At 39.6% G+C, this 66,503-nt stretch overlaps 6 protein-coding genes across 6 annotated transcripts in view; 4 read left to right on the top strand and 2 right to left on the bottom strand.

The window, feature by feature from the left end:
• Positions 1-8,468: 8,468 nt before the first annotated feature.
• On the bottom strand, positions 8,469-22,682 carry ddhd1b (DDHD domain containing 1b). The gene is made up of 13 exons (XM_053337002.1): positions 21,923-22,682; positions 20,365-20,550; positions 19,799-19,927; positions 17,456-17,603; positions 17,254-17,363; positions 15,745-15,851; positions 15,001-15,257; positions 14,750-14,825; positions 13,479-13,628; positions 12,985-13,049; positions 12,620-12,798; positions 11,184-11,441; positions 8,469-8,737 (listed from the first exon to the last, which is right to left on the bottom strand). Exons 1-13 carry the CDS (start codon positions 22,680-22,682, stop codon positions 8,553-8,555), a joined length of 2,610 nt encoding a protein of 869 aa, XP_053192977.1. The 3' UTR covers positions 8,469-8,552.
• Positions 22,683-23,502: 820 nt separating this feature from the next.
• On the top strand, positions 23,503-27,683 carry cgrrf1 (cell growth regulator with ring finger domain 1). The gene is made up of 6 exons (XM_053337050.1): positions 23,503-23,677; positions 25,292-25,428; positions 25,511-25,688; positions 26,145-26,292; positions 26,988-27,095; positions 27,289-27,683. The coding sequence occupies exons 1-6, from the start codon at positions 23,574-23,576 to the stop codon at positions 27,637-27,639; spliced, it is 1,026 nt and encodes a 341-aa protein (XP_053193025.1). The 5' UTR covers positions 23,503-23,573; the 3' UTR covers positions 27,640-27,683.
• Positions 27,684-32,414: 4,731 nt separating this feature from the next.
• psmc6 (proteasome 26S subunit, ATPase 6) lies at positions 32,415-39,690 on the bottom strand. Its single transcript, XM_053337051.1, has 14 exons — positions 39,596-39,690; positions 39,104-39,183; positions 37,562-37,601; positions 37,422-37,474; positions 36,685-36,752; positions 36,213-36,327; positions 35,967-36,054; positions 35,783-35,844; positions 35,553-35,676; positions 35,062-35,123; positions 34,071-34,191; positions 33,903-33,983; positions 32,952-33,023; positions 32,415-32,863 (listed from the first exon to the last, which is right to left on the bottom strand). The coding sequence occupies exons 1-14, from the start codon at positions 39,678-39,680 to the stop codon at positions 32,745-32,747; spliced, it is 1,170 nt and encodes a 389-aa protein (XP_053193026.1). The 5' UTR covers positions 39,681-39,690; the 3' UTR covers positions 32,415-32,744.
• A 1,136-nt stretch (positions 39,691-40,826) lies between these two features.
• LOC128377036 (mRNA decay activator protein ZFP36L1-like) lies at positions 40,827-46,912 on the top strand. The gene is made up of 2 exons (XM_053336917.1): positions 40,827-40,964; positions 44,918-46,912. The coding sequence occupies exons 1-2, from the start codon at positions 40,914-40,916 to the stop codon at positions 45,944-45,946; spliced, it is 1,080 nt and encodes a 359-aa protein (XP_053192892.1). The 5' UTR covers positions 40,827-40,913; the 3' UTR covers positions 45,947-46,912.
• Positions 46,913-50,408: 3,496 nt separating this feature from the next.
• On the top strand, positions 50,409-60,259 carry nus1 (NUS1 dehydrodolichyl diphosphate synthase subunit). Its single transcript, XM_053337221.1, has 5 exons — positions 50,409-50,951; positions 52,146-52,277; positions 53,841-53,993; positions 57,227-57,326; positions 58,588-60,259. The coding sequence occupies exons 1-5, from the start codon at positions 50,552-50,554 to the stop codon at positions 58,676-58,678; spliced, it is 876 nt and encodes a 291-aa protein (XP_053193196.1). The 5' UTR covers positions 50,409-50,551; the 3' UTR covers positions 58,679-60,259.
• A 2,753-nt stretch (positions 60,260-63,012) lies between these two features.
• The window catches only part of slc35f1 (solute carrier family 35 member F1), a 9,908-nt gene continuing 6,417 nt past the window's right edge, over positions 63,013-66,503 (top strand). The window contains exons 1-2 of the mRNA XM_053337024.1: positions 63,013-63,129; positions 65,409-65,584. Coding sequence (XP_053192999.1) covers positions 63,035-63,129; positions 65,409-65,584 — 271 coding nt within the window. The 5' untranslated portion in view covers positions 63,013-63,034. The remainder of the gene's footprint in view (positions 63,130-65,408; positions 65,585-66,503) is intronic.

Genomic DNA, 66,503 nt, shown 5'->3' with positions numbered 1-66,503 from the left:
AGTTTAAGATGATACTAATGTGTAGTTTGATTTATATGGGAAACATACAATTATACAACGCTCAGTATGTTTTTTATTCCTATTGTGTATGACAAGGACAATGCACCAAATACTGCAAAATATTTGATTAATGATTGTGATTTTTTTTTCATGTTAGGAAAACACTTAAGCAAGATAATATGAAAGAAATGAATAAGATAAGAGAAAATCACTTTATCACATCGGTATCAGCCAATTAAGTAACAAGACATGTCAGCACAGAATTGCCAACTATATGTTCAAGGTAATTTAGAAGTGCCCCCATTATATATTTTGTCCATACTTACATTGTTTAAGATTGTCAAAATTAATCAATAATCAAATTTAAGGGATTCCTGTAAAAAAATGTTTTAATGTTTGTATGTATTGGTGGTGACTTTCACACTTAAAACACTAAGTCTTGCATAAAACATATGCGCATAAAACAAATGTGAAAGTTACATTTTACAATAAATTTCCATCTCCAGAGTTTAGTGTCAATAGATTTTGTCTTCTCAATTTTGACTTTTGAAGTTCAGGTGTATTCAATATAAAGATCCTCAAAAGTAGTAAATAAAGTCTTTATATTCACAACAGTATGTTCATAATTCTAAAGCATTCCTTTAAAATGAAGAAACATACTGTAGGTGCAAATGATTTGCGTTACCTGTCCTTGTCCTGTTCTCCACCAACAAATCAAGCTTGAATCTTCTAGTGGCTTCTGGGAGGTTTCTGGTTAGTTCCAAGTGTTATTAGTAGCCTGTTAGATTAACTTCAATTTCCCAAAGATTCTGTCATGAATTTATACCCTGGCGGGCACACCAAGAGGCATGCCCTGCTGTGAAGGCACACACACACTGCAGTCCATCCTATTTGAAGAGGCTGACATGCACGTGGAAATGAGAGAACAGTCACCATCTGTGCCACACATGCACGCGCAAACACTCTCACACACACACACACAGTTTGTACAGCTATCTTTGTTAGGACATTGCATTGATTTTCATTCAATTTGGACAGCCTAACCCCTGATCCCCAATGTACACGTCTACTCTGCTGTGCGTGTGCATGTGTGTGCACTGCTGCGTCTCACACGGTTGGGGTGTTCAAGGCCTGGACATACAGGAAGTAGCAGAAGTTTATGCGCTCTTATTTTTTATTTTGGTGCTTTTTAATTTTTCTCTGTGCTGCATCACCTAGAGATTCGGGGGGATGATATGATGCCCATATGTCTCAGCAAAAATGGACAGTGAAAATGATCTATTGACAGTCATATTGACATAATACCTGCAATATTACACCTTTCACTACAATCTCAATGTCTGTATGTGTAGAATATGTCAGACATGAAGTGAATCATATCTACATCTGCTACACTGCCTCACTGTTATCAGAGTGACTCCTGCTTTCCCCAAATACCAGAGACAGCTGTGCCACATCTCAAGGACAGAAGACAGTGTCTCTCTCTGACAAGATTTAGTGCTGCCCTGTGGATGGTTCAGTGTAACAGTGTTCTGACAATGATAATCCTATAATCAACATTGTTGACATTCTTAGATTAATACCCTTTTTAAACTTATTGGTCCCAGACCTCAGTGTGGTTCTCTGTGATTATTAATTCAGATTAATAATTTAATTGATTTTTTAAAATGATCTTTGTTTTGAAGAAAATGAGACTAATTGGGGAGTGGTTGATAAATAAAACTTCAGAGAGCAAATTGTTTTTAATTAGCTCTGTCATATTTTGCATCTATAACATAATGTAGGCCACTGAAATGTCCATCAGAATAAGCTATAGCTATTAAAGTGACTCAGGTAGGTCTAAAAGTTGGATTACAATAATACAATAATGTTCAGGTATCACTCTAATGTATCTTGTATTTATTATAAACACATTTGTGGGTGTCTGTGAGTGGGTGTTTGTGAGAAGAAGGTTCTTACTGTGAGGTTACACCTATCATTGTATTTCCATTACGAATTTAGATTCCAAGTATACGTAATTACACTATACATTTATACCATAGCAGTAAACTGTCAGGAGAAAACAGTGTTTCAGACTGCAACACTGGTTAAGTCTGAAGAAAAGCTAAACTAAGGACCAGGTTACTACGGACCAGGACCAGGTTACTACGGACCAGGACCGGGACCAGGTTACTACGGACCAGGACCAGGACCAGGTTACTACGGACCAGGACCAGGTGACTACCACGACCAGGACCAGGACCAGGACCAGGACCAGATTACTACGGACCAGGACCAGGTTAGTCTGGAGGGAAAATTACAGCTGGCTAGTTAGCATGAGGAATGATGGCTGACATGTTCAGACAAAGAGTTCTATGACCGCCCATAAAAAAATCTAAAAAGCAAACACTGAACACACAGAGAAGAAACACAGACGTACTTAAATGAATGAGACCAGAGAGGAGTTGTAGGTTCTTTAATTTTAATGAAAAATCAAAGATCTACCAAGGTAAAGCACCACATCATCAAGAATGAACAGGACAGCGAGGGTAGAAAGAGTGAGCATGACAACAGAACTGTGTGCAACGAAGGGTATAATTCATTTCAATCAATGAATTTCAATTCAAATTCAAAAATCACTTGATGTGAGCTGTAGTCCATTGTTGAATAGTTTCATTCTAAAATAGCAAATGGCACTTTGAAAAATAATCTATATTAACTATTATTATGAATTAAGGTTATAATAACTTCACTTTAGACTTTATTCCAATTATTGATCTACAGCTATTTGAAATCTGATTGTTTACTTACTAAAGAGAACGAAAATGAACCTCAGCCACTGTCCAAGGCAATAAAAAGCTGCTGGGTGGAGTACCCCAACATCATAATACCATCTCTGTCCTCAGTACAATAGCATACACTATTCTGACTTCTGGACAAGGACTCTCTAGACTGTATGTTCTTGCTTAGATATGGCACAGGTCAAGGTAAGCCTACGGTGTTTCCACAGGAAGAAAAATGTTGATGTGTAAACAAGGACAGATAGAATTGTTGGAAGGCTGTTCAGCAGTAGCATTACACATGAGCAGAGAGGGAAACACCAGCAGTGATTGTCAATGACCATGCTGTTTATACATCAGCAATATATGTTCATGGAGAATTGTTATGCCACTTATTATGCATATTTTCAATGATACTTTTTAGTACCAGTCCAGCAAAATGAGGATAAATTAGGGCTATTCTCTATCCTTTTTTTGGGGGGGGGGGGGCTTTTTTGCCTTTATTGGAGAGTTAGTGGTAGAGAGGCCAACAGGAAATAAGCAGAGAGGCAGAAATGGGTACGACTTGCAACAAACATCCCTAGCTGGACTCAAACCAGGGGCATTGCAGTTACATGGCATGCGCTGTAACCAGTCGGCTGTGAGGACGCTTCTTTCTATACCCTTTACATACAATAGTGATTAGATGCTTTAAATTCAGCCTCATTGTTGGAGGTTTTTTACAAGCGTTGATAAAAGTGTAAACATTAATGCCAAAACTCTGAAATTATAGTATACAATATTATCATCATGAAGACAGATAAGAAAATAGAAAGTGAAAAAAACAGAGGGATAAAATGCATAGCAGGTGCCCATCATGTGCTAGAATTACTTTTTTTTTTATAGATGATGTGAATTATAGTGAGCATGTTTCAAAAAATATATATGAAAAGGTACCACATCCCAAATTTCCTGGCTGAGGAGGACCAAATACTAACATTTCACTTGTTTAATTTGCTCATATCACAATAGAGAAGTGCTTTGGCACAGTGCCTTCTTCAGTTACATTCTTCAGTTCACTTCTATTGTGATGTGAGCAAAATGAACAAGCAAAATATAGTATTTTGTCCTTCATGACTAGCAAATTTGAGAGATGCTACCTTTTCATATTTTTGATCCCATTGTTGAGGTGCAACCTCCTTCTCCAGTTCAGTTGGAATTGTAGTATTTTTAACAAACAATGATAACGTTGATTTTTTTATATCAACATAAAAAAATAGGTACTTTAACTTAATTACACCTTATCCACCAGTGTAAATCCTAATATTGTGGTAAGAAGTCAAAATAATAAATTCAATGTGAAGCATTACATTTCCTCTCAAAACATAATGTGTTAAAACACAATTCAAAGAAACGGTGTTACTATTTAAAAAATCATGCTTTGGTTAACCACATCTTTCTAATAATCATTGATTTAATGGTTTGAGCAGCAACTTTAAATGACTTCATTACATAACCCTTTCTTAGAGGCAGAGGCAGGAATTATTTCATTGACTGAGCTAAACCTCACTGGGCAGAGCCAAAACCTGACCCTCTACTTTGCCACCTTGAAACATTGAGTGTCCAGCTGTACCCCCAAATTTCCACAGGTTTCACCTCCAGGAGATGTTTTTAGGCATAAAACTCATTTACTAAAGGGAATAAGATACATAAACACCAAGTATTAAAATCAAACATAAAAATGTACTGTAAACATAAACAAAATAATGAATAAAATGTAAAAGTAAAAACAGTTAAAGTTTAATTTATGGCAGGTTTGAATGCTTTTCATTAATGTTTTAAATGTACCTGTTCAAACTTGTAGATTCGGCAGGTTCTAAATGCTTGTTTGCATGCTTGTTTCTCCATTTCTCAGCAAATCAAACCACATAATCTGTGTATATGGCACTTATCCATATCATGCTTTAATTCCTTGAAAAATTCAAAATTCTTAAAGGTTGGCAAATAAATGTGTATAAAATATTCTCAGATATCAATTTTTCATGGATGTCAAACCCGAGTCAGTCAACATTCACAAGCACTATTTTATTTGGAGTGTTTGACCCTGGTCTGATGAATGAATGATAATTTGGTAGGGCTGGGTATTGGAGGTATTGTTTGACGGGAGGTATTGTTTTCAATACTACTTGGTATCGGTTTATTTCGGTTGATACCTTAAAGGTATTGAGTACCGATACCCAGCCCTATAATTTGGTGAGATGCCTCAGAAGAGCAGTCAAACATCAAACCATATGGTGTATGAGAAGTTATTGTAGTGCCTCATATTTGACTGACATTTAAGTCAGACATCCTGCCGTTATCTAAAAGAAAAACCATGGTTTGTTGGCAACGTACAAACATTTGGCCACCATTTTTTGTCACCTAAACAGTCAGTATTATGTCCTTAATTCCTGACAGAAATAGTTCATTCCATGTAAACATGATGATATGACACAAGTTGGTGTGAGGGAGCTTCAGTTGAAGCTTTGAAGTTAAAGCCCCATGAAGTGATATTTTTCACAGTAAAAGGACTGTTTCACATTGTTTCAGATTTCTTCCTAAGGCTGAGTGTCCATATAGCGTTTTTTTCTGAGCTTCAGTGTCTTTTTTTTCACTTGTTCCCAATGACATGTGAGCATATGCAGCAGCCTCAAGAATAAGCACTGCACCAAGTGTCTTTTTTTAGACCACTTTGACTCTTGTGTGAGACTGCTTTGCACTTCTAGTTGAAAAGCTTGGAACTTTTCAAAGAAGTGCTGGTGTCATCACTGTCGCTCCTTTTTTGCCAATTATATTGGCAAAAAACAATGTCACACAAATAGATCGTGGCCTAAGAAAAACAAACAGACAATAAAAGGGGTGATGCTAGTCTATCATACGACGGAGTGGTAATACATTAAGATATTGTTGTCATAGAAACAAAACCTCTCACTGCAGAAGTACTTCATCTTAGTGCTCCCCAGCACTTTTCTGCCAGACAAAAATGCTATACAGACACACATCCTAAAGCAGCTCCTCTTACACTAAAGGTCTTGTAGGTTTTAATGCTATTTCTCTGTTTTTCAGGCGAGTACTTTCAGCTATACTTAAAAGTAAAACCTGACATATTTCCCATGCTAGTTCTCTATGTCATGTTAATTTTGCTCTCTCCAGCTCCATTACAGAGATTCTAGCGATTCACAAAAAGACATTTCTCCCACAAAACAACGATCGTCTGTGTAAGCTGCATGGGTATCTATAGTCCTGTTTCCATTAAGGAAGTTCTGAGTAAAATTTTAGGAGTCAGGAACTTTACAGGAATGTCCTCCCACTTGAGCCCCCATATCCACTCGAGGATGTTCCTATAAAGGTACCACCTCCTATATTTTACCAGGAACTTCCATAGTGGAAACGGGGCTTTGGTCCTCTCAGCCGCTGTGTCTCCATTACAGAGTAGGACCTTGATAGGACCCATCGGACTATGTTGACGTCACTTCCCACTTTGAGTATACCCAATCACCACTGAGTCAACCTCAAGCCCCACCCAGGAATTTTTCGGGGTTGCTAGGAGTAAATACCCCAAGGCAGGGACTCATTTCGCCCCAGTAAAAGTTTCGGGAGATTGTCCTTCAGGGGCAATTCCTGCTATGTAGACGTGCACCAACGATTATGGCCCTGTAAAATTCCCCTGAAGTTCTTGGAAACGCCTAACCCTAACTCCTATACCAGTGCATGCCAGGTGGTTTACTGACTTTCACTATTGTTTAGAATGTAAGGAAACTAAAAATCTGTGCAAAAAAAGTGCAAAGATGGTTTATCTCGTGTTGTGAAGATCATCATGAGTCATTTCTTTTTGACTGGCAGATCGTATTTATTTGAGGACCGTCAGGAAAGTCAACGTACAGTAACGGTTACCTCAAACAACCTGGACCGGATGTAGTTCTCTAGGCAGTCAGTCATGATGCCTACAGCTATTTTTGTTAATCACAAGAATCTCTATAACGGCGCTAGAGAGAGCAAACTTAGTGCGACACATAGAATCACAATAGCCACAATTTATAGGAAATACATCAGGTTCAAATAACCAGAATTTCCCTTTAAGTAATCAAGTTACTTTTAATGTAAAAGTCTATATGCAGCAGATCAGTAACCCTATTTTTTCCTTCTCTGCCTTTATTTTGGAAGCATGGCTCACTGATTTTAACCATAGCAGTGATAGAAGAAGCTGCTTCTAGAAATTCTTTTCTTTTTTGTATGTGTTGGAGATGACAGAGCAGTGAGAGGACAGGCAGACTTTACCCAAGTTTAATATGCTCAGTGGTGGAAACTGACTCATTTCAGCTTCTTTGTTTTAGTTTTACTCTGATACATTTGCTTAAATTTACTTGGAATAGAATTTGATTGAATTATTTTAAACACAAAAATGCATTGCTACATGCTATGCTCTGCTCTGCCATTTTTCAGCATGTTAGACATAAGACAAGTTTATGGTAAAACAAAGCTTTGTTGCATTGAGTATTTTGAAAGCCTTTCTGCCCCCTAGTGGTCAAATTCACTTAATTCTGCTTCAACTGGGATATTTTGACAGACTGTTTCTGATTATATAGAAGCACTCTGGTTTTAAGATTCAGTTTCTGTGTGTATTGAATTGGAAAATAATTCCCTTATGATAGCTGGACTTTTCTATAACATGACAGTTACATGTTCACTTAAAAGATAGAAATCATAAGACTGACATATTCCTCATAAGGAACAAGCATGGGGCTAGAGCAGTCTGGACACTGGATGCCAGATGGACAGAACTTCTTAGTGAGACAAGTAACCATCAGCAGGAGGCAACATAGTACGGTGCTTTGCACAGGAAACAGTCATTGCTGCTGACAGAAAGGACCAGGAAACAGAGGACAGGCTTTGAGCGCAAATACTAAGGGCTGGGCTCGGGCACAGTATATGTCCACCAAGTCAAAGGTCACATCGAGGTTAGAGTGTGTAAACTGGGAGGAATTTAGATGTAGTGTGAAATCAGTGATTGTGTGTGCGTGGGTATGTGTGGGTCAATCCATTTTCAATTCACTCAATTATAACAGTCATTTCAGTTTCTTCTGCTAGCATTGTGTGAAGCCAAGGACCACAAATATTACTAGGGCTGGGTATCGTTTAAAAAATGATGATACCAGTACCAATCCAAGTATCCTTAAAGTGATACTGATACCAACTGAGTACTTCATTCGATACCCACCATGTGAATAGAAGCATTAAATTGCAACTTCACCACCACAGATTGGTTTTAGCTGCTGTGGCGGTGGGCCAATCACATGTCGCATTAAATCAAGGAACGCTTGCGTTGATTGGCTGTGAGCAAGTCCATACAAATAGTCACAATTTCTAGATCTGGGTGCAAAAAGGATCAATTGCAGGTATCATTTGAATATTACAATGAAATCATTCAATAACAATTGAAACTTTAGTTTCCATCTGTCATCCCACCATGTACGAGAACTACAACTTTCTTTTGTTATGTTCTGTATGTATTATTACTGCCAAACATTACAGGCGAAACTCAACTGACAAATTATTTTATAGTTCCAATATTTTGCATTTCAGAAATGTATTTGTAACAGCACTTTTCAAAAACTGTATAAAGCCCTAATTATGAGGAAACTCTAAAAAGAAGAATGCAGATGCCATATAATGTAAGCTTTTGGTTCTTGTTTCAAAAGGCATGAATAAAAAGTGAATAGAAAGTGAATTGACCTCAGTGATGGATGGCTCTGTGTCTGTTGGATTGAACTTGTGTTATGAGGTGTCTGGGTTGTCTTCTGCAGTTTCAAGTGGCTCTTGTGGTCTGTACATGAAGGTGAGGAGGAACAGAGCCACATCATAGGAGCACCAATAGGCCGTGTGTGAGGTCACTGCCGACCAGTAGCGGCTCTCCACCAAGCCCTCTCTCAACTCAAAGTCGATGCGTCTCTCCAGTTCCACTAAAACACAGAAAAAAAGGACACATTAGTATCAAGTACAGTATATAGTTTTGCTAAATACTCATTACCATTATCCTCCAAGAAAAGTCTGGCTTCATTGTTGATTTTCATTGTGCTTCTCTCTCCTATCCTTCCTCTCTCTCCTCTCTACCCCAACCGGTTGAGACAGATGTTCTCCCACTCTGAGTCTGGTTCTGCCTGAGGTTTCTTCCTGTTAAAAGGGAGTTTTTTCTTGCCACTGTTGCCAAGTGCTTGGTCATGTGGGAATGTTGGATCTCTTTAAAATTAAAACCTGAAGAGTTCAGTTTAGAACCTGCTCTATGTGTGAAGTGCCTTGAGATAACTCTGTTGTGATTTGGCGCTATACAAATAAAGATTGATTGATTGATTGAAGTCTGCACCCAAGCAACCTCTCTGGAAATCCATATGAAGTCAGCACGGGCCCCTTGCAGACTGGATCTCTTAAATATTTCGATCTGAGACAGATTCCCGATAATGATTGATCCTATATGTTAAGAGCATTTCTATGAACTGTCTTAAATTTATAGTGGCGTTTCCCAAAGAAGTTTAGATTCTCAGAGCGAGTGCACCCACATGTCATTATGAGCTTCTGTTGTGTTGGCTGTATGTGATGATGAAGATGATGCTGAATACATTTTAAAATTATTTTGCATATTTGACTGTGAACCATGCTATTTATTGAAAGATACATACAGATACATTGTAAAGTAAGAAAAAGCTTATTGAGCACTGGTTTATTAGTCGAATAGAAGAGGCTGACTTTACTCTTATTGAAGCTTATTCATTAGTAAGTTTTAGTAGCAGGACCATACCTTAAATGCTCCGCCTTTGGCATTCCTATAATACCACCTTCTACCAATACTGATAGTAAATGGACTGTACTTATATAGAGCTTTTCCAGTCGTTATGACACACACGTTCACACACTGATGGCAGGAGCTACCACACAGGGTGCCAACCTGCTCATCAGGAGGAAGCTAACCATTCATCCTCATTCACACCGTTAACGCAGCAACGGCAGCAATTTGGGGTTAAGTGTCTCGTCCAATGACAAGTGGACATGTGGACATGTGGACATGTGGACTGGAGGAGCCGGGAATCGAACTGCCAATCTTCCAATTGGAGGACGACCGCTCTACCTCCTGAGCCCTATCATCCTCTCTTCCTCTACCGCTCTTGTATTTTGTGCTTCACATGTGGGCAGTCTCAGTCAAGCTTCTCACTCTAACCCTAACCCAAGACACAACAGTCAGACCACAGTCAAGTGTCCCAGTGGAGTCGCTGTGCTCAGTGGTGCACATACTGGCCTTGTGAGCAACTCCACTCCTGCTCCTCTAATGTGACTCTCTGATTTCCAGTAGATCTGAGGCCTCTTCTCCTCATTCAGCGAGGGCTAAAAACCATGAACGCAATGCAGGAGCAGTGTCTTCAACCCCCACTCCCCCAGCTGCCTCTGTACAGTCTGGGTTACTATCCACTGTGGTGAACAGACATCTTCTGTCTTTATATCCACAAACAAAACCCTATATCAACAATCCCTGTAAGGGAAGGCATTCGCTTCAAACGCAGCGACATAAAAGCCAGACTGTTTCATTATTTATTCAGCAGCAACAACACTCACACAGTGCAGTTGAGTAGTCTTGCTTCGGTTCCAAACTGATTGAAATGACTCAGGAAATATTTAAGTGGCAGCCATAATAAGAGCTGGTCCTTTAGCCCCTTTAGGCTCTGGCATAGGATACACCTGACCAACATTTATGAAAGGAAAGGAGATAATTCTGTCCAACGGCGGCAATATTTAACATGACACACCACAAGTGACACACCAATCACAAACAATAATACCTACATTACACATCCACAGCGGTCAATGTGCCCCCTGTCAAAGCTGTGTTCTGTCAAAGCTATGTTTGATACATTCAACATGAAACGTTTGTTCCTCCCAAACACATCACCATATCTGTGTGTAGTATAATTAGAGGTTTTGAGGGTTTGTTGCTGATCGTTTTTCTTAATATCTTGTTTAAACACATCTTGTTGATGGTGTGGTCTTGCCTAGTGAATCAAAACTTATTCAGTGAAGTTTCAGGAGCAGGACCACATCCTGTGGGGGTCTGTCACTGTCCGTTGCTGCCTGGACACTATGGCAGACTCCCTATAAGCTTCCCCACAATGCAGTCAGCAAGCAGGAGAACCATGCTCATCAATCATTTTTCTTCATTAATCATTTAAACGCATCTTGTTGATGGTGTGGGAAACACAAATTATGCCTAACATGAAGCAGTGGAGGTCATACAAGTTAAATGAATATTTCATCTACTGCGAATGTCATCCTTTCATCATTTCAGTCATAAGATTCTGACATATGACATTCCTTTGAGGTCCATTTCAGTAAGTTACTAAACAAAAGCACAACTATACTTACATGAGGTGTGGTCCATGACTGCCGAGGTGGACAGGGACATGGCAGGCTCTACCTCCTTTGTTTCCTCTTCTATTTCTTTGTCTTTATCCTCACTTTCAGCCACTGGTGCTACTTCCTCTTGCAATGCCAGGTTTTCCACTTCAGAGGCTACACCTTCAGAATCTGATGGTTCCTCCTCCACTCCTCCCACCTGGCCACTGGATCTGGAAAAGCGGGAAAACAGGATTCCCCCGATTCCCTTTCCGAGACTTGCAGCACCTGAGGGGCATAAAGGTTCATGTGTCTTCTGTCTTTACTTTTTAGTTTTGGTATTCTTTGTTGCCCAACTTTGTTGCCATTCTCACAAGGTTCCAGTTGGGGTTGCCAAAAGCTTTCATGGCTTCCTTGCTCAAGCTTATCAACTCTAAAAATAAGTCTGCCAGCCAGCTCTAACTTACATGTTTGTGCCCATTGGGTGAACTTTTACTTGCAAATACTCACCGCTGACTTGGGCTGGGTATCCATACTTGATACCTTTAAGATGACGATCGAAATAAATTGAAACCAAGTAGTATGGAAACGTCTTCCGTCAAACGATACCTCCAATCGATCCTTTTTGCACCCAGAGCTAGAAATAATATAGACTATTTGTATGGATTTGCCCAAAGCCAATCGATGCAAGCATTCTTTGATTTAATGCAACATGTGATTGGCCCACTGCCACAGCAGCTACAATCCATCTGTGGTGGTGAAGTCGCAGCGAATTTGAGTTAGCATGCCTAGCAGGTCAGCAGCCAAGATGCCACTAAATGCTCTGAAGCGTGGCTACACTACACACCTGTTACACCAGATAAAAGCAAGCAAAAGCAAAATGTGGAATATGTATTAAATTAAGTACTCAACTGGTATCAGTATTATTTTAAGGGTACTTGGATTGGTACTGGTATCATAATTTTTTAAACAATACCCAGCCTTAGGTACTGTCATATTTTACTTTTTTAAATCAATGCTGCTGTCACATAAATTATTATTTGATGAGTCCCTTTAAGACATGAGATGCAGCTGAATTCAAACTGAAATAGCAGTTTTATATATAAAGGCCTAAAACGTCAGCAGCTTAAACTGGCCTATAGAATGTGTCTTATCCTCTCTACAGCTGATGCATAGAGGAAGTAACATGATGCTGTCAGTCCAGGAGACAGGTGCTAATTGCTTCTATTGATTTGGTTAGAGAGTGCTTAATATGCTATAATGCCAGAAAAACAAGCACCTGCTGTTGCACTCAGCTCAGATCAGGTGTACAGCATGCCTGTTACGGACAAATAGGATGACCCTTAGTTTCACATTCATCACAGATCTTTTCCTACTTAGTATGTATTACACTGGTTCTTAATCATGATAACTACATCCTACACTTGCCATCCATGCAGTCATAACCTTCCTGTATATGTGCTCACCCATAATGCTGGCCTTGCCGAGGTTAGTAATGGATTCTCCATAGTGCCGTCGGGCCTGAGGCGGGGAGGTACACGGGCTGGGAATGCTCTCTGAGTCTGAGATGGATGTGGTGTCCTTCTGAGGGTTCAGCAGTGTGGGCCGGATCTGATCATACGGTGTGGGGCTGGTGGTATTATACCTACACATTAAAGCCACATCAACCTCAAGTCATTGAAAAATACAGTCATCTCGTCTTCAGTTCCAATTTCATTCAACTGAACATACTGTAGCTCCAGTTAAGGTTATAAGCATCACTGACAGAATACCACTAACCATCATATCAATAATCATATTTTCTCATATACCACCACATGACTGGTCTTACCAGTGGATTTGAACAGGTGAAATGTTGCTATAATGCTTTAAGAGAAGAGGCTCCAGTCTGTAGGCCTGGAAATAAAAAAAACAACAACAAGGTTATGTAAAAGAGTTCTCGAAAATGTACCTCTCAGCCATGTTATTTTTGCACATTTCATTTCAATGTAATGGCCAGTTTGTCATTTAGTTTTAATTACTGGCCTAAATAGTTTTATGAATGAATTGTCTCATACAGTAAAATAAACCCATTGTCCCCATATGAGGACATTCATTTTTCAAAAACGACCTCCTGTTCAAAGACGATGCTTAGGTTTTGGACAAATATCTAGGAGAAATTAAATGCATACCAAGCAAAAGCTCAGGTTTCAGGAGGCAATAGTATCCATTAAAAGTTTGTAACCAGCCAGAACTATTCCTAAAATATGACAATCATAGGCGGACAGATTGTAAAAGTGTGTGACATTTGTAGTCTCAGCAGGACAATAAGACAAGAGGACTCACCACGGGGTCAGTGGGATGGAATATGTTGAAGAGGCGTTTGCAGATCGAAGTGGGGAGGATGTGGTCCTGCACACCGTTACTTCCAGGACGAATCCCTCGTAATGCCAAGAAAACCGCCAGAGGAGAGCCCATGCAGAAGAAGTTCTCTACCTATAAAATATGAGGCAATAAGAGACACTGCCCCTTGAGATGCTGTCAGACACCACCTGTGTGTACTGGGCTACTACAACGTGTGCATATGTACAACTGTGTATGTATACAAGAAGCACATTTCTGAAAATGAACTACTGACTCAACGCTCTTTTACTAACCATTAATATAAAAAAATCAAGTACATTTTCAATGGTGGTTACTCTTTGAAACTGGTCACTGTTTTATGAATGGCTGCATGTAATTGTTGGAATGCCTGTTAATATTTGATTTGGACGGTGGACTTTAAACCCTTTAAAGAATCATGCATTTTCCTGTGGTGAATTGGTTTCTGCTTCCTTTTTTGGTTCCAATATTGGATACTCACTGCTTGTCATGTATTTGATTACCTTACCAGGTGCAATGCTAGCTACCTTGAGGGGAATCATCCGTGTGTTTGCTACTTAAAGGTGTAGTGTGTAAGATTTAGTGGCATCTAGTGGTGAAGTTGCAGATTGAAACCAACTGAATACCCTCCCCTCCCCCTCTCCTTCTAAGCGTGTAAGAGAACCTATGGTGTTTGCAAAACTCACAAAAAAGCAAAAGGCCCTCTCTAGCGCCACTGTTTGGTTTATCCATTCTGGGCTACTCTAGAAACATGGCGTTGCAACATGGCAGTCTCCGTGGAGCAGGACCCGCTCCCCATGTAGATATAAAGGCTCATTGTGAGGTAACAAAAACACAATGATTCTTATTTTCATGTGATTATACACAAAATATAATTGTGAATTTTATACTCTGTTTCTTCCAAGTCAAATCCACTAGATGCCACTAAATTCTACACACTGCATCTTTAAAAGGCTGCCACACTGCATGATTGTGACACTGATGAAGGTGGAAAACACTTTGCTTGTTAGCTTTTGTAGTAGAGAAGAAGTGATCTTATGCCATTGAGTGCAATCCAAGGTAATGGAAGACCTTCTGTTACATCCTATGAACTTCCAGGCAGAGCGTTTGCACTTTCAGTCATAGGGTTTGTATTTTGAAACATGTCTAGGGAACATGCTTAACAGCAAATGCCTGTCATTGGCTGGTGAAAACTGATTAACAATACTGTACAGTACTGCACTTGTCAACATTACCTTGAATTTCAAGGCTGGCACTGCAAGACAAGATGAGGTCCGCAGACTCTGGAACTGATCTTCCAAGTCCCTTAACCTAGGCAGGATGGATGGATATGATACAATATGAAAATGATTCACAGGATTCAAATGTTTTGTTAAAATTGAAATGGGCATATTTCCTCTAAAATTGTGGGCAAGGGTGAACACAGATTTAAACTCACTATGATCAACTAACCGAAAATCAAAGTAAAAAATTTAAATCACAGTACCTGAGGCGTGTCAGTCTCAGCTGCTCCTGAAGGTGGCGCTCTTCATCACTCGGCCACCTGGCCTTGGTTTCTTCTGGGTCTAGCACTTCTTGATGATGAAAGCGAATGGGGTCCCAGCCGGTCATGATGTCGAAGGTAATGACACAGCCCAGTGAGTGTGACACGATGGAAACCTTCCCGTTTTTCTCAAAGTCTGGATTCCGCGAGCAGAAGAGTGAGTAGAGACGGTTCAGCTCCAGAGTTAGACCCCTGTTAATCTACACACATACACACACATACACACACATATACACACATATACACACATATACACACACACACACACACACACACACACACACACACACACACACACACACACACGGTTGAAAGTGAGTGGGAGATACTGGGAGCGAGCTGTGCTGTTGTACAGTCTGATGGCTGATGGTATGAAAAAGCCCCCCCAAGCACTTTGAGGCATGTGGCTGTTATTTATTCTTTTATAATACACATTTTATTTTGTTGATAAGATTTAAATACATTTGGTGGTTTCAGAGTCTAAATAAATATTCTGTTATTTAACAGACTGGCAGTAGACCATAATTAAATTGTGTCTGATGGGAGTTAATACACAGTCGTGACTAATGCTACCACATTACTAACAGAGTGACTGAGACAGAATGAAGAGACACAGCTGTGAAGAGACAGAATGAGGCTGAACTTAAAGGTTGGATGGGTTTGTAGAAAACTAAATCATAGTCTGACCTCGTCTCTGTACAGAGGACTGGTGTAGTACATGATATCCATGGCACTGCTGTTCAGCATGTCTCTGAGACCTCGCACTTTATCCGGAGTGATAGAGTCCACTGTGTCTGCAAGAACACATCAACACACATATCAAATTGCTGTTGAACATTGGATTGAGACTCTGATCAGCTGTTAAACACACACACAGTATGGTCATGTTTTACACTGATTGTAAGTAGATGTTGATGGGATGATGCAGTTTGGTCCAGGGTGAGTCATGACAACTGCCAATTTAACGATCCTGGGATATTACATCAAGCACCTCCGTTCAGTCAAAATGGCTCTTTGACCAAACCTTTTGTTCATGAGAATCTATCATAAATAAACTCAATTGCCAGAGTTCAGTGAAATTAGCTGAGAATCAGTGATTTGAATAACCTCTGACTCTTTCCAGTTTGGAAAATCCACAAGCCAAAATGTCCACTTTGTGCCCACACATCTCATAATCTTACCAGCAAGCCACCCTTCTCATTTTTATGAACTTTTAACTTTTTCCTCTTGTACCAGATGGCTACCAGAAAACCAGATGGTTACCAGAAAAGGCTTTAAAGTGTGTTATACATTCTCTCCAAAACTTCTGAATTGGAAGGTTAACTAGTGAGTTTAATAAAAGGCTAAAATATTTATCAGTTATCTTTTTTTTATGTTTCCTCTAATCAGAAAACAATGTCTACCTACATCATTTATAGAACTTCATATCATTGTCTATTCATATTAGTCTGTTTTACTTCTTGTTACCCTTTTATTTTATCTTTTATTCCTGGTTTTACTCTACACCTTGTCTCTTTTACTATTTTATTAGCTTGTGTTCTTAACCTTTCATTACTTTTTAATCTACTGTTGAGAGTTTTATATATTTATTTATTCTTGTTATTTTGAGTTTTTATATATTTCTAACCCTGCTTCTGTTTTTTCCTAATAGCAAACTGATGAAATGTATGACAGCATTTTACTCAGTTCCTATTTTTATTGAGTGGTGTAATTATCGAGTGGCTTATTAATAACCAAGTTATTAGATGGGGGAGGGGGGGTATAGTTTAATTGTGAGGGCAGGGGCGCATTAATGAACAGGCTAACCTGGGCTACAGCCCCAGGGCCTCCACCATGGGGGGGCCTCTAAAAATTAAGAATAATTATATAGGCTAATGAACACTCAACCGTAACGCACATGACTGCACTACAGTGACATCTGGTGGTAAAAGTGATGGGGATGGTGTGACACCGAGAGGCTCATAAAGTTCTGTAGCCCAGGGGCCTCCAGTGATGTTAATATGCCCCTGTGTGAGGGTCCTCCTTCTTCTATTTGACCCATACTCAGTCACAACTGTGACAAATGTTGGATTAGTCCCCATCACAATCTTACTACCTTTAAAATGTAGACAGCTGGATTTCTATAGAATCATTCTTAAGGTAGAACACATAATGCCAGTATAGTTTTGGATGACTGTAAGCAGAGGTGCCTCATACCTCCATCCAGAGCCAGTTTTGACCTCCATTCCACAGGAAGGAACTCTACATGCTCTGTGGTACGATCAGAGAAGTGCTTCTCCTCCATCTTTCTGGCAGCGTCTCTCATCCTGCACACCAGTCCACACAAAACAATTATTCTGGAGAATGATTCTGATTGTGTGCTAATGCTGCTCCCACTGAACAGCTGCAGTTAACTCACATGCTGGTGTTCCTGATGATGCGGCCCTGGTCCATCTTCTGGCCGATGCCGTGCACCACGAACACAATGTGAGTAGTTTCAGGCGGAGTGTCCTCAGGAGCCGCCTCCTCTACGTAACCCCGATGGAGACGGGTTCCGCTGCTGGAGGCTGGGAACATAGAGGGGACACATCAGTCGCTGAGGTGACTGCTGTATTCCACAGCAGTGTGTCTGATCACTGATGAGTGTGACATCAGAGTGGTTTTAAGAGTGCTCCATGGATTTAAAGTTCCCTGAGATTTTGGTCTGATCTTCATCTTTAATCTATGATCTACTGTTTCATCAGTGAGCGAAACATCAGCATACTATATTCATATTTCCTAATAATCTTGAGCTAATTTGAGAGAAAATAAAGACTAAGTTAAGCAACTAGTTTAGTTTAATATATATTGAGTTCAATGGCAGTTGAATTCAAGATGAATACTTAAAACCTAAAAGTTACGAGTAACTACTTTAATTACTGGAAGCTTTATTCTTCATATATACTGATTTTCATACTTGCAGACAACCTGCACATTTTTGCATGATGACCTGACTTGCTGTACACTGACTAATATTTAATGGAAGTGATTATTTAGTTGTTTACCAATTGAACATTAAAATGATTAGGAAATGATTTGGACTTTGCCCACTGGTAATATAAAGTCTTGCCAGTAGTTCTCATCTGAGTCCACAGCACTTTTATGATGCTTCATCCATGTTGATTCACAGATATTAATTCATTATTAATGAATCCAACAAAGATGAAAAAGTCCCAAAGTGTCATGGAAGAAATCATCCATCTCCATGACAACTTGCTTTTTATTTTTATTAGAGCTGGGTATCGGTACCTTTAAGGTACTGACCAAATTAAATCGATACCAAGTAGTATCTCAAATGATAACCTGCAATCGCTCCTCAATCCAGAACTAGAAAATATGACTAGTTGTATGGACTTGCTCACAGCCAATCAATGCAAGCGTTCTTCGATGATGAAGGTGAAGTCGCAACTTAATGCCTCTATTCACATAATGGGTATGGAATGAAGTACTCAACTGGTATCAGTATGATTTTAAGGTTACTTGGATTGGTACTGGTATCATCATTTTTTTAAACGATATCCAGCCCTACTATTGATGAAATAGTAAAACATCTTTCTACCACCCCAGGAACATCGCCAAACTCCGTCCAACACTCACCCTGGCAGATACAGAGAAGCTCATCCACGCCCTTGTGTCCTCCAGACTGGACTACTGTAATGCACTCCTCATCTGGATCTCTGGCAAGAGCATCCAGAGACTGCAGTACATCCAGAACAGTGCTGCCAGGATCCTGATGAGGGTGCGCAAATATGATCATATCACCCCCATCCTAAAATCCCTTCACTGGCTCCCTGTCCCACTCAGAATTGAGCACAAGGGCTCCCTCCTCACCCACCAGTGCATTCACGGACATGCCCCCCTATACCTTAAAGAACTCCTCACCCCCCAGACCTCCTCACGCACCCTTCGCTCTAAAAACTCCCTCAAAGCCCCCAGAGCAAAGTTCCACACCATGGGTGATCGGGCCTTTTCCTCTGCAGCCCCGAGGCTGTGGAATGCCCTCCCTGACCACCTGAGGGCCCCACAGACTGCAGATGTCTTTAAAAGAGACCTAAAAACTTATCTCTTTACTAAAGAATTTTGTGTCTTTTATATGTTCTCCTTTAATCTTTTCTTTTTCTTTTTCTTTTCTGCTCTGTAGCACTTTGAGATTGTTGAAATGTAAAGTGCAATACAAATTAAATTTATTATTATTATTATTATTATTATTATTATTATTATTAACCTATGATACGGTCCACAACATGGGAAAAACGATTAGTCGCTCAAAACTGAGTTGGGTAATCTTTTGTTAAAAGTTGTTTTCATAGGGACTATTTCTTTGGTAGAAAATAGTCCCAATGATGACTGTTCACATAGACTTTTTCAGCTCAAAATCTGTAACTAGTCCAGTTACTCTAACAGTTTGGACATAGAATACATTAAAAATAGCATTAAACTGACATATTTGAATCCAATATTTTATGAATTGCCAGATAATTGATCTAATTCTTGACCTAAACCACTCAGATATTGTTTGTTCTTCTGAGCATACCATACTTCTGTAGATAAATAGATACAGAATCATCTATTTGTCTACAGTGCTCTTAGGGTGTAGTCCTTTGGTGATCTTTGACATTGTGTCTCACCAAGTCACAATCCTTTATCTCAGGAGACTGTTTGGCTGAGCAAGATTGCCTACGATCCAATCTTTTCTCTTGTTTCCACACACTGATCCACGTACCTTTAGAGAAGCCCAGTCTCTGAGTGACGGTGCGTGCAATCTTAGAGGTGGTGGCATCGCTGTAGAGATACACCTCGTCCACACTGTGCCAGTCCACGTGACTCCGACTCAGCTTCAGACTGTGGATGGCTGGGAGAGAGTCACGCAGTAATTAACACCAGCAAAACACTTATATCCAGTTTAATTAAATCACTATTCCCTGTGAGGATGAGTAGAATGTGTGTGTGTGTGTATGTGTGAAACATGTGAAACAAAAGTCTGAATGCGCCTCCTCTTTTCTCAGGTGAGCTTACTATTTGTTCAGATGGAGTCAGCTAAAATAGCATCACCTGACCTGTGCTGTGGCCTTGTTCAGAATGGCAGTTACACACACACACACACACACACACACACACACACACACACACACACATCCCTTTCACAGCACCTGCCTTTCTCTTCACCTCTGTTTTTAGCCATTGATCTAATTCCTACAACACACTCTCTACACACACCTTCCGTCTTCTTTGTCCATCACACACTAATAGATTATCCATGTTTACATCTTTCTAGGTGTAGTTTCTTACATTCTTTAACATCCTTGCTCTCCACTGTGGTGTTCACCGACTCCGACTCATAGGTGTCCCACATCTGTTGCCCCCGGAAACGGGCGAGGTGTTCCAGCTCGATGAGGTCACTCTCGTCCTCCTCCAGGGGAAGCCACGTCCCATCAATGAACCACTGACCTCTCATCACAGGGATACGGTCTTGCTCTGAGGGACAGCACATGAAGTGAACCGCATTATTTGAAGTTGTTGTGCAGTCTGTGCTTGTTTCAAAATCAAAAGCTGAACCTCCCTCTTTCATTTGAGTGTTTTTTGGTAAAATGATGGAGAGGCCAGATTGGATGCGGTCTATATTATATATTAGCATTATAGCATCTCTGTGTGAGAAAAGCTGCAGAGATATTTGTGTATTTGTGTGTGTTGTTTGTGTGCCAGAAACACATTTCCACTGTAAATAAGTGAACTTGGAATAATACATTTATAATGATCAGCTGTAAGCTATGGCAATAATAGTATCTAGGAGGGTTTTTACAGTCTTAATTTGAGCTGAACTGATTAGTCTATGTCATTCCTGTCTCATTTCTTCTTAAGTAAAAATGCTAAAAATGTGATTGTAGATGTGGTCTGAGCCTGTTTTTCTGGCACATGAGCGATATGAGAAAATACGTGACTAATGTGCATAAATCACAAAACATTAAGGAATTTGTTTTTGCATTCTTATAGGCCAAATAATTTGATCTGAAATTAAGACATGAATCAGCAGACTAATCGATGATGAAAATAATCATTAGTCAGAGTCCTAATTTAATTAGTCCAAGTTGTTGCTATCTATGTGAAGTGAGGCGGTCACAACAAGTTGTATATTTTTAATTAAACAATTATCTAATTAGTTAATCTTAAAAGAGGGTTGATATGATTAGTCAATAACTTGATTTGTGAATCAACAGAATCAATAAAAAATGTGACAAAATACTTCATGTATCACTATAAAGTTTAAAGTACAGCTTTGAGGTTTGAACTATTGATCGAACCAAACAAGGTCTCTCTGGACATCATCTTGCTGTGGGAGATCCTGAGGGTGATTTTCCCACAATTTTCTAACACTTTATAAAGCTATTGTTGAAACTAGCTCACAGATTAGTTGAGAAAACAGGAGTCAGTTGCAGATCTATTAATGTCATATAATAATCATATAATCTATCACAAGTAGCAGAGCTGAATGTGATGTTTTCATATTGTTTGTTTGTGTCTGATGGTTAAGTGGCATTGCATTAGGCCTAGCCTATATCTGGAACAGTCATTCATATACAAGAGTAATATGGATAGTGGAATGATAGCCATGCTGGATGTACTATCAGCAGCCTATAATATGGTACTGCTGGGCTGGTACTATAAAGTAAGTACTGGTGGAGTTGGCAACAACATTATTATAATATTATTAATATAATGAATGCAATATTCTACTCATTACATCTTATTGGTTACAGTAGGAGTTATAATTCAGTAGACGTGGGTTGTTTGAAAGTGATTAGTAAAAGTAATGGTAGTAATTTTGGACATAAATCATTGTGATGCTCACGGTTCCAGTAAACAGGGTAGCACTCCTTCTCCCTGATATCCACTTCATACAGCCCTCCTCTAACACACACTGCCTCCACGCTGATGCTGATGTCCGAGTGTTTCATCTCTTCTGACACCGAGCTCCGCTGTCCTCCGCCCCGCTGCACCGCCGGCTCCGCCCGGACACTTCCACACTCCACCGCCGCGCTCTCGGGCACAATCTCCCCGGACTTGGCTGTCTCCTTCCCCTCAGCTACGACCGGATCAACGGGACGTTTGACCTTGTCGGGGTTCTGCTCAAAAAATCTCAAATGGAGAATCTCAATTTTTAAAGAATCGTGTCCGACGAAAGGCTTCCACGTCCGCTTGTCCTCTTTGTAAAACCACCGAACCTCCTCCGGTCCCAGCTCCGTGACGACCTCACCCCGGTGCCTGGAGCTATTGGACCGGATGCGTTTTTTGGTTGTGACATTCCCATCACTTTCGGTGTAGTTTGGGTCGATGTCCAGATAGGATGAGCATGGAAATTCCTCCCCGGCCAGGCCCAACATGATGCCATCCTGGGATAACCGGTGCGAGTCGCCCCGTAGCAGCGGCAGGTGTCTGTCCAGGTCGGGCTGCGTTGGGTCCCTCTCCCCGGGGGTGACACCGTCTCCCATCGGGTTCTCGTCGTAGCCTGACACAAACACGTCATTTGCCATATCCCATTCGCTACTGCTGACAGAGTTATTCTCCGAGCTCTGTTGGCGGATAGTCGGTTTATCCTTCATATTGCTCATGGTTTTTATCGCCAACTATTAAACTAAAAACATGAAAATAGACTAATAAAAATATCACTGTTGTGTCTCTATTCTAACACTATTACAGCTACCGCTATGCCATACTAACCGCTTTTACCCCCCAGCTGGTAACATCTGTATGCCGAACCGCCCTGACTCCAACAACATTTCTTAACATTTTAGCTACAAATTTTAAACTATTACCCCCGCTGGCAGTTTAAACGACATATTTCCTCCTGTTTTCTGCTTGTCCATATTCCCGTTTCCCCTCGCTTACTGCTGGAATCATCACTGAGTGGTCCTAGCTAGGATGGTAATGCCAGTCTCTTTATCGATTTACGAATTCAGCTTCCGGTTTCAGCATTCAAAATAAACTCCAGGCGAAAAACGGATTTATATCGTAATGCAGAAGAAAACACACACATAATAAGAAATTATAATGGCTAAAAACACCACAAATACTAAATTACTTTACTACCTCAGTTTACAGGTACTTGATCTTCAAAAACTGCTCATAAAAGGAGCTATGTGAAGTTTGTGTCTTTTTAATTTGAAGGCAGATTTCACTCTAAAACGTTGTTTTTTCATCATTCGACAGCAAAATATAAGAGCCAGCTTCATTACGAAAAACTGAGATTCCGCTTAAATGTAGTCTGTAACGTATTTAAAATAAACAGATAGTATATAAAGATTATTAATTCCACTTTTAGTGATAAAATGTAGTCTGCTGTGATACTTTTTTTTGTAATATGTCTCAAATTCGTTCAATACTTTAGGGCCTTTCAGGCCACCGTAGTTGTTATTGGGAGTTCCTGTCATGGCGGATATCAAAGTGTTTACCTGAGGATTTTGGAATAAATTCGCTTATTTTATGGCTTAAATGAAAAGGAAATGGCAGCGGTTTTCCTGGTCACCTTGTATGAGTACTCACCACTGTTTTACATTAGTGTGGTGTCTTTGTGCTTCGTTATTACTGCCGCCATGGTGCTCGGCTGGTAAGTGATATTTAGCAAGTTAGCTCAGGATTAAAGTATTCATAACGTTTCAATCTTTACGACTTCACATGTAGACTACGTTATCACAACAGACGTAACCATGACAATATAATTAATCTGATGCACATTTCACTGCTAACCGTAGGAGAGTGAACGGCCCTGCCCCAAAATGCTCTGACAACACTAAACCCACACTAACGGGAGTGTAAGGGCTGAATGTCAGAGGAAAAACTGGATGGCAGCAGCAGTAATGCTTTATATGGGCATCATTTATCCGTGTATCTAAGCCCAAAAATGTCTAAAACACTGCGACTTCATCTCTCTAAATCTAGTTTGTATGGAAGCCCAATTCTGCCAATATTATTAAAAAGAAGTAAGTAATTATAATGAGAAGCTTTCTCAAAATATTGACTTAGTATCTTAAAATAATAAGAAACTATCTAAAATATAATGACTTGGTATCTCAAAATAATGACTTAATATCTCAAAATAATGACTTAATATGTCAAAATAATGACGTAGTTACTCAAAATAATGACTTATCTCAAAATAATGACTTATCGTATGGCTTATTAGTATCTCATTATTTTGAGATACTAAGTCATTTTTTGATACTAAGTCATTATATTGAGATAAGTCATTTTGAGTTACAAAGTCATTATTTTCACATACTACAGTATTTTGATAAAGTTTCTCACTATTTTGACTTACAGAATCTTTTTTTGATTTGGCAACATAGTATTTTGATCAGAGCCTGACCTATATATCATTCAGCCGATAATGACCTATAACAGATATATCGGTATCTGCATATGTTGTCTGATATGTGCTGATATTTTTTAAAAGTTATATAAGCAGTAGTTTATGTATATTTGACCCAGTTTTCTTAATTCAAGTTTAATATATGCATTTGTTTTGTTATTTTGTTGTTCCACATGTTTTTTAAATTCATATTTAATTCTAATTATTACATTTCCAGATAGGTTTACTGTTTCAGAGCACTGAGCATGCAATAAAGTTTTTTGTTAAACTTTGAAATATCATACCTTCATTACATTTGATGGATCATTACAAAAAAATGTTTATATTCTGTACATATAACATTATCAGTCAATATATCGATATCGGAATTTTTTACTCCCTAATATCGTTATCAGCATTGGCTCCAAAAGTACCGTGTCGGTCAGGCCCCAATTTTGATTTAGAAAACCTAATCAGTCAAGCGATCTTATGTATCTATAAAATGTTCTGGTCTGGGGTTGAGCATAGCTCAGCGGGTAGCCCACCCTCCCCATATGTTGAGGCTATAGTCCTCGTTGCAGGTGACCCCGGTTCGAATCCCGAGCCGAGCGGTCTTATCCTGCGTGTCATTCCCCTCTCTCTGCCTCCTGTTTCCTGTCTCTCTACACTGTCCTGAACATTAAAGGCATAAAAAGCCCAAAAAATATACTTTAAAAAAAAAAAAATGTTCTGGTCTGTGTGTGAAAAAGATCAACTTTTCCACAGATTGTCTTTGTGCGTACAGCTCTCAAGATCAATAGAGATGACAGCTGTCTAGAACAGAACAGCTTGGTGTTCTTTGACAGCTGTCACACTGTGCTTCATGTCCTGTAGGTTTGGGTTTGATGTTCCGGTGATCTTACGCAGCTCTGACGAGACAGAGTCCATCCTACCAACTCCTGAGAAGCAAATGGTCCAGGTGACCAATCCCTTCTGCCTGGAGATGTGCTCTGGACCGATGTCAGTCACTGGTGAGAACAGCGTCGACATCTACTAGTACCAGTATCTTTTGAGTCCCAGGTCATGATAACTGTAGCTTACTCTCCCTCGCAGATGGTGTTTTTCTGAGGGCTTGCTGCTTGGAGCCTTGTATCTTGAGCTGTTTTTGGGGCTGTGAGATTGGTGCTCTGCAAGGAGCGCTGCAGGCTCACCAGCATGGCCCGAGACTCAGCACCCCCAGCCATTTCCAAGAGGCTCTGCGCTTCCTCTACTCCTACTGCCAGAGCTTCTCGTATCCTTTATAACACACTTACTTGTTGGTGATACTATGCAGGTTGGCTCCACCTGTCCCAACGTACCTTTCCTAACCTCAAATATTCAATTTGGGTTGTTTAGTGCATTCATGAGGTACAGGTAGCCGTGAACAGTTTAAACTTCTCCAATGAAGATATAGTTTATATTATTACAACTGTGATTTACTGATTTGTCCTTCATGGTTTGTTTCTACAGCAACCACCAAAGAAGGGGTTATAATTGTTTGCTAGAATAATAAAATACACCATCTGGATCTGGAAATTCAAAGTAATTGTGCATTCAGATTGTTCTAGTTTTTGAATCATGGTGGTATAACACACACACACACACACACACACACACAAACACATGCCTGAGATATACTTTCTTTGTCTTGTATACATTGTTCCTACATTAGCTCCTGTTGTTATGCTCTTTAACCCCACCCTCTCAGTATCAGCAGTGAAGACAGAGAGGGGCACCACACACAGATTCCAGCTGACCAGGGGATCAGAGATTTTGGGCTGTTGCCGAGGGGATGCTACCCCCTAGTGGCTGTGCTGACACTGGCAGAGCAAGAAGCCAGGGACATGTACAACATTGTAAGTCCGTCCTTTTAGAAACCTTCCTCACAGCATCAGACACTGCTCCCCTAACTGTACTGATAATTAGGGGCCGAGCACCAGGCGCATTGTTTAGGGCCTAAACATTCATGAAAACTCATGAAAATCTGCACACGCGTCAGACCTGGTGAGAAATGTGATGTTTTATGAGAAAATTAAGAAAATTCAGCCCCTCGCTACAGATTGACATAGACGAACGAAATTTGGGATGCATAAGTATCATCTAAAGACGCACGAAAAAGTCTCTTGGGGCCATACCCTAAGTCCAATGGGAGGTCGGCCATTTTTATTAGAATTTTCAATTTTGGTGCCATTTCTCCCATTTCCACGCCTTGTACTTTAACCTCCTCCTCCTAGAGAATGAACCCAACCGACTTCAAATTGGCTCAGTGTCATCTTAAGACCTTGGAGATGAAAAGTTATCAAAGTCTTTTGCTTCCATTATACCTAATGGGCGTGACTGGCGATGCAGCGAATTTCAATGCACCAAGGGGGGGGGGGGGGGGGGGGACCAGGGCCCTCTCTCTCTCTGGGTACATTTAACTCAATTTAGTGTAAAGACTAGACACATGTTAAGTTTATTTGTATAGTCCCCTCTACACAAGGATATACAGTTATAAACTCTCAGCATATGAAAAAAATACAAATCCATGATCCTCTCTCTCCTCTTTTAGGTGGCCAGTGTGACAGTTATTCATGTTCCTGATGACAAATACAGCCTGTCTGCAAGGATCGTCTTTCAGTACCTTCTCACCTCACAGGGGAACATGTATGAGCTAAAGGTACGTCACATTTGGGTTGTTCCTACTTTTACCTCAAACTCAGATTCACACGTTCCGTACAGGAGTTGGCTATATTTGGATCTATATTCTGTATTCTGGCTCACTGACTTGGCACTTTCTGTGATTTCATAACATTACAGCATTATATGTGTTATTCTTGCTGTCATAAGTCAAAATGACATGTCTCCTGCAGCCTCTCTTCATGTCAGCTGGCAGTGAGGGGGCATCTGGACCTCCTGAAGCAGAACATAACATCCAACAACCTGGTGAACCCACAGAGGAGGAGGCCAGCCGAGTGGAGCCGGTGCTAAAGGAAGAGGAGGAGGAGGAGGAGGAGGAGGAGGAGGAGGAGGACTGGTCAGAGGGGAGGGGCAGAGACTGTGTAGTGTGTCAGAATGCAGCAGTGAACAGAGTGCTGCTGCCCTGCAGACACGCCTGTGTGTGTGACAGCTGCGTGTCTCACTTCCAGCACTGCCCCATCTGCAGGGCATTTGTCCTGGAGTCCTTTGCCCTGGCACAGGGTGGAGCTGCTGGAGAGCAATGACTCCGTCTACAGCAAGAGAATGTTCCCCAAGATAATGTGCAATGAGCCAGACATAACCGCTAAACGACACCTGCAAGACCCTAAATAATTTTTATGTCAAGGTTCCATGAGTAAAAAAAAAGGTTGCTAAGATGCAAAGGTACAGGTGCACTGCAGCAACTGCAACAATATAGAAAAACTCCATTAGACTGTATGTAGCATTTCAAACATTTTAAGATATATGAAGAAAAATAAGGAGAGTGAAGTCTTACCTTACAGGCTGCAGCTTAGCACCATCGTTTCTATTACAGCTGCCAGCAGAGATACAGGTATTAAATGTGAGGCTGTCTACACATGATTACTGGCAGAATCTGTGCATGACTTGAGCCATGATGCTGTGTCCAAATTAGAGGTAAGATCGGGCCTAAAAAATCCAGCCCGACCCGACCCAGGCACGCGGGTATTAAAGCCCGACCCGGCCCGAGCCCGATCAATTAACTTGATTTGCAGGCCCGAGCCAGAAAAACCCCGAAATTTTATATTTTATTTGTGAGGACTCAGGAGGAGGAGGAAAGGGAGGGGATGCGTCAGTCAGAGCCGGACAGAGCACTGCTCCGGGAAAAGGGACTGGTTGCGATTTGTGTGATCCCATTTGTGACGATGCCTGTGCATAATGATAACAAATTAAAGCCTGTCTTTTGTAACGAATTCTCCCAGTTAAACAAGATGCACATTCTCTGACAAGGAGAGGAACAGCAGCAGGAGCAGGTCTCTGGGCTTCATTGTAGATCACAAGGAAGGGCATCTGAGATACACGGGGTAAAGCCTCCAGAGCGCAGCAGGTTCACTATAGTCTTCGTTACTAAAGGCGGAAACAAACAGACTTTATAAATCCTCCGCTGGAGACTGCGCGCACGGATGAATCCATTCATACATGTTTCTGGACCAGCTGCTTTTAGTATACATAATACATAAATATATATTTATTAAAAAAAAGTTAGCGAGAGAGAAGCCCGGCCCGACCCGACCCGACCCGAACGTAATAATTGACATTTTGGGGCCGGGTCGGGTCGGGCTCGGACTCTGGCTCGGGCTTAAGATCTTACCTCAAATGTCACTCTACATATTGTATACAGTAGGCACTAATCTGTACCAGGGCCCAACCGATACTGGAATTATGGGGCCAATGCCAATACCGATATTAGGGAGTAAAAATATTCCGATATCAATACATCGGCCAATAATCTTATATATATATATATATACATATATATATATATATATATATATATATATATATATATATGTATATGTATATATATATATATGTGTGTGTGTGTGTGTGTGTATATATATATATTTATATATATATATATTTATATATATATTTATATATATTTATATATATATATATTTATATATATATTTATATATATATATATATATATATATATATATATATATATATGTGTGTGTGTGTGTGTATATATATATCCTATATATATAGGCCTATATCAGTGACGTGCGGTGAGGTTCATGTCTGGTGAGGCACTGACTTCATCACAATCAGATTTACAAACATATGAACCCTACAGAGTAGCTTATTCACCATTTGATTGGCAGCAGTTAACAGGTTATGTTTAAAATCTTATATCAGCTTTCTTTACACATACAAACTGTAGCACACAAAAAAACACATTTAATTTAAAAAACGTTATTATGGTCTTACCTTTACTTATAAATGAAGTCCATGCGGCGCTCCTTCTGAACAAAAGCATCGATAACTTGTTTGTAGAAGTTTTCCTTGTCTTCCTTCAGTTTTAGTTGTCGCTTACTGTCATTTATTCTGCAGCTAATGAGTCGTAATAAGAATCAACTGCGTGCCTCACTTAGTGACTTTTTGCAGCCGTTTTATGCTGCTCAGCACACGAAACACGCTACAAACAGGCATGAGTTACAGTTTAAACATAAACCACATTTTTCTAAAACTGCACTAAAACAGTAAACCTCACTGGGAATTTAATATGTAGGCTATATATTAAAGAATGTGTAAAGTGAATTCAGACATTTTCTTCTAAACACATTAAATAGATCATAAATATATTTCTAAAAAGGGTGTAAAAAGTATTTCAACCATTTAGATTTGAATTGTGGGGCTAGGCTTCACAAGGTTAGGTTTCAAGATTTCAGGATTTAGTGGGCGGGTCTGAAAATCAGCAGATTAGCATAAACCATAGGCATAAACCCGCCCCTGCCGCTGTAGAGGTATAGATACATTCAGCGCACACTTCTACTACTACAGTCTACAATTAGCCAGTTAGCTGCCGAGTTAGGCACCGAGCTAGCAGCTGAGTTAGCAGCAGAAAGCTCTCAAACGTAGCGTCCATGTTTTTGGTAGAGGTGGTGACTTTGATTGACAGGTGACACTTGGTAGGGGGCGGGGTTTCAGCGGACTCAGCGGGTACTCCCACAGCGTTTGGTAGCAAAGAAAAAGGCTGAGTTTTACACAACTTTGAAGACTAATTTCATTTATTTGGCGATTTTTTTTATCATTCAAATTTGGCAGGGTGGTTAACAACACATTTTTCTGTGGTATGTCAAACTCAGAACACATATTTATTCTTACTTTACACGGACTTTAAACTTGATTTAGGAAAACAGATTAAACATACATATTACGCTGCCTTTGTATCTTTAAAAAAATATCGGCACATATTAGACGTGATATAGAATTAAGACACAGCTGCATTTCTCCAGTGGAGAGAGCGATGATATTTCTCTCACATTTGAACATTTGCTGCTGACCCGTCATTGTCAGATTCATTATAAAATAAGCATGTTTTTAAACAATATATAGTATAACTCAACTGCAGAGAAACCTTATACGAACAGAGGTTAGAAACATGCTCAATACTCCTTTCAGCAACAGACATGACATCTCCATGGTTACACTTCTAGAAATACATGGACTGTTTAAGGTATTATGGTCACAGAGCAGCTAAAGTGTTTATATGGGAGCTTCATTCCATTTAGCCTGTAATGATTTCATTTAAATGAACATGAAATACAACCCCAATTCCAATGAAGTTGGGACATTGTGTAAAACATAAATAAAAACAGAATACAATGATTTGCAAATCCTTTTCAACCTATATTCAATTGAATACATTACAAAGACAAGATATTTAATGTTCAAACTGATAAACTTTATTGTTTTTTTGCAAATATTCACTCATTTTGAATTTGATGCCTGCAACACGTTCCAAAAAAGGTGGGACAGGGACATGTTTACCACTGTGTTACATCACCTTTCCTTTTAACAACACTCAATAAGCGTTTGGGAACTGAGGACACTAATTGTTGAAGCTTTGTAGGTGGAATTCTTTCCCATTCTTGCTTGATGTACAACTTCAGTTGCTCAACAGGGTGCCGCCTGAGGGATCGAAGGTCACGGGCATTCAGTGTTGGTTTTCGGCCTTGCCGCTTACATGCAGAGATTTCTCCAGATTCTCTGAATCTTTTGATAATATTATGGACCGTAGATGATGAAATCCCTAAATTCCTTGCAATTGCACGTTGAGAAACGTTGTTCTTAAACTGTTGGGCTATTTGCTCACGCAGTTGTTCACAAAGTGGTGAACCTCGCCCCATCCTTGCTTGTGAATGACTGAGTCTTTCGGGGATGCTCCTTTTATACCCAATCATGACACTCACCTGTTTCCAATTAACCTGTTCACCTGTGGAATGTTCCAAACAGATGTTTTTTTTTGAGCATTTCTCAACTTTCCCAGTCTTTTGTTGCCCCTGTCCCACCTTTTTTGAAACATGTTGCAGGCATCAAATTCAAAATGAGTGAATATTTGAAAAAAACAACACAGTTTATCAGTTTGAACATTAAATATCTTGTCTTTGTAGTGTATTCAATTGAATATAGGTTGAAAAGGATTTGCAAATCATTGTATTCTGTTTTTATTTATGTTTCAAACAACGCGTCCCAACTTCATTGGAAATGGGGTTGTATAAGTGATGACTGGTTTTTGTTATATTAACTAGATATACAGACACTGAACTAAGCACAGCATGAGTTCAGATGAAGAAGTTGTTTTCATGTATGTAAAAAATGTAGATAAAGATTGACTGATATTTACATGTACAGATTGTTTACACTTTCTTTTGGATGTGTGGATGTTTTTAGAAGATTAAGCAAGTTGAGTTTGACCTCTTTTACACGACCTTTCAGCTGCTTATCAAGACCATGAACAGTTGAAAGCTCTGGAAAGTAACTAGTGAGTGGACCTTGAATGAAGAAATGTTCTGATAAAGTGTATTACTGGTCTTGAAAACACTAAATGTAAAGTGTTTAAACCAGTTTAAACATTTAGTGGTAACCAGCAGTGAAGTTGTTTCTATGTTGTTTTAAATTATAACTTGAAACAATGTAGAAAAAGATATTTACTGAAAAATGTCAAAATCTAACAGTATCATAAATGTTCCTAAGTAATGAACTAGTTGAACTTGGATAATTACTTCTGCTTTCTTTGTTTCAGAGCTGAAAAGTTAGCATTAGTCTTTTTTTGATGGTTTGTTTATGAACTGGTCAAATCTCTTTCCCATGCTTTGTGAGTGTCATCACCATTCATACAACCAGTAGTTTAATTACTAAAGCTTAATTTTGCTCTGAGTGCACCAGAATGATGCATTTGACCTAAAAATCTGGCCCTCCACCCCTCCTCAGTTACTTATTCCACTCAACTGAACGGTGATGAGAGAAATGAATGCACAATGTGAACACAGCATTTTAGTTACAATGGTTTATTTCCGCATATATGAAGATATTTTATACAAGTGTTGTGTGTGATGTCAAGTGTGACCAGCCTCTTTGAGCCAGTAGTACTGAGGCAGCTCAGACCAGAAAAGTGGAAACAAGAGCTTGCTGTTACAGAGTAAAAATCACTTTGTTGGCAAATATAAGGACAACATACTTTTTTTTTTTTAAATGTTGCTTCCAAAAAGAAAAAAAACATGAAGAAACTGTTGGCATTTAAGCGTACAACACAGCAAGTCAATCCATGAGTATGCAACGCATAAAATGTCAGGTAGAGAAAAAGAACTATGACACAGAGGGTTTATACAGGCTTGTAGTCCAGCTTGGACTCCAGCTTCTTTGAATCGGCCACCTTACGCACGGCTTTCATGAAGTCTTCCTGAGTTACATACTCACGGTCCGAGCGGATTGCAAACAAACCTGAGAAGGAACCAGTTGACATGATGAGGCTGTTCATAGATAGAGCGATGACAGTGAATTAAATGACAAAGAATGTTTCATATCTAACCTGCTTCTGTGCACACGTTTCTAAGATCAGCTCCGTTGAAGCCATCTGACAGCTTCACAATAGCTTCGAAATCTGAAAAACACAAAACATTTCAGCATCTCTTCCTGTGTTTATAGAAATAATGACCTTTGACCTGCTTGGTGTCAGTTGCTATGTGCTGCTGGAATCACTGAATCATCTTCTTCCACTGTTTGCTATGTATTTGAACCCTTAGCCCCTAAAAAAGGACCACTCACAAACAATAAGCTTTCCAGTACATCATTACTAGTAAAGTTGGGTTTTGTTTAAAACCGTTTCAATACTACTTGGTATCAAATTTATTTAGGATACCTTACACCCAGCTCAAATCACTACTGAATAATAGTCATAGAAATGAGTTGCTTCTTGTCAAATACAACTAATATTTTCTCAAGTAATCAATAAATCATTTACTCTGAAATATCCAAAAACCAATCTTATCACAAGTGCTGAAAGCCACATTTGACATGTTGATGCACAATTAAATGGCTGAAAAGATGGATGTGTTTTTCTCATAGATCGATGGCTCTAGATAAGTCATTCAATTCTCTCCAATTACTTCCTCAACTCAAAAGAAAGAGCAGAGTTGAATATGTTCTGTAAAATACTGTCAAATGTGCATTGTTTATGCATCTCAGTCCAAACAATTACACAACTTTGTGAAGGACTTTAATTTTGAAACGACGAACACAGGAAGTGGAGATGAGTGGGAGTGAGAGCTCCGTGAACCTCTGTATGCCACATGAGTGAGAGTCAGAGGTGAACTTTTCATGGACCACCCTGCTTCTATTTTTTGTCTCTCACATTGAAAGTGCGTCACGGAATAGCAACAGCTGATTCATTTAGTCAAAATGAATCAGCTGTTGATTAATTTAGTCACTCCGAAAATGTAAACGAGTTAGCAGCTGACTGGAGACAGATGAGCTCACTGACCTATTTCTCCGTGCTTGGTGATGGGACTGGAGTGGATCTTGAGGATGTCCAGACGAGCCTGTTCATTGGGCAGTTCGATGTCTGTGGAGTAGAAGGAGATTAGGCGTGCTGCGTGAGATCATACAGAGCTGATGGTGATGATGGACAGGAATAGGAGGAGGATCTTACGGATTTTGCGGTCCAGTCTGCCGGGTCGCAGCAAGGCCGGGTCCAGAGTGTCGGGTCTGTTGGTGGCCATGATCATCTTGACTCTGTGCAGTGTGTCAAAGCCGTCCATCTGGTTCAGCAGCTGACAGGAAACACACATGCACACACACACACATATTAAATTCAACTAACCACTGCTTTTCATCATCTGAATCATTTCATTGTTGCACTTGTGAGTAAAATCATCTATCATTTTAATTCAATAAAGTAACCCTGCTACTGAGTCATGCTGCACAGAGCAGATCACACCAGACAGGAAGTCAGACAGAGTCGGCAAAAAACGTATGGTCAATTTTCAAAATAAAACAAACAATCGGTGCAGGGTTCCAATCATATTTCAGCAGCCAAGTCAACTAAATTTGAGCAAGTAATCATAGTAGCTTTAAGGCACTCGTTAGGATTTGATTGAGCTGCTGTAATTACTGTATTAACAGTACAGCTTTTTTCCCCCCAGAGTACACTACGCTCTGCTTCTGAAACACTTCCTGTGGAATAGTACACTGTGCAGAGGATGGAGCAAAACCCTGGCACAGCCGGATCGCGGTGGTAACCTGGGTAACAAGGAAACAAAAAGGCCCTGATAGCAGAAGGACTGATACATTCAGGATCACATCTAGTGGGTGTCGATGCTGATTGAAGACTTGAAATATTTGTTTTCCGACAGCTTCAATCTGGTTAATAAAACAAATTGTGACCAAAATATACACCGAGTAGGATATTTACAGTTGAATAATAACCATCAAAAAAAACATAACACTAACAGAAAATATAAATGTATCTATATAAATCTGTAAATCTTACACAATTAAGTACTATTGGTAGAAGAGCCACTGTTAGGATGAAAAAATCAAGGTACTTTGTTTAACTCTAATTTAGAAGAAATGTTGTATTGTATTCTTGATTTTTCTTCTCTTCAGTAATAGAATGTGTTTTCCTGATGTCATCCATTTACCTCCATCAGAGTCCTCTGGATCTCTCTGTCAGCAGAGGTTCCCTCAGAGAAACGTCTGCCGCCTACGAGGAACAACACACACACACACGCAGTGTATATTCAGTGCACTTTTAAGTTACAGTACATTACAGATAAAGGACCACAACAACAAACATGCTGTATTAAAAACAGTTTCACCATAACAAACCCTGCAGTAAGGAAAGACCAACAGATACTGTGTACTTGGGAAATGAACTACTTGGTTGTATAGTCTGGAGGTTACATCAAACATCCATCCAGTCTGAACAGAAACTATAAATTAGACTGAATGCTCAACACAACACACAGCGTGACAGATTCATGAGAGGTCAGAGACTGCTGACTGCTTTCAATCTGTACGGGTGAATGCAGCATAAAGCTACAGGAAGCTTTAGCTGCTTCTCAATCAAAGCCTTAAAACTATGACTGGAACTAAAAAAAAAAAACCACACAAGCTGGTGGACGTCACTCACCGATGGCATCGATCTCGTCCATGAAGATGATGCACGGCTGGTGGTCCCTGGCGTAGTTAAACATCTCTCTGATCAGCCTTGCACTCTCTCCAATGTACTTGTCCACAATGGAGCTGGATACCACCTGCAACACACACACACACCATCAGCTAACTGACTGCACTACGGCATGGAAGAAAACACACTGATGATGATGATGATGATGATGATGATGATGGCAGTGACACTACCTTGAGGAAGTTACAGTCCAGCTGACTAGCAACTGCTCTGGCCAGAAGAGTCTTCCCAGTGCCTGTTACACAAACAAACTCATCAATATCAAAAAAGGATTAAACAAAAACTAAAATAGACAGATTCTTACTGAAACTTTTTGATGAGGTCAGTTTGATATATACACATGATCAAATTACTAACCTGGAGGTCCGTAGAGAAGGCAACCTTTAGGGGGGATGATCCCCACTCTCTGGAAGAGCTCAGGGTTGGTCAGAGGCAGCTCGATCACCTGTCGTCAAATTACAACAAGCATTGGTTTGAAATCATTGGCTGGAAAAATCACAATCCAATCTAATCTAATCTGATCTGATCTAAAACAGAACTACATTAACGCACAACAATGCCGCAACCAGACTCCAAAAAAAAAAACGCTGATGCGTGTCCTACCTCTCTCAGCTCTCTGATCTGTTCAGACAAGCCCCCGATCTCAGAGTAGGAGACGCTGCCAGGGTCCTCATGGGACATGTTGTACACCAGAGGGTCCACCTCTCTGGGCAAGTACCTATGAAAGAACAGTAAAACACACGCTGAGCATACAAACATCCCCAGTTGTGTGTATGGTTCACTCACTGCCAGCTTTTATGGCACATTCAGTACTAATGTATACTACATTCATTGTACGTTTTGGGAGTCACTGCTTAATATGTTTTTAATGTGATGAGGAAAACGTACAAATATTAACAACAAAAAGTGTTTTATTAGCTGTAATTATTTGTGTAGGGGGTACACAGATAAAACCTAAGAGTACACATGAACAGTCTCCTGTAGTGTCCAGAGAGCAGTGGCACTATTCACATAGACCCAATCCATCTACTGGTACTGCTAATTCATTTCAATGTGATGATGGAGTCCAGTCTACCTCATTATGGTGAGCGTGGTCATGTCCAAAGCCACTCTGGTGCCAGGCTTCAGCTGTGACTTGTCCAACTGGGATGAAAAATGGTACAGATTAGAGTTGACATTTTCAACACTAGGGCCAACATTTACTGCATTAACCTGGTAAACCGAATTTATCATCCAACAATGTGGTTTAAAAATAATAATAATATTCATTTATTTAATATATGTGTGGACAAAATAATATGTACCTTAATGTATAATGTATTCATTGTTATGGATAAAGACAGATATAAAAAAAAAAACAATGATAGATTAATGCCATTGATGCAGAAATAATTAAAAATCCAATACAGTATGAAGCTGTCCTGTTTAATAATTAAAACATTTCCCACATGAGAGTAATACCCCATAATAAAGAAAAGGATACCTTGGTATACAGCATGACTAAACCTGACAATTGTACAGTATGGGTTAGTCACAATGTGTAGCTGATTCATCTTATTAAAACAATGTTCTATTGGCCAATCACAATCTATATGAAGCTCACCATTAAAATAAATTCAGATTAATTATAATCCTGACCAGTCTATTTCATGTTGTCATAATGTTTTGTGTAGTTTGACGGTTTCTAAACCTTAAGGTGAGATCACACTATCAAGTCAGTTCTTTCATTGACGGTGTCATGAGAAGTTTCTAGCCATATAAACTTCTCATGTATCAGAAACCCTGGAGAAGCTCTGACTGTTCAGCACCTACCTGTCTACGGCATCCAACCACATATCGGGGGCCATTAGTTGCCTTGACGATGACTGGAAATAAAAAACAAGAAGCACATTAACTTCACATGTGTGACATGGTTTTACAGAGAAATGTGACATATCTGCCAGTGAACTTACATTTCTCCTCGGTTAGCTGTTTGAGCACTTCTCCGACAATCTGCAGAAACACAAGGCACACGTGGTTATGAAAGACAGTAACTCAGCCTCTGCTCCTCTCCATCCTGGCTCTACTGCGTCTTTGCAAATCTCTGCAAGCTGCCTCAGTGAATTGCATCTCAGGGACAAACGTTTACATTTAAACTGAATCTTTAATAAGGCTGGATGATACAGAATAAATATGTGATGTGTGATAAAACATGTTGGCAGCATCCACCAGGTCTACTTTTTACATTTCTCTATATGCATGTGCTAAAAGTAGAAAAATCCATCAGAGGATAAAACATAATAAATGATGTACAGAGTCTTGAACGGATCCTTGTCCATTTGACTTTGCCGACAAATGGATACTATTTTCACTGCTGATTAATCTTGAGCTTAACTGATTACAGGGTTTCCATTACATTCATTCAGGAGTGACAGTGCAGGCATGTCAAACCCAATACCAGATTGGAAACTTCACACTGTTAAATAGATTTAAAGATGTATCTAGCAGTGATAAACTTAATCAGTATTATGCACACTTGTTTGGAAAAGGCTTGAATATAACAGATGATCATTTCTATGTCAAAGTTCTGTACTGCAGTTTTAAAATCACATATACCCTTTCTCCTTCATTACAAATGCCAGAATCCATCAGAACATATGCAAATGCAATCACTGACCTCTTCATTAGTTACACCTGTGTAATATAATGCACCAGCTCTGCTTTAAATTATACCTGAAGGAAGCTTATAGATGTTCAGTTTTTGTTGACATTATTAGAAAGGTGATAATTCATCTGGATGTTTATTACTGAGGTCATAGTGGGTGGTGCTGATGTACTGTACATTATATTGAATGGTGTTTCTAATATTTTGTCTACCCCATTCACGCACATAAGGTGCTGTAAAATATTAGGAACACTTGTCAATAGAATGTACTCCAGTACACCAGCATCACCCACTATGACCTCAGTTATAAACATTAAATAGATTTATCACCTTTCTGACAATGGAAACTAAACTGAAAATGTATGAGTTTCTTTAAAGGAGAATTTAAAGCAGAGCCGTTGTATTGGGTTGAATTAGGTTGAACAGGTGTTCCTAATGAAGTGGCCAGTAACTGTATATTGATTCTGGAGAGTTTAACTGTTAGACACAAGAAGTATCGTATGTCACTGTAAAGTCTGTTGTTAGTGTATGCGCACTGGAGGCTTCAAGCTGCCAGTTCACACTGGTAGAAGTTGAATATTTGACTGGGATTGGCTTCCAAACTAATTATGATGTAACAAATCATGCTTGTAGGCCTACATCTACAAATCTGCTTTTCAATGAGCATTGTCCATTGTCAGTGAATAAATGTAAAAAGTAAAAAAAACAGCCTTCTATTGACAACACTCTGCACAGTGTAGTTCAAAACCTCAAGTGTAAAAATAATAAGACAAACCCATTTTAGAGTGAAACGTACTTTAATTAGTTAATACTCAGTCTACTGTTAGAACCACTTCAAAAACAGTCTTACCTGTCCAACACTTTGCAGAGCCTTGAGGTCGTTTTCTGACTTCTCATACTGTTTAGTTTGTTCTCTGAGCTGTTCCCTCACTGGAAATAAACAGAAAGGGATCAGATGTAACGCCGTACTGCAACAATTGTAGTTTAACACAGTCAAACATTTTCGTGAGGCTATTTTAGCTTCACGCTAGCGTTAGCGCTGCCTAACGTTAGCTTAGCATACGATAACAATAACAGAAAACATTACATATATCAAAGTATTATCATTTCGGGTTAAGGTTAACCGACTTTTAGAAGTTATTAAACAATTTAATGGTTGTCTGCTTCTCGTTAGCCAATTTAAGGCTCGCATTTTCTACGATAACGCTCCTGCATGACAAAGCACTAGCTAGCCGGTCAGCTAGCTCATTCTGACTGTCCCCACACACTTTCATGTCATCGAAACAAATACGACGTCTTTCTGCCTCAACACGGAGACCACGTTTAAAAATTCAATCCTCACGTTCTTTTAATCGTCCATCCACTTCTTTGTGTTCGAGTAATTTTTTCCTGTAATCCTGCAGCGCTTTATCCCTGGTTTCCGCCATGATGCTCCACTGACTGCTGGGTAACTGCAGCGTCACTTCTGCGTTACACCGTCAGTACCTCCCACTGCGTCATACCAATTTATTTCTTTCCTAGGATGGTGAAGTCATTACCTGACCTACTCTGCCTCTAACTAATTAGTCTTCATTGTCTTGGTTGGTTGGGTTGGTTAGATTTAGGTATGAAGAGTGGAACAGGTTGTCAATACAACAGCTCTGCTATAAATTCTACACTTATTTAACATAGGCCTATAGCCTACATTTTCAGTTTTTATTGACATTGTCCAAAAGGTGGTTATTCTACTTCATTTTTGTCTGAAAAAGGCCTACACCATCCTCAAAGACCCATCCCACCCGGGTCACACAGTTTTTATTCTTAAGCAATAACTGCTCTAAATGCTCCACAAACCTGATCCTCTAATAACTGCAACACCAATTTTGAGTGTAATATTAAGGGGAACTGTGCAATATTGATGGCAGCGAGTGGAATGACTTGTGTGTGTGTGTATTATGTGTTTTAGTTAGTTTAGTATTTAGATAGTTTTAGTACTAATTACTCATTTATTTTATTCTTTTACAAGCACTCTTTCTTTTTAAAAAAAAAACTTATGATACCATTAGGATTGCTTTCAGTTTCGTAGTACATATACAATGACAATGAATTCTATTCTATTCTATTCTATTATTGAGGTCGTACTAAATGGTGGTGGTGTATTAGGGTGCATTATATTGACTGGTATTCCTAATATTTCGTCCACTCCATTAATATACATGAGGGGGTCAAAATATGGGCAAAGACATCAAGCAACCAGTCATTCCAGTTCATAAATAAAGGATAAATAAATAAATATAAGATCTAATCATAATAATAAATAAATAACTAAATAAAAAGTAAAGGTAAGTGACAGACATCTCCAATTAAAGCATTCTGAATAGATTTGGATAACTTTGTGACTCTTAATGAAATCATTAAACACCCCAGTATATGTGACCATTTTCTACCTAGACAGTTCCATGTTAGTCCAGCAGAGGCGCTGTTTGCTCGGAGTTGGCGGCTGCATGTGTGCGGCGTGTCAATCGGAAGCCCGCCTACCGCGCAGCCGCGCCCGACGCCTGCAGAAAAGGAACTGCGCACCACCGCAGCACTATAGAGGGGGCTCCCTGGGGCAGGAAACACGGAAACCTGGACTGCTGTTAAGAAACCACCGATTCTTGTTCTCAAACTACACCAAAAACATGACAGCGACTATGATTTCTCCTATGTTCGAGTACGGTGAAGTCTCAAAGGTAAATGATGCATATCCTGAAGTTTTTCTTCACTGAAGTAAACATGCTAACATTGACTTAGCCAGTTGTCTGACTGCAAGTTCGAGGCTAAGTTTTTAGGGCACTGTTACATAATCCACGTTTGTCGGCTAGTTTTATGGCATGTGTCACGGACTCAGCTTCTGTGAACCAGACAACGTAAGTCAAAAATAGGAGTTTGTGCTGCTGCTGCTGCTAACTACCCTGGTAATATTAGCGAAGTTAGGTTCACAGTTAACGTTCTTTCGGGATTTAAGCCACATACACTAACGTTAGTCGGTGTTTAATACCAACATTTGTGCTGAAGTAGAATACCTTTTATTCAAATGTACATATAAAGTCATAATAGCTTTAGTACAGTGTTTAATACAAATAATCCAACAGGTTATTTTAATGCCATGTGTAACTGTTAGCTTATGTTCTTTGCATTTGCCGTCTGTATATAATGTCAGTGTGTTAAGCAGTGAAGTGAAAGCTGTATAACGTTAGCTATCGTTTACATTGCTTACTTAACGTTACTTACACTTCCCCTTGACCCTTGAGGAACTGGGTTTTTGAAACTGTAGCGTGGGCTGTGTGTTTGTTTCTATGCAGTGTCTGTGTGTCTGCGTGGGTATGAATAGTAAGTTGGCTTCTTTGTAGTGTTAATATTAGATTTTTACTCTGTTTATTGTTTCCTGTACTGTATGGAGCCAAATCTGGACCATTAGTTTTCTTCGTTTGAAACTGAAAGTCCTATTTTTGATATCAGCGTTGGAAATATGCAAGGTTTTTTTAATTTATTATTAACTATTTTATTTAATTTTTACAGTTTCAAATTTATATTTTTAGTCTCTGAGCTGTATTTTTATATTTTTATAAGTATTTTTACTTTTGGCCGTGATATTGCTGTGGGGGCGTGGTAAGAAGCCCAGGGGTTGCAGATAGAAAAGAGCTAGTAGCTAAATCATGTCCAAAGCATCTTTAGTCTTGTTTGAGATTAATGTATTTTGTACTCCTGATATAAATACATTATAAAGTAATTTTTAGGCTGAGGTCGACAGGCACCTCCTATCGTCTTTTCTTTTCCACTTTTCCAGTCATAGGGTGAAGGAGAAGTCATAAGAACTTAGGAAAAGACAAGCATGGTGCTCAGAGAATCCGACTGCACTTTCACTAACTACGCAGTTATGTGACAGCAGATGTTATTGACGTGGGTCTGCTGATGTGAAACTACAAGATGAAGAAGAAGTGCATCTTAGACACTGCGTCCCATGCTTTCTTACGGGGTTGTACCATGCAGGCCGTGGGAAAACACTGTGAAAACTATTACTTCATTACTAAGATTGGAATTTAATTAAAAAATGAATATTACATTACAAAACCGAAACAAATTATTTGATACATTGAGAATGCTCATGCTCACCCTCTACAAACATCATCTGATATATCAGATCCCTTTTTATTTAAAGATTTCTGTGTTATTGTTTGTGTGCCGATTACAATCTGTTATTAACCTATGGATATAATAGCTTAAGAACCATCATACAACTCTTCAACACCTCCATAGATGGATAGATATATAAATACTTATATAGCCATGGTAATATGATTCCATCTGGGGGTGCTGACTATTATCACCCCCCCCCCCCCCCCAAAAAAAAATGTATTTGACTTTATTAAATACCTGCTCTAAAGTGGCAAGTATGATTATCTAAGTCAAGACAGGTCAACCAGTTGGGATCTAAAGTGATTCCTAGTTGAGCTACAGTGGAAGGAATAACAAAAAAAAAAAAGAAGTTAGCCCTATTAAAAAAATATCTGCTAGAGGTTATTAAATAGCTCCAGCATCACCTTCATTAATTGTAATCGAGGTTAAAAGTTAAATTAATCGTGATTTAGATCTTTGCCATAATCGCCCAGCCCTAGTTTCTACTCAGAAGTTCTTGTTCCCATGGAGTTATGTTCCCATCTGAGTAAAGAAAGAAATGAGACTGTGTTGAAATCAAAGGACACTTCATGTGCATTACCATTAACAGTAACAACACGTATACGAAGTAACGTGTGATAAATGACCTGGGCTTGGAAGGTAAAATAAAAGACATTTTAACCAGGTCCTGTTGAAGTTAGTTTGTGTTGGATGTTATAGCACTTGTTTATTCTTGAGCGTTACGACCTTGCCAAGACATCAAAACACATTCTTAGGCAATGCTGCACAAAATGCTTTCACATTTGATACTAAAATCTGACTCATGTAAACAGAAGCACATTAGGTGTAAGTTCCAGGATCATATTTGATAAATCACCAGTTCTTATTCATCTGGAACCAGTTCTACTTCTCGCATTCTGCTTGTGACTTCTGCAATTACTGTGGTCATGTGATCATTTACAGTAACTCCAACAAAAACAAACACTTCACACAGCAATTACCCAAGACTTAAAGCTGGAAATGCAAGATTTTTGTCTCCCCCTTGTGGCAGTGAGAGCAAAGGAGTAGGAATCTTTGGAATTCTCGTGACTCAATTAAATTCCGTTTAAATTCCAATTTGAATGGATAAATAAAGTATTTATTTATTTATGTTATGGAAAGGATTACTTTCTCTCTCCATCTGTATAAAGTCCATAAATCTTAAACGTATGGATGGCAGAGGCAGAGGAGATGACACTACTTGATTGTTAAATGTTTGTTTTGCAATCTGCAGTCCAAAAATACAATATTAAATAAATAAATAAATTCCTTTTTGATTGAGAATAGTTTCTCCATTGAATGAAAGATAAAGGGGCCCAATTTTCAGTCACTCCAGTATACTGTGTGCTAAACCAAAAAAAGTGAACTACTATAATGAAAGCATGTTGCAGTCTCCTGCCTGTATGAGAATAACAACATGAGAGGGAGTTGGAGTGGCCCGCTGTGTTGTTATTAACCCTTACATACTGTTACATTTGAGAGTTGTAAAAACACTGTTGAATGTTTCTTCTAACTGGACTTTTTCTAATGTAACCGACAATATACAAAAATAGAAATAAAATGCATCTTATTTTATTTTAGTACAGCTGAAACACATTTTGAAATATGCAAATGTACAAGTTTGAGTGATGGTCATCCATTCTCATTTGTTACTACTGGAGTTCGCTGCTCCGCTCGGTTGATGTCAGTCTGTGAGGGGAAGTCTTCTTTTCTTTCTTTCTTTCTTTCTTTTATTTTGAAGCTGAACATCATGATAACTTTAGTGAGTGCTTGCTGTAGATCAGTGGTCACCAGCCCTTCTCCTGGAGAGCTACTGCCCTGCATGTTGTAGGTATCTCCCCACTTAACTCATTATCAAGCAGCTGAAGCTTGTCAAAGGGCTTGATGATGAGTTAATAATTAGAACCAGGTGTGTTAGAGTGGGGCGATATCTAAAACATGCAGGGCTGGAGACCACTGGTGTAGACTTTCCAGGCGCTGCACCGCCCCTGCAGTTGAATTCCACTGTTTTCATTGCATCAACATCAAGTTTTGACATTTATGAATTGATGCAGAATCATCTACGTCTGCAATGATATTTTCCCCCACCCCTAGTTATGCAGCACGCTCTCATACACACCTTTAACGACAAGCACACAGAGAGGGCCTGAAAAAACGGATATGTTTCGACAATGCACTGGGATTAGTGCTAGTATGCCTTGTCCCTAACCTACTGTTAAATAGTTTTGAGCCTCATCCAACCCCCTCCATTTGATCCTTTAACATTTAGAATGTCAAGAAGAGCCACATGATTAATGGCCAGCCCAACATGGGATTTAAAAAGTCCAGTATACTAGAGATTTATCTGGTATTGATAGGCTTATTCAGCATTGTGTGAACTCGTTTGGCAAAGTGCTTGAATGTAATGGATATTCATTTCTAATAAGTGTTCTTTTAAATCACAGAGGATGAAATAGAGTGCTGTCTAACTGAAATGTTCCTTTTACAGAACAAAATGTTGGACTGCAGCAACAACAGCAGACTCGGCGGAATCGAAATCATATCTGCCCCATACAACGACGACCTCTCCCCCTGCCCCTCCACTGAGTCCCTGCTGAACACGAGGGTGGTGGGAGCCCCCTCTGCACGGGGTCTGTTCCAACGCCGTCGCTCAGTCAGTCTCTTCGGTGGAAAACTCAGCCAGAACCAGTTCATCAACAGACTCAACGTGGACCCCTCTGTGTTTTCGAGCGGCAGTAACAACAAGGAGAACCGGGTGTGCGAGCGTTCCTTCTCGGAGCTGGGGGACAGGCCCGGCAGCCTGGGGTCTGTGCTCGGGAGCGGCCAGGTCAACTCCAGCCGATACAAGACAGAGCTGTGCAGACCCTTCAAAGAGCACGGCGTCTGCAAGTACGGCGACAAGTGCCAGTTCGCCCATGGCATGCACGAGCTGCGCAACCTGAGCCGCCACCCCAAATATAAGACGGAGCTGTGCCGCACCTTCCACACCATTGGTTACTGTCCGTATGGCCCTCGCTGCCACTTCATCCACAACGCGGACGAGTGCCGCGGACCCCCGCCCCTTGGCACCTTCAACAAGACGGAGCGCCCCCGGCTGCAGCACAGCTTCAGCTTCGCCGGCTTCCCCAGTGCTGACGATCTCCAAAGCAGCCCCACCTCCGTCACGCCCCCGCCCCCATTCTCCAGCGAGACCCTGACGGAGTGGCAGAGCAACCCCTTCACGTACTCCAGCCAGGAGTTTGCCAGCCTATTCAGCCCCAGCCTGGGGTCCCCGCCTTCGTCTGAACCTCAGGGACCAGCCCAACCTTCAGTGAACACCCCTTGCTTTTTTCAGGCTGCATCAGAGAGCCCCCCCAGCGCCCCTAGCCCCCCCAGCCCCTCCAGCCCCCCTGACTCTGTGTCTGACCAGGAGGGCTACCAGAGCAGCCAGGAGAGCCAGAGCGGCTCTGAGTCTCCCCTCCTGGATGCCTCCCGCCGTCTCCCCATCTTCAGCACGCTCTCTGTCTCCGATGATTAAGGTTTCCTCATCACCTGGGCTTGAGTTGGAGTGATGGGGTAAAAAGAGGGAGGGGGATTAGAGAAGAAGATGGAGGCTATTCTCCTCCCTTAACTCCCTGCTCTTTCTCTTAGCCCTGTTTACAAGAGAAGCAAACCGCTCTGCATTGTAGTAGCCACTGAGTCACATCAGAATATTGAATGCCTTATGACGACAGTCTTTTACTTTAAAAGACAGCCCCCCCACAATTCAGATCAAGTCTCTTCAATATGATGAACAGTTGGTAAACCCACACACTGGTGCCATGGTGGAATGATTGTGAAGTAGCTCAGAGATCAGATTAACATGAGTAGTCCCAGTGTGATCATGTTTGTGTTCCAGTACACACTGTCTGGACTCTACTTTATTTGTTTCAGTATTGTGTGGTGCCACACACATAACATTATTATTATTATTATTATTATTATTATTATTATTATTATTATTATTATTGCCTTTGCTGCAACCTTTACACTTCCCATAGGTTTGTGACACCTGAGTGTTAAAGGCTGGGCACTGTAAAATTGACAAGAGAAAGTCCCAGTGGACAGTTAAATTATAAATGTGCCTTTGAACTTTTTTTTAGGTGAAGGCCTCGTCTATCTTTTCCTCTAATCATCATGGGGGTTGTTTTCTTTGTTTTCTCACAGCTTTCCTTGCCTTCTGTCAGGCTGGAATACTTGCTTCATTGAGCTGGTGGTCAGTTATTCTCTATTTGCTGCAGAGCACGTTGAAAAATCACAGCCAGCCATTGGGTGTTTGAATAGAAACTATCTTTTGAATAGGACAAAAAAATTGGAGGTTGACTTAAAGGGAATTTCACCCAAAATGACAAGAACACGTTCTCAAACCTGTAGTGGTATATACTGTAGAAATGTCTGCCTCCATCCCAGTACAGTAGAGCTGAATGGAGTGCAGTTTTTACTACTCTTCCAGGTCTGTATCAGTGTCCACATGAAATACTGGAGACAGTTTTCATTGACTTTCTTTGGGGGGGGGGGTAGTTTTGAATGGAAATTCATTAGATACACCACACCGTCACTGACAAGTGGGTGCTGATTTAAAAAAAATCATACTTTCAATACTACTAAAGAGAGAAAAATGTTTTAATTAGTAATTTTGGGTGAAATAGCCCTTTTAAGAAACTGCCAGCAGTAGGGATGGGCACTTAAATAAATTTCCTTGATCGACCATCAGGAAAATTAACGATCAATTATCGATTCATTTATTTATCTCTTTATTTTTTTATCTTAAAAATGGCATGAATATACAAAATCCAGTGTGTTTCTCCTCAGTGAAATCTTTATTCCAATAATTTATAGTCCAACAACAATCCTTGGACAAAAAAGTTAAAGTTCAACTGTTTAACTTAAACAAAAAAGATAAGTGTTGCTCGTAAAAGCAGCTGAGTCCGGTGCTCGGAGCCAAACCTCTTTACATATCAATCGCTACGGCACTCTTAAACACAATTGAGCCTCTTTTAGAAACACTTCCAAAAAAACAATCAAATCTCATAACAACAATTTTTGCCAAAATATAACGTTAAACAACTCCAAAATGCACCCAGACGAGCCGAGAGAGAAAGAGGGAGAGTGAGTGAGAGAGATAGTGTTATTTCACAATTCTGCTTATTTAACTACAGCCTCGTAAAACAACCAGAGTGACTCACCTAAAGGCTGCTAAGAAAGTAAAGTAACTCCAGCCTACTGATTCTTGTTGAGGAAGATTAGCACGTTAGCATGTTAGCATGCTCAAGGATCAGTGAGCACAGCCTGGTGACAGTCAGTCGAGCAGCTGAAAACAGTCACTCTGTTTTCTCTGTCAAATATCGCCCCCTGTTGGTAAGATATCTCATAGCTGCCACATGGTGAAATTCATTGCATTGCTTCAAGACTCACACTACACAACACAGCCTCTATTCCGTACCAGCGTTTGATCAATTAAAATTTCACGTGATCGAAATTCTTATCGATCAATTATCAATCATCCGTTAATCATGCCCATCCCTAGCCAGCACACGATGTTGAGCAGCAATTGGTGGATATACCTTTTGACAGCTTTTTTTATAAAGTAAGAGTACTCCAGCCTTTTTTTTCCAACTCTCTCTCACACCAGTTCACAGTCTGAAGTGACTCAGTCAGCTGTTTGAAATCACATCAGTATAAGTGCCCCCCCCCCCCCCCCCAATTGATTTCACAATGTATCACCATGTTTTTTGTTATTATAAATATCATTATTGTCTAGTTTATTTTCTAAGGCCCTCTGAGTAATGGCTTTGGTGTCACTGCTTATTTATCAAAAATGTATTTATTGCTGATCTTAAGCATTTTTATTTTATATTTATCTGTTTAATGAGACAACAGAATATATATTTTCTTTTATGTTAAATTATGATCTTCCATATTAATTACAAGATTGTGAAAACCTGTTTTATTATACTGCAATGACTTTTGTAACACTTGATTCAGTGATTTTTTTTTTTGAAAGTGAATCCTAATTTAAACAATGCACAGATTTTTAGCATTTGTATTTATTGTGTGCTCCTCCCACAGTCTGAAGGCACAAATGGACTGGAAGTGTTTCCACATCCCTACAAACTTTTCACTTTTCATTTGTGAAATGTTGGAAAAGCTAAGAATAGTAATTAATTGCAAACTAATCAGGCGACTAAGCTAGTGTCATACATTGTTTTAATGTATAAATGTGTACAGGATGCAGGTGGTGCTGATAGTTCACACATGGGCCCATTTCCAGGCTTTTCAACCACATTTGGAAATTGCACTAAAGAGTTTGAGGAAAATCAGATGCATTCTTGAGATACAAGATATCAAGATCAACACATGCCATGACCTTAAACCCTCATCCTTTCAGGAAAAGCAATGTTACTGGAGAACAAACCTCTACCGAGCATCTGTAAGATATTGATCAACTGGATTTGATCAATTTCAAAGTGTTGTATAATCCCAAAATGTTGAAAGTATTTGTGTAGTAACCCGGTTTACATATCTGCCTTTATGGATAGCAGCTTATTTCATCCTCTTAGAATGGAGACCCAATCAGAGCTACTCCCATGAGTGTCTGATTGGTCATGCGTTCTCATTTGATTATCAAAGTCAGTCAAATCAGTCTCAGTCAGTGATTTTAAGACATTTGAAGCTCTTATTTTGAAAGGATAACAGCAGCATGCCTTTCCCACAGCATCACGCACAGACTTACAAGCACTTTGAGTCACAATGATGATGTAAAGGTTTAGTTTTTGGCCACCTTTTTTTCCCATTAAGTGCCTATAAATACATTCCAGGTTTCCCAAATGTTGTGCCTTCATATTTTTCTATAACTAGAGCGATAAAAGCTTCAGATGTATTCCTGTAATTTAGAGGTTAAAACAGGAAAAGCAACTGTTGAATGTATTCTCCAGCAGCTGTTGCTGTTCACTACAGTAATTACTTTGTTCATGGTTTATTTTGTAATGACAGATTGCAGTTAAAACCAATAAAACATTTATATTGAATGTGAGTTTGTGATGAATGTTTCTTTCCAAGTCAGCAAAGCACAAGTTCCAATCATATTAAATCCTGCTGGCAAAACACTGCTGAGGTTGGAGATCAGGACCAGACTGCTGTTTCTGCAGGTTTCAGCCTTAGTACTGCTGTCTTTTCTTCCTGAAACCTTTAGTCTAATAAACAACGTCCAGTGTTCAAAAGACACGCTGACGATATTCTGAATGAGTAAATAATGCATTCACAATCACAATATCAATAAACACTAAATAAATAAATAAATAAATGATATGAAGGCATTCTGCCAGCAGGAATGGCTTCTATGTGTATGCACAGTAGACTACACAGCAGGAATGCAGGTTTTTATCGAAATTACAGGTGTTTGTCAAACAGGTAATATGATAATGTAACTGATAGCAGAGAGAAAACACTGCTCTGCCAATGACAACTACACACCTTTATTAGTATTAGTACAATTCAAATGTGCGCAGATACAAACTCCATCAAAAGTTGCTACATCTTGTGACAAGTTGTTGATTTTATTTTAATAAATTGATTTAATTTTATTGAAATAGTTGGCAACTTTCCAAAGACTTAATGAATTAATTTTAGCGTGTTTTGTTTTTTTAATTTTCCAATTGCTAACTTCTCAGTTTTACAAATTGTACAAAGTCCTTAACTAAATCTATCTATCTATCTATCTATCTATCTATCTATCTATCTATCTATCTATCTATCTATCTATCTATCTATCTATCTATCTGTCAGGAACATCCCCTGCGAATGTCACATGACTTCCTGTCAGCTGTGACAGACGTAAAGATGTCTGCATCTTTACGCGCCATTTTGTCTGCAGCTTCGTCTACAGCCCCGTCATTCTAATCTTGTCCAATCAGCGAGCTACGTGTAGCGCGCAGAGAGTTCACAGGTTAGGGGTTGCCAGGGTGAGAGGATGATGGCGGCAGGCGGTATGAGCTGTCGGCAATGCTGAAACGGATTTAGTCGGCAAAGAGTAAAGCGCCTGTGCTACAGTCTGACCACGACTTATTAAGGACTTTACCTACGGACAGAAGGAATAAGGACACTAATGGCGCTGCTCTATGGCTTGTTGTGGCGGCTCTTACTGGTTCTGGTCCACGTCAACAGAGCGCTCGTCTCCTGGCTCCGTGTCTGGGTAAAGAGCTGGAAGGGCCGGTTGTGGGAGAGGGCTATGGCCGCTCTGCTGCTGCCGTTAGCCCTGGCTGGGTTCCCGGACCACCAGAGGAAGTTAAATCATAACCCTGACGCTAATGCTAACTCTGCAGCTAGGAACCGTATTGCCAGTCGCCGGTTACGGTGGCTGTCCGACGGCAGGTCTCTGGAGAAGCTGCCCGTCCACATTGGCCTACTGGTAGCCGAAGAAGAGCCCAGCTATACGGACATAGCCAACTTGGTGGTGTGGTGTATGGCTGTCGGTATATCATATGTCAGCGTCTATGATAATCACGGTAAATATTTGACACTTAACCTAACTGTATGGTACTACTATGGTCGGTATCCGTCTGTGTGGGCTGTACTAGCGAATACACACCGTTAACGTTGTTAGCTTTTTATGTTTTAATGATTTATAAAAGTACATTCAAGCAGGCAGCAAGTAGTAAGGATAAACTGTTCTTATGTCACTTCCCTCCTCCTGTAAATGTGTGACTAGGCAAAAGCGTGCGTATCAGTAATAAACTAACGTGTATGGAAAGCCTAAAGTGCCACTAATCGCCACTATTTTAACACGTTTAGCTAGTTTGCTCATTATTGAAAAGTGAACAGCTGTACGTGTTTCCTGTCACTGTGAACCTATACAGTCACGCTTATAAGACTGTGTAAGCTAACTATTGTCATATCTCATTATTTTAGGCATCCATTGTGTTTGATTTGTTTGATTAGTTTGATAAGTTTGTTTGACTTTCATAACACATCTGGCCAATACTGATACAAGGACAACATAAACCTCTCCTCCTACTTTAGAAAAATGATCCAGCTCTGTGACTTCTTTCAGTCATGTCATGTGACTGCAGAGGTTATGTTAGTTTGTTCCTCATGAGCCACAGTTAAGCACAGCCTATGCTCATTTTCCAGAAACAAATGGTTAAATGTGACTTATTCATTAGGTCTAGACTTTTAAAATCTCAGATGTGTTATTTCAGTCTAACATATTGTCCTAGTTAAATATGGGAAATGATGAGATTTGTTCCATATACTGGATGTAAGTCCTGTGCATAATACATTTGCATATAGAACTACTAGTTTAGAACTACTAGGCTCAAAGTAAGTAAACACTGCTAAGTTTACAATAGTTTGGAATTCTATCACATGAACTGCTGATGGTTTTATTACTATCTACTTTGTGAATATCAATAATTCTGTCTGTGCATGCTTAGCCCCTTGTAATTAAATAAAAGCCTCAACTCTGAACTCCACTGTAATGCTGTTGAAAAGCAAACAAAACCAGTGGATATGAGGACAACTGAAGCAAAAAAAGAAGAAAAAAAGAAATGTAAAAAAGGAGAGAGGTTGGCTGGGCAATTCATTTGTTAATTTTCATAGCAAGGGGAAGAATAGTAAAAGAACAGATGATCCCACCTTTTGTGGAACACTCCTGATGAGTTTGACATAATGATGTCACTGTCTTCGGTCTCTTCCCTCAGGGATTTTTCGGAAAAATAATATCCGTCTGCTGGAAGAGATAGTGAAGCAGCAGCAGGACTTGCTGGGGGTCGAGGGATCCAAATACAACGTGGAGTTCCTGAGCAACGGCACTGACAAACATCAGCACCATGGTAAGAGCTCAGCACTAGGATGTGAAGTTTACATACTGTATGTCATTTATTGCCTCACACAAACAAGGATACACTGTAGGTAAAGTTTATTCAACAGTCAACAAATCAAACAAATGTAAAGCAACAGTTGTTTGTTTCTTAACTTTCCTGGCTTGTGTTGAATTCAGTCAGTCATTCAGTGCTTTTATAGCACTGTAATGTATCATATCATTCAATCTAGCTATGTCTATTCATCTGTACAAACTGATCTTCATAATATAAATAACAAATTACCAGAGTTAGTCTGATGTTACTCCAACATATTCTATACATTTTCATCTTTATCTAACATTTAGAATGATTGTTTCAACATAAAAATGATAATGGCTGCCATAAAATTCAGCTGAAGTCATTTCTACACATAGGGCCTCATTCACAAACAGTGTGTACTAGGGGTGAGACCATACATGATATTGGGTTCAGGCATTCTATATCTTGCAGTGTGCTGATCCTCTTTCTGGTTTCTGCCTTCAGTTGATTTTTGAAACCAGCACCTGTGAATGTTTTTAGTTGTGCATACCCTTAACCCTGTTTTGTCTACTGTAACATGACCCAGCTGTGTTGATAATTCATCCTTTGCAGGAAGGAGAAGCACATTTCTAATGTCAGAATGTTATATGTAAAAACACAGTAATCCAGTTTGTTCAGGTGTCTGATATCTCTTTGACAACATATCTTTGCTGAAAATTAGACTGACTTTACCCTCATCAGATAGAGATTGAGATAGAAACCCATATCCACAGGTTTTTGTCTCACAGCACAATAAGATGATGATGATGTTAAATGATACATATCCAGATCAATTATCAGTTATTCATCAAGGTAGTTTAAAACATTTTTTTTATTGGAAATGGAAAACTGACTTCATTTGACTAGAAAAACATGAAACACTAACAAAGCTTACAGTACCAGTTAAAACTTTGGACACGCTGTAATACTTGTGAAGGGGAAGGTGTCCAAAGTATTACAGCATGTCCAAATATTTGACTGGTACTCTACATTACACCAATTCCAATCTCTGAATTTTAGATTGGTAGTCAGAAATTACAAACATTTGATGACGTTAATGAAAAATAGTGAAAAATATCAATTGTAATGGGTATTTTTCACTGTTGTGATGTTTTAGAGGCCAATCAATGCAGTGTTTCCCCTAGGCTGACTGCTTTAGAGTGGCTGAACAGTCTCTTTTCAAACAAAATCAAACTGCACTTTAATCAAGCAAAATGCTCTTTCTGCTGGAAACACACACTGCTGCAGCTGCCAACATTTCAATGTCTCAGTCATACATTCTTCCCAATACCTCCAATACAGTTTGTATGTGGGAGAGGAATGTGTAACGGGTGCAGCCAGTTCACCTTGTGTCCGTACTCTTCCTATGGACTGCTGCGCCTGTAAAGACACAAATGATTTGGCTTGGGTGAACAAACTGCTTCATTATTGATAGTAGTGATGATTGAAAAGATCAAGTCAGTGGATTGTCTTTCTGAAAGAAATGACGTGTGTGTGTGTGTGTGTGTGTGTCAGTGGTGTCCTGCAGGCCCATAGTGAAGGTCCTGTCTCCAGAAGATGGGAAGCAGAGTATTGTTCAGGCAGCACAGCAGCTCTGTCGCTCTGTGGAGAACAAAGAGAGGAGCTCCAAAGACATCAGCGTCTCCATGCTGGACACACTTCTAAGAGGTACCACTCACTGTGTGTGTGTGAGTGTGTAAAAGTTAATTACTGAACATTACCTCTTTTTTCTTTAGTTCTTTTCTTTTGTTTGGTGGGCATATATTGCAAAATCAATCAGCCCTCATCAAACTTGTCTTATTTCAGTTTGTATGTTAGTTAAGCACATCAGAGACCCAAGACATACCCACATAAGCACTGAAAAAGTCAGTTTTTCATTAGTTAGTTTTTTTTTTCATTGTCCCTTTAACTTAACACAGCCTTCCTTAAATCTGACACTTCAATAAATGGGAAAAAAAACATTAACCAAATGAAAATATACTATTATTTTTAAATTGAAAACTCAAGCTCTTTGTAAGCATGTGGTAGAGTATAATCTTTCACAATCTCTTACTTCATGCTCAATATTTTTGGCAACCCCCTCCTCATGCCTCTGCCTTATGCTCTCTCAATCGCTCACTCGCTCCGTCCCTCCCACCATCATGCCTGAATTAGTCACAATAAGCAGTAGAAAACCTGTACAAATAGTACCTACTTCTAGCTATAGCTTCTTCTGTCAAAAAACACGGGCAGAATGAAGATATGTGTTTTACAATTATTTCAATTAGGTGTGTTCATAATTAAACATTTATCCTTTAACCAGTAATAAGAGCTTTGACCTCTAATTCAACAGAGCCTCCAATTGTTATTCATATATTTATAGATGCTTAAAGCTGAGGAAACAATAAATGTCTTTATAAGCAAGTTATAGCACTAAATAAGTACACTACAGACTATGTGAAATAATGATGGTAAAAAGAGCTGGACATGGATAAAACTGAAGGCATGTGGCTGAATGCCTGGGAAACCTGGAGACACTTCTGTTAGGAAAAACTGGATTGGCTTTTTTGTCACTCCCAAACAGAAATGTGAACCAACTGGCACCCAGCTCTGCTGCTGGAGGGAGTGTGGAGGAATCATGTTTTCTGGTCCTGTCCTCTTTTCTAACCTTCTCCATGGAAGAAGTGATAATCATCTCAAAACTGTAGTATCAGGACAACATTCCCATCCCTCTACCTTGATCATATGATTGGTGTAGCAGTGAGGTTACCTGCCTTCCAAAGATCTTGATGGCAGCATGTAGCATCTCAGTCACAACAACACAAAAAGAGCTGAAGATTGATTATTATAGAAGGTTTTGCATAAATATTCAAAGTTTGTGTTACCAATCACTGATTTACTTCAGGGAAAAGTTAAATTAATCTGGCCCTGCTCTGTCAAAAAGTTGTATGGTAGACATGCACAACTGGAACAGAAACTTTTGTACACTATAGCTCCCACTTATATATAATAAACAAACAGAAACATATATATGATTCCATAGATATAAGTTAGGACCCCAGAGCACAATAGAAAAACATCAGGCCCATAGCCATCGTACTATCAATATGGCTGTGCCTGTGGGTAATAGCTATTGCTAAGGCTATTGCATTATCTACTGCTGTGATAGTTATTGTGAAAGCCAGACACTCCTGCCACCATTCAAATCTGCTTCTTTAGTTATGACAGATACCTTACTCATACACCACAGGAGTGCAGGAATAGCTTCTACACAATGCTCAGCAAACACAAACATGTTTGTTCAGATAGTGTTACATTCAAATCAGTGTATCACAGCCTTGCTAATCATAATAGCCATAGTAATAGCTACAATCATAGCAACAATACTTCCCACATGTCCATGGTCTAATCCCAGTTTCAGCCACCTTTCACAATAACAGCTCCGGCAGCACCCAGTCATAATAGTTTATCCTTGCAGAGTCATTCTCCATTTTCAGCTACCATCTCTGCGAATGGGAGATAGCAGCATCATTCTCAGCTTACATTGGCAGATTGACTAGCTGACGTGAACTACAGAGCTTTACATAGAGTGAACCTAAAATACATTATTCAGTAGGTTGACATACTGCAGGGCTAAATGTCACCAAACTCATACCTTTATAAATGCCAACATCTTTTGATCTAGCTAAGTTTTGTTTAAGCACCCAATCTACACCTATCTTAACAACCAGACACAGCCATTCACCCAGTCACAGCAACAGTCCTGGTAACGTAGCCAGTGGCTGTGACAGTGGCTGGATCTGCTGTATTCACACATCAATTAGTACAATTATCCTTACACATTTGACAGCAGTAAATTTACCTCACTGAAATAAATTCACTTATTACCTTTTCAATGTGCCTACTAAATAAATAATGCATATACAGTATGAGACATCCACATTACTGGATTATTTTCAAAAGTATGTCTCATTAGTAGAAACAACTAATGTTTTGTACAAATAGTGTGTTCTCAGTAGGGCTGGGTATAGTTTAGAAAATGATGATACCAAAGACCCTTAAAGTAATATACCTATTGAGTGCTTGATACAATACCCATCATGTGAATGGAAGCATTAAATTGCAACTTCACCCCCACAGAGGGGTTGCAGCTGCTGTGACAGTGGGCCAATCACACGTTGAATTAAATTGAAGAAGGCTTGCATTGATTGGCTGTGAGCAAGTCCATACAAATAGTCATATTTTCTAGCTCTGACTGCAGAAAGGATTGATTGCAGTATCGTTCGACGGGAGATGTTTCGATACGACTTGGTATCGATGTATTTACCTTAAAGGTATCTAGTACCGATATCCAGGCTTAGTCCTCAGTATGCTTTAGGATCATTAACTAATGTCACTAGTTTGTAGTTGAATGGGGTAATTACTGTGTTAAGTGACTTAAAGCTCCTCTGCTCACTCTGATCTATAGAAAGTCTAAATCAGGTATCCAGGGTGAACAAGTCTGTACTGATTTCCTAATAAGGACTTAAAACAAACACATGACAGTAATACAAAACATGTAAGCACATCTGGTCAACACCATCCAGAGTTCAGTTAGAGAAAAAAAACAGAAGACCACTTGTTTACCTGAAAATGGACTATACCTCAGACTAAAGGAAAATAAGGAAGCATAATGCAAAAAAAATCACAATATTGGTGGCAAATATTTTCCATTGATAATATATTGCATGACAAAATATCATAGCATGTAGCTATTAAGATGAATTGTCCCTTACTGACTTCCAGTAGTGATGAAGAAGGGTCCTCAGTGTGCTTCTTCATCATCATCCTCACTCATATGTCCTCCAGCCTCCTGAGCTGACCTTCTGAGCAGCTGTGGTGATAACAACACGCTGTCTGTCTTTGTGCTTTTTTTTTTTCAGAATCAAAGTATATTCCCGATCCCGAGCTGGTAGTGAAGTTCGGTCCTGTGAACAGCACGCTGGGCTTCCTCCCCTGGCACATCAGACTCACTGAATTCATGTAAGATACTCTGTCACTTCATCACTGCCTGAACTTTATTATCAAGCTTACAAATCACATTCTTACTTTTCTAAATGGTATCTTGGCGTTCAGTAAGTACATACAGGAGTATTGGTGCATGAACAAGTCCAATAACTGAATGTCAATGTAAACTGTTTCTACAGCAACATTGTTCTGTTAGTTTACCTCGTAGCAAACATTTCCTCTACCAACAGAATAGAACAAAACTTTAATAATTACACATATTTAGTATTTAGAGCGTCTATCTATATACATGTGCAAATGGCAGCATAGACAACAAGAGAGCATGAGAATTCACCCACCGTCACATCATCACCCACCTGCAGTGCTACTGTGAACAGAATGAAACAGACAGATAAAATAAACCAATAGGCTGACACAAGAAATATTGAATTTAAATGGATATTTAAGTAAATAGCAAACAGTACTAATCTGACTTCCTAATGAATAAAAAAAGATTAACAAAACCAAAACACACATTAAATCCTTCATCACAGATAGCTTAGGAAAATATTTCCTAACTTATTAAAATGAACAGTAAATATTTGCCAGACATTATAATATGAGTAGATTAACACATGAAAACACATTGAATCTTCCTCCAATTGTGTCAGCGCCATGCTAGTAGCACAGGTTTCCATAAGTTTTGCTTTTGCTGTTTTTATCTTTGGTTGGTGGGTTTGTTTTCTACTACTGAAAAACATGCAGACGTCATTATTTTATGTGTTTCATTTATTATTGTTTTGGTGACAGAGATCACAGGAAAACCAGTTTCAATTCCAGATTCACTGATTTATCCTCAAACCATCACACATCACTGCTAAATGTCAGTACTGCATGGCCTATCTTACTGAGCTCGTCTTCCACACAGTACTTCTTTATTTATTTGCTTCATTTAGCTCAGGCTCAGCAAAATATGGTTGTAGGCACATGTGGTTGGTTGCATGTGTCGACACGCCCCCATCAGCTGATTGATATGGAAACACTATTTTTCTTTTACCATGCAGCAAACTTTTAAAATTACTTTTAAACTGTTTACCAAACACAATACATATATTCTTTTTTTTGGACTGCTTTGATTTTTAATGTTACATACCTCTATTTTGAGTGCAAAAAGTCCTTCATACAGTAGATGGCACTGTAATCTAACATTTCATCTTATCTCTGAAAGTGTTGAGTTGTGTACAGTTTGATATTTCCTGCGTTTTGAAGTGTGTGTCCTGTCCCGTTCTGCCCTCAGGTCCCTGCCCTCCCACAGAGACATCTCCTATGAGGACTTGTTCGGCGTCCTGCAGCGGTACGGTGTGTGTCAGCAGCGGCTTGGCCAGTGATGTGCGGGTGCCAAGGTCAGGATCAGGGTCAGGGTCAGGGTTGAGGCCTTCACACAAGGAACAAATGTGGTGCGACACAGTCAGGCGAGAGGCGGGGGCCAGGCGGTGACCCCTCCATGCCTTACCGAGTCCCTCATTACTTCTCATGAAATCTCTTTAACAGACTAAGAAAGCTCAAATATGAGGAAACAAGGAGAACGGTCAGCTGACTTCCTGCCACCAGCCCTTGTCTTATAATAAACTCACATTCCAGAACTTCTGGACCCCGGCTCTCTAAGAGAAAACGGCACATCAGAAACACGCACTGACATGAGAAGACTGTCTATAGACTCAGTGTACCACAAACCCTGTTTTGTCTTCTCAGACCCTCTGGCTCACTGTTTGTCATTCAGTCTCCAGCTGCTGTTTACTGCTGAAGCCTTCACTCAGCAGACAACAAAGAAGAAACAAGGCTTTGTGTAAGGAATCCTGGGAAATATAGCTTCATGTAGGAGAAACTCAACTACCACCAACACTCGCTTGCACAGAGGAAGTGGATCTCGGACATAGTGGTTAACGATGTGTAAATATGAAAAAAAAAAAATCATGTGGCTCTGTGTTTGTCCCTGTGGTCATGTGTCACATACAGAGGTTTGTTCAAGGTTCCTGTTTGACGAATAAGAGCCCTGAAATAAATAAATGCACTGTCTCTGTTTATATATGTTCATGGCTTATATGAAAATCTTAATACAACTTGACAAAATCATTTTACTATAACTCTAAAGAAATGCACTGTCTCTGTGTATATGTAATCTGATTACAACTTGACAAAATAATTTACCTCTAACTATGCTCTCCCCTCCCTCCCTCCCCCCATATACTGAAGAGTGTTGAGAGATATCACCTAACTGAAAGTTTGTACTTGGGTCACACAGTAAAATGATGACAGTGAGATGTGGTGAAGTGCTCCAGGAGAAAGCTAGTAAGTGGACATTTAGTTCAAATTATTTTGTCAAACTACTCTGTCAAAAAAAAAAAAAGTTGACTCTTATTTTGTTATATTTGACACGCCTCCCTGACGATTATCATTGCATGAACTGCAAAGTTCAGTCTTGACCTTGGAAACAGCAATTTGACCAAATAATCTTACCTCAAGGTGCACTTACTAGTTTTTTAATACTTTCAACTACAACTCATGGTCTTTCTCAGTAGGTGGAGTCATTCTACTTAGTTGTCACCAAGTTCCAAAGTACTGCAATTCCATACTGAAGGGTTAGGGTTAACTGAGTGACTCCCCACATCCACTGAGGAAGACCATGAGATGTGGTTGAAAGCCCATGAAAACAGCTGATAAGTGGGTTCAATCCAAAGTTGAAAATGTTTTGCTTAAAAAACATCAAATAATATTTTGTTTATTTTTGTGTTGAATGATTCAAAAAAAATTACACAGAATGTTCTATATGGTGGCAGCTAATTTAGCCTGTGGTTATCTGGAGATGACAGTTGCTGCTTATGGTAGACCCTTTTTACAGCAGACATCTTGACATGTCAAAGCAGGAGTTTATAACAGTAATGATGGCTCCATTCCATTTAGGTGAGTCAGTTGCAGACACCTAATGGAATGGAGCCATCATTAGCTACTGTTATCATTTACGTCTACTAGGGCTGGGGATCGTTTAAGAAATGACGATACCAGTACCGATCCAAGTACTCTTAAAGCAATACCGATACCCATGACACATGTGCGGTGTTATCCGGTGTAACTCAACTCAAATTCACTGCTACTTCACTACCACAGACGTTGTCAAGCTTAAGTATCTGCTGTAAAAAAAATAAAAATAAATTAAAAAAAAAAGGTCTATTGTGATATAAAGTGGAGATTGTATCTGTTCTATTGTCTTTATCTCAAGTTGAGGAATAATAACTCTTTGACGAAGCACTCTGTAGAACAGATCTCTGCGAAAATGTGACATTCATGGTGCATGGTTCCAGTTGTACTTGGAATTTCTGAGTTCCCAGTCGGAAATTGAACTCATGATCCCTAGAAAAATAATGTTTTGTATGTGGAGGTGATGTCATAATACAATATTTGTCCCAAGGTAGAGTTTAAAAAAACGAAATTGTTCTCGAACTCTAAAAAGCAAGCACAGCTACTCTTTGCTTCTGTATGGAATCCCTCCTAGAGTGTGTTAAACGTCACACACTGAAGATAACAGTGGCGGAGCATGTTTGTGTGTATCGTTCATGCAGTACTCTTGTGTGTATGTGTGTATGACAATTGTGGCTGCCTTGGGAATTATTATCTCCGTCCATGAACAGAGCCTCAGCATTGTCATGTGAAGTCGGTGTGTTCATGAGTTGTTTTTTTGTTTTTGTCTGACTTAACATTTTCACCACCATGTAAGGAGCCATCAAATCAAAACTACATCCTGTTTGACATATTGACTGCATCCATTGATGTCACCCTCCAGCTTTAGGTAGACAGTCTATCACACCCCACATGTACACTGTGTCTGGGTCTGTTGGCATTGTCTCCTGCATGATTGCATTAAATGTCTTTGTTTTTCTGCCCTTTGATCTCATCTTTTTCTTTTCACACGTTCAAATTCATTTCAAACAGAATTCCTAATCCATCCCCGCTTCACATTACCTTTCAATAACATTAAACCCAATACAGACAAGACTGAGCTTGCAGTGACTGAGTGGGAACTATCACACTTGAAAACAGTACCTCCGGTTTGAAGTTTTTGTTTCCAGTTTTGGGGAAAGAAAATGTTGAGCATGGAACGAATAGGTCGATGTCTTCACTCAGTAAGTGTTGAAATGATGTAATGACATTATACAGTATCAATGGGTGCAAATACTTCCTTTTTCTGCAAAGTTAAGCAGCACCACCCTGAGGGTCAGACCTCTGTGAGCAGATCCAAAATACATCTGAAAGGTCATAAGATGATTAAAGACATAAATAAAATCTTTGTTGCACAAAATGATGGTGTTGCTTTTTGTAAACACACTAATGTTTGCATTTTTTATGTGAAACATTGGAACCCTTTCACTTAAACTGGTCAGAACTGGTATCTGGCCCAATACGTTTGTGGGATCACAAGCTGATGAAACCATTGGTGGCAGCCAATAACATAATAATGGCTGATAATGTTATACTGACCGATAACATAATAACAACTGATAACATAATAACGGCCGATATCTTAATAAGTTTGCCCATTTTTTATGTAATAAGCTGATGACATTATAACATTTTTGAACCAATAACGTAATAACTTTTTGACAATAAATTATTACATTATTGGCTAAGTTAAAAAATCCTTTGCAAATGTAATAACTGGAGCCGATAACATAATAATACACTGATATTACTTTATTAAGGCTAAGTTTCATTTATTGAATATAAAGTGTTACACTTCCATGGCACTTTTTTCATACAACAATACATTCTTCCAAAGTAAAATAAAACTTTTATCGATATTTTCAATAATAAAAGCACAAAGGTTCTGCCAGAATATCTTCACAAATGGGCTATGCCAAAATAAATGTACAACAGTTTCTAGACATTCATAACAGAAACTAGAATGAACTACATGAATGTCTCTATTAAATCTCTTTTTAAGTTAATTTGTACTTATTGAATGATTTTAAAAGAAATATCCTTAACTTTATTGATTCCAATATGAAATCACATATGGTAATGTAATATCTCTTTGGAACAGAGCTCTTATAGATCTGTTTTTTTACTAGAATAACTGGAAAAATGTGCCTGTGGGAGTGTATGTTGGACATAACAAGGACACTTGTTGGACATTAACTGTCATTTGAGATTTAAACAGCATACACATACTTCTGCATAATCCCCAACAGGTGTTACAGAGATATTATATTTGGACAGAAATTCTTCATAAGTTAAAAGAAGATCATCCCTTTACTGATCAACCTGCACAATATTATTTTAAAACCAATATTCCAGAAAGTGGAGCTAGACTGATCTGTGTTCAAACATCCTGATCTATTACGTCTTCCTTCCTCATTGGGTTAAAGGACGCCACCTAGTGGTACAATCAGCCCCTCTGTGTTAAATACATGCAGGACCTGGTTTGGAATCTGGCAGCTTCTAAACTAAATAAGGACTCCCAGCAGCAGCAGGTCTGCTCCACCTCCTCATCTCCACTCTGTGAGCACTGCTGTGTATCCTTACATACCTCCGCCTGCAGCCTACACACGGACACCAGGAGGGTCCGTGAGCCTGCCCTCCCTCCCCACCCTTATTCTCCTCCTCCTCCTCCTCCTCCTTCTCCTCCTCCTCCTCCTCTCCCGGTCCTCCTCGGAGCAGAATGCGCTGATCTCCGCTCAGCCTGTGGAAGCATGATTTCTGTCGTCTCCACTGTGGAGAGCGTTCCCAGAGGTACGGGCACCCCGGCGCCGAGCCTTTACCAGCGGATCAGGAAGGTCTTAACCAGGTAAGAAAAATGAAATGATAACGGCCGCTGATCCGAGCATCCTTTTACATTCACTCCACGCTCAGCCAGCAAGGCAGCAGCCGCTCAACACTGCGGACGGACACCGGAGCCCGTTTTCCTTTTGTTTCAGACACAACCTGTAACATCCAACCCATCATATAGTCTGCTGCTGCAGGGAGAAGGGTTGTGCAACAGATGTCAACATAACAACCATACACTATCTTCAGTATTTGCATGATTGTCACATCATGTGTGTGTTCAAGCGTCCAAGTGGTGGGGGGCATCCCCGCAACCTATTGTACCGAGTGGTTGGGGTACGTGGTGGCACAGAATGTGTGTGTGTGTGGGGGGGGGGGGTGGAGGGGTCTGCCATGGTGGGGTCATCAAGCCTGCACCGCGGATGTGCTGCACAATGGCTGCTGTCCCTGTCTATGTCTCTACTAGAACCTTACGTTATCCATCTCAGTAGCTACACCTGCCTCACTCTCACTAGTCATTGTAACCTCCTTTTGTTTTCCCTCTGTCATGCAGAGAACACACACACACACACACACACACACACACACACACACACACACACACACACAACTTGTCTCTTACCCTTTTCTTGCCATCTGCTGTTCTTTCTGTTTGTCCTGTGGCTGTTGGATTGGCTTCAAGCTGAATTTGAGACCAACAATCAGGCCCATGACAATGTGTGTGTGTGTGTATGTGTGTGTGTGTGTGTGTGTGTGTGTGTGCATTGTGGTGCTGTTGTTGTTGCTCCCATGAAGCTTTTATTAAAGGTAGACAGACAGAATAAAGCAGGCTACATACCAGTGAGGATGGTTGTTAGACCAATAAATAAAACACACGCTAAATAAGTACACGTTCACAAAGAATAAAACTGATAAATAGGACCACTATGTTGGATTAACAGTCAAAGTCACAATTAACCAGGCAGCAAAGGGGCTGTTCATGACCTCATATGACAGTCCAAAATTTCAGTAAAGCCAAAATACATTTTGCAGCACCCTTTAACCATTGACAATAGAGATCAGTTGATAGTGGATATTTAAGGCTGATAGAGATCTAGGAGGGTATACACTACATGGGATAATGGTGCTGTGGGAAAAGGCAATGTGAATCTTGTGAATCAAATCTTTCATGGTCCACAAGGAACATTTCATTGTATGTAGGACATGCATGTGTGTGAAAATAACAATATAGTGGAACTTGAACTTGAATACCAGTTGATATTGGTTTCCTTTTTGATAGAGAATCCTTCATTTCGGTTAATAAAGAGTGGTTCAGAATTCAAAATGCGATGATACTCAGTATGCCTCACTGATATCTTATTATGTATGATGTAATGCCACCTTGAGCTCAGTCTCTCTAAAACTGAACTCCTGGTGGACCCAGCCAAGTCAGGATAACGTTAAAAGAATGCAACCATTCACACATTGTCTTTATTTTAGAAATGGGATAGAATAGAACTTATAGAAGCAGAAATCAATAACTGGAATTTGAGATGGTAAAGTGAATGGTATGAGCCCCACAACTAAACAATATATAGGATGTATCATTCCAGGAGGCAGATAGAAGGATTCAGCTTTGAGAAATAACAGCTGTAAACAATTCAATATTAGATATATGTCAAAATGTAAAAATGATAATACCAGATCAATCCAAGTACCCTTCAAATGATACCCATTACCAAGCCAGTCTATACAAATAGTCATATTTTTTAGCTCTGGGTGCAAAAAGGATCGATTGCAGGTATCATTTGAGGAGAGATGTTTTGATACTACTTGGTATTGATTTATGTTGTTCAACACCTTAAGGGTTTCGAGTACTGGTACCCAGCCCCAGACATATGGCTTAATGCTTTTTAAATATAGATGGATAATCATGTTGTTTTGTTTGTTTGTTTTACATATTACCATCTTCTCTCTGGTCTGCCATTACACTGATAAACCTGAGGAAAGCATGTCTTTATGTAGCCAGCGGACTGTGTAATGTAGAACCAGGAAAGACACAAGAAACACAAACTGCTTACACTGGATGCTGGAGCATTATCATTTCCTTTTATTGTAACTAAGAAGCTGAAACTAGAAGGAAAAACAGGTCCAATCCTCATATAATGTGTTATATTGCTGTTAAAATTATTGGCATGATCTCACGCATGTGTTCATGTTAAACAAAGAGAGATATGTGTAGTGCAAAAAGCTGAGTACTTCTGGTGTAATAGTAGGGCTAATACTAACATGTTTCTGACCCATGTCATCTGTCCTCTGCAGGGACCTGTTGGTGACCCTGGCCCTGGGTCAGGTCCTGTCCTTGTTAATCTGTGCAATTGGACTGACCAGCAAGTACCTGGCTGATGATTTCCATGCTTATACGCCGGTGTTCCAGAGCTTTCTCAACTACATCCTGCTCTTCCTGGTCTACACCACCACACTGGCAGTCAGGCAAGGTACAGTCAGAAATTCAGAGCTATGTGTGTGTGTATGTTTGTGTGTGTTTAAGACTGATGCTGGAAGACTTCTGAATCAGACACCTGTTGTGCACCTGTTTTGCTCAACGTTGAATATTTGAATGTGCTTAATTAAAAAATGACTCACGATTAAAAACAATTTCCCCTAAAACTACTGAAGTGTTTTGCAGATCAGAATTTAGAAATCGAATGATCACAGTGCAACATAGAGGGGGTCCATAGAGACAGAGAAGGCTACTCCTCCTCTATTTTTGAGATGCAATAGGGAGATCAAAATATAGAAAAGTGTAATTGGTTGAAATAAACTCTCTCTTCTTTGGAATTAATCCATTATTGAAATAGTAACTGTAACATCTGCAGGGCAGGGAAGAAGGGAAAGAGCAGTCTGTGTAAAGACGTGAGAAGAGAGCAGAAGAGGATGACTGTTCTTCTTATATCAATTTAATATATATTTAATAATTGAGTAGTTATTCTTTTCCATGCCAATGTATTATTGGCCAAAACAGATCAAACGGAGGAAATCCAAGGGAAGACATCCTCCCTAACCCCTCAACAAACAGAATACAATATTGATGTGTTCGTTCAATAACCAGTTTCCAGACTTCATCTTCAGTTGTCTACCACTGTATGCAGTAATGATGATTCTTACATTAGCATATTAAAAATGAAATTATAATGAGCAAATTGTATATTACTTTTAAACACACCACTAAAAAATATATTTTAATAAGGACTTTTTAAATTTCCTGTTTTAAGATTTCCATTTCCCTTTTTTAATTGAGCAGAAGATAGCTTGCATTAGCCAACACAACAGCAAAGACTTTAAAGTGCTGGTGTAAAGCTACTGGTGAGCTGTCTGGGCTGGACATGGCAGCCTGATGTGCTGCTGCTCTGAAGT

Source organism: Scomber japonicus, chromosome 17 (assembly GCF_027409825.1).
Source record: "Scomber japonicus isolate fScoJap1 chromosome 17, fScoJap1.pri, whole genome shotgun sequence".
Classification (NCBI taxonomy): domain Eukaryota; kingdom Metazoa; phylum Chordata; class Actinopteri; order Scombriformes; family Scombridae; genus Scomber; species Scomber japonicus.
The sequence above is the reverse complement of the archived record's forward strand: the minus strand, read 5'-3'. Positions and strand labels throughout refer to the sequence as shown.

Coding starts and splice junctions, on each gene's coding strand:
- cgrrf1 (XM_053337050.1), top strand. CDS start 23,574: ATGGCAGCGGTTTTCCTGGTCACCTTGTATGAGTACTCACCACTGTTT. Junction 25,429..25,510: donor TGGACCGATGTCAGTCACTG/GTGAGAACAGCG, acceptor TCTCCCTCGCAG/ATGGTGTTTTTCTGAGGGCT. Junction 27,096..27,288: donor GGAACATGTATGAGCTAAAG/GTACGTCACATT, acceptor TGTCTCCTGCAG/CCTCTCTTCATGTCAGCTGG.
- nus1 (XM_053337221.1), top strand. CDS start 50,552: ATGGCGCTGCTCTATGGCTTGTTGTGGCGGCTCTTACTGGTTCTGGTC. Junction 50,952..52,145: donor CAGCGTCTATGATAATCACG/GTAAATATTTGA, acceptor CTCTTCCCTCAG/GGATTTTTCGGAAAAATAAT. Junction 53,994..57,226: donor GCTGGACACACTTCTAAGAG/GTACCACTCACT, acceptor TTTTTTTTTCAG/AATCAAAGTATATTCCCGAT.
- psmc6 (XM_053337051.1), bottom strand. CDS start 39,680: ATGGCGGAAACCAGGGATAAAGCGCTGCAGGATTACAGGAAAAAATTA. Junction 36,055..36,212: donor AGATCAGAGAGCTGAGAGAG/GTAGGACACGCA, acceptor ATTTGACGACAG/GTGATCGAGCTGCCTCTGAC. Junction 34,192..35,061: donor TCCAGAGGACTCTGATGGAG/GTAAATGGATGA, acceptor GTTTCCTGTCAG/CTGCTGAACCAGATGGACGG.
- LOC128377036 (XM_053336917.1), top strand. CDS start 40,914: ATGACAGCGACTATGATTTCTCCTATGTTCGAGTACGGTGAAGTCTCA. Junction 40,965..44,917: donor AGTACGGTGAAGTCTCAAAG/GTAAATGATGCA, acceptor TTCCTTTTACAG/AACAAAATGTTGGACTGCAG.
- ddhd1b (XM_053337002.1), bottom strand. CDS start 22,682: ATGAGCAATATGAAGGATAAACCGACTATCCGCCAACAGAGCTCGGAG. Junction 19,928..20,364: donor GAGCAAGGATGTTAAAGAAT/GTAAGAAACTAC, acceptor ACTCTCTCCCAG/CCATCCACAGTCTGAAGCTG. Junction 13,629..14,749: donor TGCCAGCCTTGAAATTCAAG/GTAATGTTGACA, acceptor CATATTTTATAG/GTAGAGAACTTCTTCTGCAT.